Source organism: Rhinolophus ferrumequinum, chromosome 19 (assembly GCF_004115265.2).
Source record: "Rhinolophus ferrumequinum isolate MPI-CBG mRhiFer1 chromosome 19, mRhiFer1_v1.p, whole genome shotgun sequence".
Taxonomy (NCBI): Eukaryota; Metazoa; Chordata; class Mammalia; order Chiroptera; family Rhinolophidae; genus Rhinolophus; species Rhinolophus ferrumequinum.
In genome coordinates, this window is record NC_046302.1 from 49781953 (window position 1) to 49853774 (window position 71822).

At 44.7% G+C, this 71822-nt stretch overlaps 1 protein-coding gene across 2 annotated transcripts; it reads left to right on the top strand.

Annotated features, from left to right (window-relative positions):
• The first annotated feature begins 1855 nt into the window (after nucleotides 1-1855).
• Nucleotides 1856-54423, top strand: TNFRSF11A (TNF receptor superfamily member 11a). 2 transcript variants are annotated; one of them, XM_033135603.1, is made up of 10 exons: nucleotides 1856-1976; nucleotides 24040-24121; nucleotides 25326-25451; nucleotides 29128-29271; nucleotides 32890-32983; nucleotides 34141-34235; nucleotides 35567-35680; nucleotides 38605-38657; nucleotides 39965-40724; nucleotides 51844-54423. In XM_033135603.1, exons 1-10 carry the CDS (start codon nucleotides 1902-1904, stop codon nucleotides 52146-52148), a joined length of 1848 nt encoding a protein of 615 aa, XP_032991494.1. In that variant the 5' UTR covers nucleotides 1856-1901; the 3' UTR covers nucleotides 52149-54423. The 2 variants fall into 2 exon arrangements, with proteins under 2 accessions (XP_032991494.1, XP_032991495.1); XM_033135604.1 differs by having other exon boundaries at nucleotides 39968-40724.
• The last annotated feature ends 17399 nt before the right edge of the window (nucleotides 54424-71822 follow it).

Below are 71822 nucleotides of genomic sequence, written 5' to 3' on the forward strand. Positions count from 1 at the left end.
ATTGCTTTCCAAAAGTACCAAAGCAAGCGGGCAGTGCACCAATCAGGCTGCACAGTAGGGAGTTACCGAGCAAAGTAAGTAGTATGACTATGTTGGCACAAAGGTGGGAGGGGGAAATGGAGGTATGCTGCTCCAAGGTTCTTCCAGGACATATTTTATCTGAACATACAATGTGGTAAGTTATATAGATGCATGATGTAATCCCAGAGCTGAAAACTAAAACAAGGAGATATATAAAATAAGCCAACAGTGGAGAGAAAAATGGAATCTGAAAAAATACTCGAATAATCCAAAAGACAAACAAGGAACAAAGATGAAACAAATAGAAAACAAGTAGCAAGATTGTAGACTTAAACTTCACGGTGTCTTTACTGTAATCACATGATGAACGGTCTAACCACTCCAGTCAAAAGACGATTGTCAAACTGAATAAAATGAAAAAGCAAGGCCCAATTATATGCTGTCACTTTAAAACAAATGTAAAGTAAAATGACAGAATGAGATATCCCATGCAAATGCTATTCATAAGCAAGGTCAAGTGGCTATGAAACTAATATCAAAGAAGACTTCAGAACCCAAAGTTCTACCATCGATCAAGGAGAACATACAATAACGACGAAAGGGTCAATGTACCAAGAAGACATAATAATCCTAAATGTTATGCCTCTAATCAGAGCTTCAAAAACATTGCAGGGGGGGGCTGGGGGACCGAGTACTGAAAAGATAATTTCCAGTTTTCTCAGAACAAGCAGAAAATCGATATGGGTATTGCAACCAATTTGACCTAATTGATATTTATAAACCACTTTACCCAACAACAGTAGAATACACAGTTTTTTCAAGTGCACATGGAATAGTCACTAAGATACCCCATGTGCTGCGCCAAAAACAAGTAAGGCAAGTAGATAGTTCCTGCACTCAAGAAATTCAAAACAATGTATTCTATTGACACGGGACTATAGTATTTTCACTCAAAACGTTATCGACACAAGAGAGTGAGTCTATGTGTGTATCCAGCATCGACCTCTATAGAATGTGAGGGGAAACACGCCCCTAAGCAAGGAATAACAAGTGAGCAGAACAGCCCCAGACACCTGGCTGGCTCTTTATCAGGAAGGAGAGAGCAAGGCTAGTGCCCTGATGCGGGGGGCAAGGGGCGGAGACAGTGGCGGCTGGGAGCCTGGAAAAGAATCGCGGAGGAGAGGCAAGAGGAAGTGGCTGCTTCCAGCAAACTTGGAAGAAGGATTTTATGATGCGTGCTGGACGGTATACTGTGGTGATCCTTTCACTGTAATCCATGAGGATCCTCTCGTTAATTCCCGGTGTTGGGCATCCACCTTCGGGAGGCCCCGCCTGGAAGAGCTGAGCGAGCAGTTCGAGGTGGGCGCGGAGCAAGGGCCAGGTCGCTATCTGCCCTTCCTCCCCGGGAAGCTGGGTGCACGCCGCCCCGTGTCGTGAGACACCCTAGGTCAGGTGGCAGGCAAACATGTCTCCCCGCTGGCGGCGTGCAACCTGAATAGCCAAGGGGAGAAAGCTCCGGGGCTAACGGCCGCGCCCACCGCGGCAGAGGACTCGGGCGGCCGGGGCGGAGAACACCCCAGATCGCCCCCGCTGTCCTCACCTCCCAGCGCCCCAATCCCTCCGGCCGCCCAGGAAGCACACGCCGCGCGAGCCGCCCCGCCGCGCCCCTCGCTCGCGCACCACCTGCGGGGCGCGGCCGGGTCCCGCCGGAGCGTGGCGCGGGGCAGCGGGAACAGGTGCCCCGGCTGGGGCGCGGGGCGGGGCGGGGCGCGGGGCGGGGCGGGGGCGGGGCCGGCCGACTCCGAGGCCCCAGACAGCGCTCCGCGCCGCGGGGGCAGCAGAGGCCGCAGCCTGCGGCGCCCAGCCCGCTCCTCCGCGCCATGGTCCCGCGCGCCCGGCGGCGCCGCCCGCTGCCCGCGTGGCTCGCGCTCTGCGCGCTGCTCTGCCAGCTGCAGGTAAGGAGGCCGCGCGCCCGCCGGCGCCCGTCGCCTTCTCGCCACCCGGGAAAGGACGGGGGTGCGGGGCTCAGAGACGTCCCGAGACCTGGACGGAGAAGCAAGAGCTGAGGATTTGGGGACATAGACGGCGGAAACCCCGGGAGGCAGTGACTAGGGTCGGACAGTGGCAGGAGGGAAAGGGCGAGTGGGATGGGGTATTCGGGGCTGTACGGGGAGTTGCGGGACCCCAGCACCGGACACGGGCGCCTCCAGAAGCCCACTTAGCGGGAGGCGTTGATGTCATTTATTCCTCCAAACATTTCTGGAGCCCCAGTAGGTTCCCACGCAGAGTAACTGCTGCGTAGACACAGCTGCTTCCCCCTGGGAACAGAATATGTCAGGGAGCAAAGTCAGAGGCACAAACAATGCCCACTTTCGGTAACCACTCCTAAAGACGAGTTCTCAGGCCAATTTGAGCCACACACACCCTCCCAGGAGGGAGCTCTAGGTCAGTCCCTCTAACGGGGCTTCACACCCTCTCTCCACCTCAGCTTCCTTGGTCACCTGAAGGCTAGCGCAATACTCGCCTCGCGTGCATGTCTGGAGCATGCGGTGAAACCGAATTAGGCAGTTTCTTTAGAAATGCTGACATTCGATTTCCTTTTTCTGCCCCCCCCCTTTTTATGTCTCCCTTCTCCACTGCAATATGCCTCACAAGCAGTTTAAGACCCACCGGTTCGGATTCTGGCCCTGAATAACCGTAGAATCACTTGTTCTCAGAACCCCTTTGATGATGTAAGGACAAAATACTGTTTGCAGTTGGAGAAACCGAGGTACACGCAGTGCTTCAAGCCAGTCCAGGAGCCTGAAACAGCCCTGGTCATGGAGAGCTCAGCTGGGGGTGGGCTGGGACAGCACGCTTGTCACCTCGAGGCAGTGGTTAGTCTCCCAGGTGGCAGGCCCTTCTGCCGCTCCCCTGAGGGCCACCCAACCCCACCCCCTAGAATTACCACATGTGGGTGAAGGGCTTCCAAAGGAAGGGTGTCCCCCCAAATGAGGTCTTCCCAGATCCCTGTTGCCAGCCAGTCCTGGTAAAAGAAATTTATCAGATCACTCAGTGCACTTGCCAGTAAAGAAAGCCAGTTACTGATTTTCTGTCCCCACGGAGAAGAGCTCTTGTGGGGCAAACTCAGCACCACAAACACTGTAAAAACCGAGTACGCTTGGAGGTTCTGCAGAAGGAGGGTTCGTGGTGGTGGTTTCCTTGGTTTCAGCAGTTCCAGACTTCCCTTCTCTGTTAAAAGTGGCTTCGGTTATTGTCAACACTGGTCAGCAGAATGGCCCAGAACCCCATGCAGATACCGCAGAGGCACCTGCAGACTGTTTGGGGTGAGAAGAGGGGGAAAGCCAGCCTGGGATTAAAGCCTTCACAAAAATCACAGGAATGTGCTGTCGGCTGGAACAGAAAATTCTCATGAAGAGTCATTCTATTTCCTTCCTATTTGTATGTGTCTCTTAGAATGGTTGAGGGAAGGGAAGGCTGAAAAACTTAATGGAATTTTTCATTTTAAGCACTTCCGATGTTGCTTAATTAAGTGTTCAACAGGTTGGACAGGGTGCTACCTTATTTGAACTAAAAGACCAGGGCTCCAGTGAACAGCCAGCCACCAGAGAAAAATGTCAGGTGCGCAGTTTAAAAAAGCATCTCCCAGTAGAAGAGGGTGAAAAAAAAAAAAAGCATCTCACATTGCTATTACAAAAACTACTCACACACACATGCTTAACATGCAGTAGGTTTTAATATTAACAGTGAATTCTATCAAAACAAATTTATTTTTCAGAGACCTTTCAACAAGTACTTTTCCCCTCCCTTTCCCTTTAGACCGCTTGAATTGTGTGCATTTTTAAATCATACCTATACAGGACACAATCAAATGATATTGGCACTCTAATCAAATGATATTGTTTATGCCCAGTCTCCCCAGTGAAAATCGATTAACAGTGAAAGTGGAAATGCAGTATTATCCCCCAAAGAGACTGTGGTTATAAGCAGTCTGTATGTTCACTTACTGCTTCTTTGGCCAACTATTCTATTAGTTCAGAAAAAGGAACTTCTGGCAATCCATTGATGTCAGTTATCACACACTGGGCAAGGCTTGACAAATTGCTTTGCGTGGTTGGGGATGGGGTATCGGTTTTGTAAAATAGTTGGCAAAAACAGCTTCTAGAAAGTGCTTTATCTGTAAGTACTGTATTTAGTTTAAACTTACCTGGAAGGTTTTGCTTTTTAAGACATTTCTGTGATTATATCTCTGTCTTCCTGTCTTTGAGAGGGAATTTGTTTTCAGACATAAGAAGACTATTTTGCCTACAGATAAAACCATTTTACGTTTTTATGTTGACAGTTCTGCTGTTTATTCCAAGTAAGAAAATATAGAAGCACATTGTTTTCGTTAAAGTAATTGGTTCTCCACAGCCATGTTTATCTCGTTATCCAGACCTAAGGGCAGATTCATTCATACCCAGGCCAACAAACATTTATGGGATGTAAAACATTGTGCTAGTGAGAAACGAGTCGGAGACATAGCTGTGTCTTCACAGGTCGCAGTCCAGTGGAGAAGCTGTAATAATAATAAAGCAGCTGTGATAAGAGAAGAGCAGACGGTGGTAGAGAGCAGGTGGGACTACAGGTGGAGAGTCGGGGGGACTTATGGAGAAAGGGGTTTCTGCAGTGGTCTTTGGGGGATGGGTAGGAAATCAAGGGTCAGAGAAGAAATGAGTCCAAGAGGCAGCTGAGGAAGAAAGCTTTCTAGTTGAGAGGATGGCGTGAGTGGTTTAGGAATCTTGCCAAAAAAAAAACCTTCACGTGTTTTTATGACTTTACAGATAACACAAAGCACTTAATTCAGGAAACCCCACCAAACAGACAGGGCACTAAACATTTATAGTTTTTGAGATAACTCTTGTATGGCCCTTACTGAGATAGGAAGGAGACTAATCAGAAACAGATAGGCCACACGGCCCTGGAAGGACTGTGGGGGACCCCGTAGAGGAAATCCCCTGGGGTGGAGCTCTGGACTGTGTGATAGGTGAGGGCCTGGCACGTCCGTGGCAGTCTCCCTGCCTCCCATCCCATCCTAGAGGAAACACTTGGCATATGGTGATACTTTGTCTGGAGAACCACAGACACATAGCTCAGTGGCCTTTTAGTTCATTCTGTTAATAACAAATATTTCAAGTGCCTCCCCCATTATTTCCTTCCCACCGTTTCCCCTCCCTCCCCAGAAAATGGCAAATCGGTAATCTGAACGCATTCTCTGTGTTGATAAGGAAATACGAGCTTGCTTTTTTCAGTTATCTACCAGAAATTCTCACACCAGGAAAACTGAAACAATAAAGGTGTATCTTGGAAGGTCAATAAATCAGTGTTTTATGAGGCCATGGAAAGGGGAGTTCCAACCCAGGGTCTCCTTTGCAGAGAGTGTTGTTTTAAGAAGGTGCTACGGGAACTCTATCTGCCATGTCAGTATTAAAATTCCCCCCATTGTGTTTTTCTATTTTTGAAGTGCATGGAAAAAAATATGAGTGGTTTTCCCACATGGGGTGTTCAGTAGACTAGGAATGCTGTGTAGACCATCCTTTTTGCCAGAGCGGGTCTGCATCCTGCCCTGATGGTTATCAGCTCTGCAGGTGATCTGCTCCCCAGGTCACCTACCCTCTGGCCAGGGGGCCACCCAGCATAGTTGATGGCCTGTCTGCCATCTCCCTGCAGCGTCCTGACCCCAGCCCGCAAGGGAAGCAGTTCGTCAGAATACACCTCTCCCTGACCCCCTCGTGTATCTAGAGCTGGCATGGGCAGGATTCTGCCCACAGGTGATTCTCCTACCAAGCACCTTTACATTCTCCACCTGTTTTGTAGGGAGTCATTTGCCTTCTCTGTGTTTCCTCTGGTTACAACGTGAGGGCTTCCGATGGGATCCACTGCTAGAAAGGCAGTTTAAGCTCAATTCATCCTTCCTGCCCTAAAACACCGAGCCCCAAGAAACCAAGAGTGAGACAGTGGGCTAGAGTGAGACAGTGGGCTTCAGCGAGACAGAAGACTTGGCCTGTCTGAAGTTCTTAGTGAGCTTTTGAGGTTTAATGCTGAGTAGGCGGTGAGTGAGATTACACACCGGCCGTATCTCTGTCCTCATTCTGAGAGCCCTCTCAGTCTGTTTCCTGCCAGCGAGACGGGCCTGCCAGCGCTCCCCTCTGTCTCAGGCATGGAGGGCCGGCTGCTGCTGCTGTTCTCACGGGGGCAGCACCCCCGTCCACCGTGCAAAGCACATTCTTTCTGGATGTGTGCTGATAACTTCATCTCTGTCTTTGTTTTGTGGGCTGCCATCGACTTTCAGCCTTTGCTTTCTGTGGGCTTCCCCTTCATGGCACTCCATAGTGAGAAAACGGAATTGGTGTTAAATATATTCATTTATTTCCACAAAGTGAGCCCCTGCTGCAAGTGGGACATTGCAGCAGGCTGGGGAGGCTGACAGCAGGGCCCAGCCTTGTGTTCAGGAGACGCGTCAGCGGTCAGCAGTCAGCAGTCGAGACGCGTGCAGAAAACTGGCATGCAGTAGGGTGCTCGTGGGACTGGGGGCGTCATCAAAGTGTGGTGGGTCCCGGGCCAAGGACTGCTTCGACCTGCCTGAAACTATCCCATTCCTACCACACTGTCCCATGTGTCTGAAGCACATATAGAGGGACGAGAGAGCAGCATTTGGGCCAGGGGTTCCAGGCGGCTAGCGCTGGGTCTGGTGGTGGCACTGGCAGGGAGGCCTGACGGGGCAGTGTCTCTGGGGAACTCAGACAAGCTCAGCATCCTGGAGTCCAAGGGCACGCGGGCAGAGGGAGGCAGAGCCAGCACTCAAGGGCCTATGTGCAAGCAAAAGAGTTGAGATTTTATCTTGGACGTGTTGTGGGCTGGGGAGGGACATGATGAGATTTGTGCAGTTCCGGGGAGGAGTGTGCGGGGCGGGTCCAGGGGGTAGTAAGGAGGCCACTGCCCTGGTTCTGGAAGGCCTTGGTAAAGACTTGAATCAGGTCAGCGCAGTGGTGAGAGAAAGAAGCCAAGGGCAGAGCCGGCAGGGCTGTGCTGTACCCACAGTGCAGGGGCAAAGGATGTGGGCTGCTGGAGCTATTATTAAAAGAAAAAAGAGGGAAAAATAATGTGGTAGATGTCAGAACAAATAGCTGACTGTTTGGATTGTCATTTTTCACAGTTTATTGAGAAAATTTCTTTCTTAGTCCCAATCAAATGTTGTGCAGGTTCAAGTAAAAAGGGATTTTTTTTTTTTCCCTTAACAAACAATAATGAAGGATGAAGTTTTCGGCTGTTGAATCTCAGCTGCTTTGGATTATTTTACTGGGGGTGGGGGGAGGGCAGAGACAATTCCTTAAATTCTAAAGCAGTAAACAAGCTAAAAGCCCCAAGGTGTTGGGATCTGCAGGAAATTTGTGTGCTCTGGAATTTAGAGCCATTTCCTGGCCTAAAGGTGTCTTGACTGGAGTTCAGGATGTAGGCAAAGCTCTAAACCTCAGGACTAAAGCGAGATAAGCAGCCCGTGCTCCCTGGAGGGTCCAGCGTCAGAGCAGGTGTGACCTGACCCGTGGGCCTCCCACACTGGGTCTCAGATGGGTCACCTGCCCCCAGCAGAAGCAGTGTTTACCTTGGACCCAGAGCTTGGCAAAAGGTTTCACTTGCATAAAACACATTTTCCTGGTGGATGGCTCGTGCCTAAGAGGAGTGCTTCCCTTCTGCTCTGCCCAGACCCCTTACGCCTCCCCCAGTCAGAAAAGTCCTATCCGGGTGGATGACACAGAGGCCCATCTGCCACAAATGCAGTCAGAGCTGCCAGGTTTCAAAGTGGCAGGAAGAACTGACTGCAAAAACTACCCCTTCAGTTCATCAGAGTAATAATAACTTATTACATTTCCTGTGCAGTGTTGAGAGGGCAAGAGCCACTTCCTCCAGCTACCAGAAATTTGAAGACTTTCCATTAAAAATGAGGAAGAATAACTCTAACTTCTTGCAAATGTGATCGTTAAACCTGGAAAATGGGAAGAGAAGACGTGCGGTATTGCATAAATCCTGTTAGCATCACAGCGTTGGCTGCTGTGGGTTCTCATTACTCCCCCGCCGCCCCCATAAGTGGGAAATGAACCACTTCCCCAAGTTACTGATTTTTTTTTTAAAACTGTGTTACTCTTTGTAATGTCGTTAGAAACTAACTTAAAAGTGGATCCTTAAGTAGCACAAACAGCTGCCAAACTCATATCCAGTTACAAGAAGCCTACAAAGGGTCCTTCCCACCTTTCAATTTTATACCCAAGGTAAAACCAGGATCCCATCAGAAACTTTCATCATAACTGAGATAATCTTATTCTAGTTTTTCAAGATTAGCAGAGATCGTTCTCCTCTACCCTTGGTAACCTGGTTGATCATTTAATAATTCTCAATGTTAGGAACTTCCCCAGAGCTGACCTAAGTCTAATATGCCACAGCTTGACCCCATTTCCTCAAATTTGTTCTTTCCTGGGGTAAAGATCAGTTGGTCGATGTCATCTTTATTTTAATGTCTCTATTGTTGAAGATGGTTAGCCCACAACTTCCCCTTGCCCAGGGTTATTCATTCTAGTTCCTTAACCTCTCTGTCAGTTTTTTGCCCTTTCAAGTCAATGGGTACTTATTTTGCGCTTGCTGGCAAAACCCAAAAACAAACCAACCAAAGCCCATAAGACACTGTGGAAAACATCGGAGTTATACCCATTTAGCCTCCGACCGGCAAATCTCCCCGTAGAGCAGGGAAGATTAGAGGACAGCACAGTCTTCATTCCTTGCAGTTTCATTGCAGTTCATTCAATCCACTCCAAAAGAGGAACGAGCGAGATGCCAGAGGGGCACAGAGTGGGACAGGATTGACGAGGAGAACTGGACAGGTCATGCTTGATCCGGTACTGAAAGGACAGCTATGATTCTGAGAGCAGAACATCCAGGACAAAATCACATCCGGGCTGGTTGTGTGGAGCCCAGGGCCTGTGATGGGACCAGGGAAGAAATAGGCCAGCGGGGGAGGCGCTTGGTCTGAGTCCTGAAGGGCTGTGTGAACAAACCTCAGGAGTCTGGGCTCTGCCTGTGGGCATGTGGTCCCTGCAGTCCCGGGGAGCTGGTTAGAAATGCACCTTCTCCAGCCCCACCCCAGGCCCAAGAATCAGAAGCTCTGGGGGCCCGGTCGTCTGGTTTGACAACCTCGGCAGGGGATTCTGCTGCATGTTCAAGTCTGAGAACCGCTGCAGTAAGACCATGGGTTTCCATAAACAGGTTCTGAGCTCTGTTCTCAGTTAATAATATCTGATTAATACATGTTAAAAATACCTGCCGGTTGTTGAATCCCTCCTGTATGCCAGTCGTGTGCTAGGTGCTTTGCAGTGATTATCTCTAATCCTCACTCCACCTTGCCAGGAAAGTAAGAACGCGGAGGCACGTTCTTACACAGAGAGGCTGAGTGTAACTTGCCCGTGTTTGCACAGCTCATAAGCGGCAGAGCTGGAACTCCCCCCAGGTGCTCCAATGGCACGGTCTTCACCCCTCAGGAAAACTGCTTATGCAGTCCACTGTATGATGGCGTGGGGAACAGAGGAAGAGACCCCCAGGAATGGTGGGACAGAAGCAAGCTTCTTAGTGTTTGGGGAACTATCGTAACCAGCCTGCTGGAGGGTGTACACCCATTGAGGACTTTCTGTTATTAACCGTTATTTAACAGAAAGAAAAACGCTGGAACTTTAAGGCGAACTGAGTTGAAACGGGCACCCTGAGAACTCCCAGTCCAGGGTCCATCCGTGTGCCAGTTGATCCCTGACTCAGGAGGAAAAGAAATGTGACATATTGAATCATCTCTGCCACTTCCTGAAAGCAAAGACATCTCGGAGTCTTCTGCACACCTCCCCCCGCCAGCATTAAGCTGTACTTGAGGTACCTCTGGGCCTGCACCAGCCAGACCTGATGGGCCCGCGTTTATCCCACTCCCACCACCTGCCAGACTCGGTGCTGAAATGGGGGAGGGGATGGGCAGGGGAGGAGAGCCAAGGCCTCTGCGCCCCAGGCCGCACACAGTGAGAGGTGAGCTGTAGTTCTGTTGTATTTTAAAGGTTCTCTCTGTCTTAGTGTTATCATTACAATGAATTGGCAGACAGGTTCCTGCCTCCTGTTGCAATATGTCTACCACAGCACAAATCTAAATCATTCCTATGACCCATTGTTTTCAGTACCTTAAAAGACACTCCCTAAGCAGTAGGAGAAACGTTGGAATAAGAAAGGTCAGCACAGATATAGCGCCGGGTCACTGTCAGGCCTGGAGCTTCTTCTTGGAGTGACAGAGGGAGCTGCCACAGGGGTTTGGGTAGAACCGGATCCCGTGTTTCTAACGCACAGCAGCAGGCCGTCTGGAAACAGACCCCCAGCCCCATGGCAACGAAGCATAAGATACAGGGACGGTTAAATTCCGTGGGGACACAAGCAGGATCTTGGACTTAAACTTTAACCTACTCGTTTCTAATGGTCACAAGGTGTGAAAATCTAACAATGAAACTGTAAAACAGTGCCCCCTTCTGATGGGCTCAGGTTTTCTGTGCCCCGATAATGGTCCCTGTGACCGGGCCATGGAGTTCTTGTTCATGTGTAAAATGACGAATGACCAACGTGCACAACTGATTGGTTGTCATAACTCTGCAGCGCAGTGTCACAGGTGAGGGCAGGCAGAAGTGAGGGGCACCCACCTGGAAAGGCCGTCACGCGTGGCCTCGTGAATCGGACCTCATGCGTGTGACAGGCACTGTGCCCCCAGCATGATTGACAGGTCGAAGAGGCCAGAGCAGCTGTGTTGTGTGAGTCAGGCAGACCTGCATCCTATTCAAATGGGGGCCTTGGAAGAGATTTGTCATCTTGATTTTATGTCCCTCTTTCCCCAGGGTATCTCTGATTTTGCACAAAATTGGAACCTTCCCAAGTCCATGCTTGGGAGTGTGAATTTGATCCAGAACTAGTAGGAAACTATTATAGTCTTCTGTGAAGGGAAATTATGACATCATAACCCTCCTTCAGGAAAACTTACTCATTGATTTAACAAGAGTTTGAGCAGCACTGGCCTGTCTACTCATCCCTAACCATTTAAACAAGTTGCTTCACCTCTTTGCGAGGACCCTGGAAGGTGAGAAAAGTCAAGTCTCCAGCAGAGTGCAGGAGGTGTTTCATTAGGGCCAGTTCTTCTTTCTGTCCTGATAAATGGTGTCTGTATCCTGTCATGGGTGCAGCGGTTCTTAACCTTTGTTAAATCAATGGACATGACTGTGCAGTGTTTGGACCAGGAGGAACTTCTGCCTCTTGGTCTTTAATTTAATTTCTGCTCTTGCTCCTCAAAGACCAGCAGTATCACATTACCTGGGAGCATCTTAGAAAAGCACTCTGAGGCCCCACCTCAGTCCTACTGAATCAGAATTTGCATTTCAATAAGATATCCAGGTGACCCTTATGCCTGTCACTGATTGAGAAGCACCGATCTGTGAACATGGGAGTGGAGGAGAAGTGTCACATTCCCATACCTGGCACCGTGCGTTGCTCACAGGTACTGAATGAACACTGGTGGATTGAGTTTGTTTTTAAAAAATGTCTAGGTCAGTTATGGCTAAGATAAGAGAAGATAAATATCAGCTGTATGAATGAAAGAGAAAGAAGAGGGACAAGTTCGAAAGAGTCCAGGGGAAGCACTGGCTGTGGGGTGTACAGTCTTGAAAACCACAATAGATGGAGAGTGCATTGCATGGTAGGGACCCCTCCAGAACTGGGGCCGTGGTGTCGTGCCCCCAGCCCAGCCACCCCGAGGCAGAGGCTCTCCCACTGCATGCTCCACCAGATCCAGCTTTCTGTGTGCTCCTGCTCAGTAGCCAGCAGCCAGCACTGGCCTACTTAGTTCTCCAGGGAACATGGATATAGGCCTCCGTCTCCTGCGGGAGCTTCTGCTGTAGCTGAAGGCCCTGGATGTGGCCACATGAGGAGACTGGAGGATATTAAGCCGTGGAATACACGATATGCATGATAGGAAGTCAGGAAGGGGAGAGTGTTGCGTGGGCCAGAGTCCCCAGGCTCCTCAGGAGAGGCCGGGAGGGAGGGCTGGCATTTGGACTGGCAGTGAAGACGGGGAGGGCATGAGCGAAGCTAAGGGACAGAGGGAGTGTGGCCGGTAGACCGGCGTGTGTGAGCAGCGGGGGATCAGCAGGCACAGTTCCGGGGCTGGAGATGCCAGTGAGCATAGAGTTACCCCAGAACACTGAGCAGGGATGAGCCTGAAAGCTCTCTAGGGACATCTCATGACAAGTGTTGGGGATGGGTGAGCTGGGGGAGATGGGTGGTTTGCTGAGGGCCTGCTCGCAAGCTAACGGTGTACCAGAAGGAGCAAATAAAACACAGCCAGAGAGTGGGGAAGGGACGGGGAAGGAGAAAGTCCAAGCGGGCATGAGGCCATCTAGCATGAGGGTCTAACTGATCTGGGTATAAGGGAGGTGGTAGGTGAAACCAAAATGGCCAATGTCACTGATCTCACATTTCAGCCTAAGAGCTGACATAGCCTCAAGGTTGAGTGAGACCACACGCGTTGGCTGGGAGAAACGGGGGACAAGGGGCTGCAGTGTGTTCTAGGTGAGACTGAACAGGCATGCAGCCTGGGAGCCTTGCTGGAGCCAGACTTCATCTAAATCTTGAACATAATCTCTGAATCTAAATCTAAATCTTTAACATAACCTTTCTACTCAAAGACCAGCACCTGGGAGCTGTCACATCACCTGGGAGTTTCTTAGAAATGCAGAATCTCAGGCCCCGGCCCAGACCTACTGAATCAGAATCTGCATTTTAATAAGAATTTTCAGGTGATTCTGTGCACATTTGAGAAGCCCTACTCTGAGAAGGACTCTGAGAAGGACATTTGAGAAGGACTGTACTCTGAGGGCCAGAGGTTAGTCTAGTCCCTTCCCTGGCCACTTTGGGGGCTCATGTCCTTATTAGCGTGGTGTACCCCAGAAGAGAGGCAGAGCCTAGGAGGTCGTGGCCTCCAACAGACCAGTGTGCTCTTGGAATAACAGGGGTCATGGATGGTTACTGCAGGAAAGAAGAGAAAGCACTCTCATCTCAAATGAATGCAAGTTTAAAAAAAAAAAATCTAAGAATGGTAGGGGAAAAAACCTACACACGGGAGAATAAAGGGGCATTCACTGGTACTTCGGGAAATCACAATACAAGGACAAGACAAAGCCATCCTGATTACTGTGTTTAGGAAACAAACTTCCCTTGCACTTTCATTCCAGGTAGCCCACAGCTGCAAACTTTTTAAACTCTTTATCTCTCTCAGGAAGACAAAGAAACTTGCAATTAAAGTTTTGAAATGCAAGGTGATTTCTTCATTTTCCCTTGGGCCATATGTTTTCTTTTCTAGGAGCAGAGATAATAAATGCATTGTGAGAAAAGTGAGAAAGAGGGTTGAGTAAAAATCAATAGACCTTTGATATGCTCCTGTCTGAATAAGTGCAGCAATCTTTTGATTTTCTATTTTTCTTGAAGGAGCCTATCTGGAATTAAGGTGGTCAGGGGGAAAATGCTGATGGGTCCATGAAAAACAACTTTCGTGGCGACAGTTAATCGACATTTTTAAGGTTCTTTTTTTTTTTTTTAATCAACCCTGACCTCAGTCAGATGTTTTTCTGTGCATACTGTCTTTGCCAAAACTATCTGTGGCAAAGTGGTCAAGATAGTAAATTTTATATTATGTGTATTTTTTATCAAAATTCAAAATTAAAATTAAAAAATAATCTATGGCAAATATAATTACTGCCTGGTAATGAACAGAGCACAAAGTGCTGAGTACTGAAACCTTAACGGGAAACAGCGATGCCCAGTGGGAGCCCCAAGCCTGTGTCACACAATCCTGGTGCTGCAGGAATATGCTTATTCACTCACAGATTGGATAAAGCGTGTAACCAGTTGTGTGGCTTCATATCCCTGCACTAGTGGCACAGGCCTTCTTGCTGTTCTGATCATGTCACACGCGCTCCCTCCCAGGCCCTTCGCAGACGCTTTCCACGTCCAGCTGGACATACCCCTCCCCCGACCTTGCTATTATAATCTGGCTTGCTGCCTCCCTTGATGCCGGTCTCCATTGGTGTCACCTGTTCACGGAGGCTCCCCACCATAATCCCATCACCTCACTTACCCTGTGTTTTATTTTTTTAATAACAATTATTACAACCAGATCTCATTATTTGTTTGTTTATTGTCACTCTTCTCCCGTGCCCTGTGAGCGAGGACTCTCTCTGTCTGGTGTCCATTTCCTGTATCTACAGAACCTAAAACTGTCTCTGACACATAGTATGTGTTCAGTTAATATTTGAGTAATAAATGAATGTAGATTTATCAGGCCCCACTTTAAGGTCGTCAGCTCACTGAGCATGTCTCACCGAAATGCGGCACCTCCTGCGTTATTTTCTAGAGAACCACGCAGTGGTGCCGTTTTGAGTGGCAGCATTTTTCTTAAATAGGTAAATCAAGGATTTCTTTCAAGATGGGGAAAATGAACCTAAGGGGCCTGCAGCCCTCTGATACCATTCCTGTCCTGTTTAATGGATGAATCGATGCTGTGAACGGTAAAATTGAGTCATGATGAACAGATCTGGGCAAACCTAAATGACCTCAGAAAAAAAATCTCAAAGGCCTTCAGCAGACATTTCTCCAAAGAAGATATGCAGATGGTCAAGGGCTCATGACAAGAAGCTCAGCATCAGTAGTCATTAGGGAAATGCGAGTCAAAACCGCAGTGAGAAACTCCTTCTCACCCATGAGGCTGGCATGACCAAGAAACCCGAAAGTAACAAGCATGAACGAGGATGTGGAGAAACTGAAACTCGCGTGCACTGCCAGTGGGGTGTCCTGAAATGGGGTAGCCACGATAGAAAACAGTCTGGTAGTTGCTCAAAAAGCTAAACATAGAATTACCATATGACTCAGGTATAGACTCCAAAGAATTGAGAACAGGGACTCCCAACAGATGCGGGAGTGCCACTGTTCATGGCAGCATTATTCACAAGAGCCAAATGGTGGAAGCAACCCGAATGTCCAGCAGCAGATGAATGGATGAACAAAATGTGGAAAATACATACGATGGAATAGTATTCTTTCATAAAAAGGAATGATGTCCTGATACATGTTACAATATGGATGAACCTTGAAGACATTATGCCAAATGAAATAAGCCAGATACAGAAGGACAAATATTGTGTGATTCCACTTATATGGGGTACCTAGAGCAGTCCAATTCATAGAGACGGAAAGTAGAATAGCAGTTACCAGGGGCTAGAGGGAGGGGGAAATGGGGGAGTTATTGTTCAATGGCTCAAAGTCTCTGTGCTGATGTGAATGTTCTGGAAATAAAGAGTGGTGATAGTTACATAACATTGTGAATGTGCTTAACGCCACTGAATTGTACACTAAAAAAAATGCTTAAAATGCTAAATTTTTAATATGTATTTTACCACACTCAAAAAAAGTTTTTAATCAAAGTACTCCAAAGTTAAATTTTAAAAAGGCATTAAAAAAGGACAGGCATAGAAAGAGCCAAATTTGATGTTTCACAATGGGAGACAGCCTTTTCGCACCTGCTGAAATAAGTTACTTTCTTTCCCTGCTGCAAACATAGTCCAAGATCGAGTCGTTACTTTGTTGTAATGATCTGTTATTAGCTGTCTTTCCTGTCTGTCTGTGCCTGTGTCTTCTGTGCTAAACGCTTTGAAAGGGTTGCCATGGGCTAATCCCTTCAGTCCCACACTCAGCCCTTCCCTTGCACAATCTATAGGAGAGCCCAGGAAAGGCAGCTCTGAGGGTGTGAAGAGAGCAGAGCTTTTTTAAGAGGTCGATGATTGTTAAACCCTAGGCTAGACAAAAATCTGTCTTCCGTTGGTAATTAATGTGAAAAATCATTTTACAAGATAAAGGCGAATGACTCAGGCAGAGAAATGACTGGCCTTACTCTATTATTATTTTATCAACTCAACCTCTTTATGGAGGCAGGAGGGGGCTCTGTGTGTGGGGAAGGGGTTGAATCATATTTGTGATTTTCAGTGAGACCAGCAGGACTTGACCAGGACTGGAGTGTTGAATCCTCTTCATCACTGTGTATCACATACATCAAGTGCCCCAAATCCTTTAGTAGCAGGTCAATTATAATACTGTTTGTGACTTGCATCATTTTCCTCACAACCTTCTCAAACTAGCCACATCTTTTGATAATGTACCAATCAGAGAATACTTGAGCTTCACTTTTGGCAGCAGAATATATTTTTTTCAAGAGCTGTATGTGAAATATATTTCTGTGAAATGAATTATAGTTTAAACACTCAGAGAGTTTTCTGTTTAAACCCTCTGGTTCTCTGTATCCATTTCCGTTATGACTTAAACCAAGAACCTGTCTGGTATAACTTGGAGTCTCCAAGTTGTTGATGTGTTCCGTACGTCAGTGGTCTCCCAGGTGGAGTGAACACACCCCAGGGAGTATATCAGGTGATCCCCCAAAAGCTGCCCCTTTATTCTCTTTATCTCTTTAATTTATAAGATACTATCTTTATAAATGCTTGCGTGATGTTTTGAGGCATGAAATGTGAAGCTTTGGTTTGTACAAAAGAAAACGGAATCTGCTATTTTCTCTGTAAATCAGTAAGCTTGAAATTCTATCAAGTTTGTTTAAAACGAAAACGTCTAGAAGGGCATTTGGTCATACCTCAGTTATGTCCTAGTTGACAGGATTGCTGAGAGATACGATCTAGCAGCAGCTTTATCAGCAGACACCCTGAGTAAACTGTCTCTGCCCTCACCCAAGTGGGGCTTATGTCACTGACTGAACCCCCAGACAGAAAGCCACTGAAATGACTCGGACCATTGTCACAATTTCAATCCCATGAGAAAGCACTTCGTTGTGTGAAATAAACAAAAAAAAGAAACCTGCTTTTTCAAAAAATAAACCTCTTTGATTAACAAACACTTTCTTCCTCTCACCCAGGTGACATGCCTGGCTATCAGCTTTTGTTTGGCACGGCCAGCTTAAGAGTAAAGAGCAACGGTGTGCTCAGGAAAATTGTCAGGACTTCAGAATTTTTCTATGGGTCCCCTTTCTACCTTGCCCCCCCTCTTTCTCCTTTCTGGTGCCCCTCTTTTCCGTTCCCCCCCCCTTGGGAAACGATCTGAGTAACTGATGCTTACTGCATCTGCTCAGGTGTGCACACGGCATCCCCACTGTATTGACAGCAGGCAGGTTCACTCTGTGCTGCGTGACTCATGCGATTGCGTCGCTTTATTCTCCCAGTAGCCTATGTGAAAGGTCTTTGGCTTCAAAGGGAGAAAGCAGAGCCTAACTGTTATCGAGTTTTGCTGGAAAAGAAGCATCGTAGGATCACGCTTCTCCGTTAAAAATTCGTAACTGGAATCGGAAATGATCTAGGAGTCATTTGTGGCTCAGAAATCAGATAAAGCAGGTTTCTATAGGGAAAAAAATTAAATATCTACTACAATAAAGTCTGAAGTGCCAATGCTGCATTATTTCCATGAATTACCATCTCTGATCCTCCATGGGGGGGGGCACAGTTATTAACCCCATTTTACAGGTGAGGAGACTTAGAAGGCTTAGAATTGGCTTTTTCCCCCTTGCCCTCCCCTTGCAGAAAGGTAGATAGTTTTATCAAAGAAATGTCAGGTACTCCTCTGTCCAGGCCAAACAGGAAGCCCATTCTGAGAGCTGCGCCGTGTGGAAAAGCCATTGTGCCTCGAAGCCCACCTGGCGAACCGAGAGGGCCGCCTGGCCAGGCCTCTGCCTCCGTCTTCATCAGCTCTCCAGGTACTACACGCCTCCCCTCCACCCAAGATCTCCTAGCCCCTACCTGTGCTCCACTAAACCCCTGCATTCGGGCATGTCAGACTTTATTGTAGTAGATATTTAAATTTTTTTCCTATAGAAACCTGCTTTATCTGATTTTCTGAGCCACAAATGACTCCTAGATCATTTCCGATTCCAGTTACGAATTTTTAACGGAGAAGCGTGATGGTACGATGCTTTTTTTCCATTAACAGACGTATGACTGTGCCATGCTAGAAAATAGAAAGCTAGATACAAAAGAAGAGGCCCTCTGGAAGCTTCTGGAGAAAAGGCCCTCAGAAATGGGCAAAACAGCCCCCAGAATATCTCAATCGAAAAGGTCAGTGTTTTGACTCATGAAATTTTTGGGAGGAGAGAAACTTAGACGTCTCTCTGGCTTGTCTTCTCAGCGAGCTGAGAATAAAGACATTCAAAGAGATGGACCAGAAGCGACAGCGTTTGTTTGCAGGTTATTCTGACCGAGTAAGGCTACCTTTTATTTGTTCGTTTGTCTCTAAAAACAGAAGTCTTCACAGAGAAACAGTTTTCCAGCATGAGGCGGTCACAGTAGAGAAGACATGTTGGGGTTCTGGGGCCACAGAAATTGATTCATATTCTATTCTGGGGAGGAGCAGTTTCAACTGTGACTTTCATTAAGGACTTTTTTTTTCAAGGGCAGCAGAACTATTAAGTGAGGTGTTATTTTCACATTTAATAGTTTCTCTCTTCACAAAAACCACATCTTTCAGTTCTATGGTAACATTCAGCAATTTGATACCATCTTTACTTAAATCATAGCCAAATTCTCACATATAGTCACGGATGATATTTTACAAAATCCAATCTATGGAAAATCCCTCATTTGTTCCTTTGGTTGGGTTCTTTTCCCCTTGATTTGACCGGAGGAGCCAAGCTTCTTTCTGCTTTGTTACATGTCAGCATGAATCTTCAGTAGAGCAAGAAAGTAGTTTTAGTACCCATAATGGCTTTCACTACAACTGGATTGATGAACAGCACAAAAATAAATATTAATATTTATGTCAACATTCCCTACAGGATTCTAAGTGCAGATCCATTCATCTCTGCAGCTCTGCTAGCAGAAATGTTCTGTTTCTTCAGCTTAGACCCACCCTGGAAAGAAATCCATGTAGCTTTATAAAGAGACTTTAAAAAAAAAAAACATACTTTCATTTATTTTATTTTTTTAATAATTTTTTTTGGGGGGAACCCTGGAGGAACAGTGTTTTTCTCCAGGGCCCATCAGCTCCAAGTCGTTGTCCTTCAGTCTAATTGTAGAGGGTGCAGCTCACTGGCTCATGTGGGAATCGAACCGGCAACCCTGTTCAGAGCTCACGCTCTAACCAACTGAACCATCCAGCCTCCCTTATAAAGAGATTTTTGATTTACGATGTATTATCTTCCTCCTACCTCCCAAAGCCTTGCGCAGACTGTGGACATGCTTATTCCAGAAGAGTTTGTCAGCCATTGAAATGTATGCCCTAAAACAAATATACACACGACATTAAACACACAGCAAAGTGAGGCAGCAGAAGGCCAATAAATTAAATGTATCATCTTGCCATTTTAACTCCTTAAAAATAAAGACTTTCCAAGGAATTCGTATGGGGAGAGGGATGTAAAGGATATTTGCTATAAATAGATTCTCGTGTTCCTATTAATTCAGGGGAGATCTATTACAAAACAAAGGTTAATTAGTATAAACTCTGTTGGCCAAACATTATTTTTGTAGTTTATTGATTAAGGACCCTTGTCAATTCTTGGCTGTTTTTTACAAGACTTTCAAGTACCGTAACTCAAACTGTGTTCCCCAAAACACAAGTGCGACAAACAGACCTAACCCCAACTGGCCTCCCAGGCAACTGTTATATACAGTAGTCCTCCGAATGGATCACAAATCAGTTCTTCTGCAAGATGGTGCCCAAGGGAATGGTGACACTGGTTACCTGTGAGAGGGCTGGTGGGAGAAGCTCACAGGCAGACTCCCAATAGCCTGTTGTACTTTTAGTCAGTAAAGGTGATGGTCACCTTTATTCCACAAATGCAAAAATTTTAAAGTGCTTCTACTTTATTGGCTTCATGGAAAAACTATGACTCTAAAGCTCTGTTGTTTTAGAAGGAAACAAGGCATTCTTCAATCTGAAAGAATGATTTGAAAAAAAAAACAAATCTAGGCAACTAAAAGTTTGTACATCTCAGCTCAGTTACCAAAGACCTTCCATTGCTACATACTAGGCAAAGAAAGGAGACCGTAGGTGGCTGACAAAATCACCCCACTGACTGAAAATCGGTAGCTTTATGCTAAATCTCCCCATTTCCTGGGAGATCACTTTCATAACACTTAGGCAGAGACATATTTTTATCCAATGACTGTCTTACTAGGATTGCTGTCAATCAGAGCCACTGCCTCACAACCGTGCAGATCTTGGTCTGGGAGGATGCAGTCAGGTCCAAATTCTAAGCAGTTGGAAGGGAAGGACCAGAGGACAGGTGGTGGGGACGGGAAGGGGCGTGGCTTGAGCAGCCTGGGGGCTCTCCCCAGGTGCCGATGAGATGGTAGGTGTGGGAACTAGAATTCCTTAGGGAAAAGGAGGGGTCAGACTGGGAAGGGTTGAAGAGCTTTCATTCATTCATACAAAAATAAATAAATGCCATTCAGAGGGTATACTTGGCAGGCCAGCCAGGCAGCGGGAGATTGGCATCAAGGAGAGCCGCACAGGCCAACCAGAAACTCAGGCCATGCAGGTGCCACTCAGAGACTTGGATTCTAGGAGTCAGGAAGACAGAGCCAATCTGGGCTGCAGTATTGAGAGACAAGTCACTGGGGGAATCAGCAAAAGCAAGACAGGCCAGGGTGTCAGGGATCCGGATTTCCTAAGAGTTACAAACACCACAGGGCTGCAGTATAGAGAGCAAAGCCAGGAGCCTGTTCCTGGAAGTGGAGCCTGGGAGCAGGGGGACACCAGCCCACTGCAGGCTTTCCATGCTCTTCCAGGCCTGCGGGAGGGTTCATCCTAGAGCCAGGTCTCTGCAAGTGGAGAAAAAGAAAACGGGGGGGTGGGGGGGGTGGGGGGGTGGGGGGGGGTGGGGAGGGGGAGGGGCAGACAGCCAGGAGGAAGAGGAGACAGGAAACAGACACTCGCTCCTCTTGCCTTCTCCTGATGGTGCAGGCACCTTGAAAGAGTTTTCCAGATTCTTCTTATTTACCCCCCAACCATATTTCCTTAAATATATCTATGTATGCATGTTGCCTTTTAAGTTGTATGTTTATGGCCATTTTGGTTGAAGGTGTGCTGCAAAGTAGAGAACAAAGTAGGGTTCTGTTTAAGCTGTACCTTAAATTAGATCAACCCCACGATTTTCTGTCTCACCATCACAGATTTTCCCAGTAGCAAAATTGCTGCTGCTCCTTAAAAGACCTAGAATCCTATAGCTCTGTCAAGTAGATGTGTCAGTTTGGGGGTAATGAAAATGTTCTGGAATCACAAAGCAGTGGTGGTTGCACAACCTTGTGAATACACTAAAAATCACTGAGTTGTTCCCTTTTAAAGGGTGAATTTTATGGTGTGTGAATTATCTCAATTTTAAGAAAAGAAGATGTATCCAGGTGTTTAGTCACAGTAAGCTTAGGAGACAGAAATGGACTCTAAAGAATAATCTGAAAATCTGTGTGAGAATTAGGACATCGGGTCACCCCTGGAATCAGGGACTTCCCCGTTTTACTTTTTTTTTTTCTTGTTTTTTGTTTTCTTTCTTCTTTTTTTTTTCAATTTTTATTTTTGTTGTTGACTTCCCCGTTTTTGCCAGGAGGTGAAAGCTCTTGGGTTAGATGGTGGGTGGGTTGAGTGAAGCACAGCGTCATTCCTAAGCGTGTAAACACATCAGCCCCATGTTCAGGTCAGACGATGCTCCACAGAAAGCAGGATTTGGAGCCCAGGGCACAGCCAGTAACACCTGACAGTGTTCCTCAGGGGGAGCCCATTACCAAATTCCCCTAAAAAGAACCTTTCTGTGTGTGTAACACAGACGAGTATGTGCTTATCTGACAGAGACTGTTGCCGCTTTCTACAGGCTTCTTCAGAAGCAATTGATAAACTTTCTCATCTGAAATACGGCACGCCACATATTTATCTTATTTGCCTCTGTCGTCAGCACTGCTGCAGTGTTCACCTACCATTAGGCTCAGATAAATCCTGTTTGTTAGACAAATTTGCACTGACTTCATTCACCTTTACATTTTGCCTCTGTTCATCCTTCTTCCACATACATACATTGTGCTACCCACTCAGAAGGGCGCAGCTGCCTACAAAGAAACAGATTCCTATGAAAACAGAGAGAAAGAGCCCGGAAAGGAGAGGTGGGGCAATTTCTGCTTCATCATTCTTCCTAATTTGACGTATTAGGGCTCACTGTGCTACCCTTAAGCTCCTGTCATGTGTTAAGTGCGTGAGGTGCATCCAATTCATGTTATCTTGTGTCCACCGGGAGTGTTGGCCGGGTCTAGGAAGCAAGTCCAAGTCCAGCCTTCCTGGCACACCTGGCTCCAGGAGCGCATTCGACCTCATCAACCTCGAAATAACTGTCCTTGCCCCCATACCTCCTGAAAGCCCTTTGCCTGGCCAGGGTGAGGTCAGAGAGGTCCATGTTGGCTGCACCCCCCACCCCCACTCAGCCAGCCTTGGGTTTTCCGGGCGTGGGGCTGTCTTTATGAAACTTCGGTCCATAACTGAGGTGTTTTGAGGCTGTTCGGCTTCTTCTAAGCCATGTGATTTCTACACCTTCCATCCAAGCTCCTGAATATGCAGACAAACCCTCTGTATCACTGTGCTCATCTCCCCCCACTCTGCTGACGGGCTCCATTGCCGCCCCGCCCCACCCCACCCCACATGCCATTTCAGACCTCAGTGCCTGTGTGAACTGTTCCCACTGTCTTAAAGAAGTCTACCTTATCTCTCCCCCTACCTGCACCCGCCAGTTCCTTTTCCCTCATCTGGCTAATATCTATCTATCCTGTAAGACTGAGCTCAGTTGTCACGTGCCTTAGGAATTCAGCCCTGGCCTTCTTCAGCTGAGGTAGGGGCCCATCTGTCTCCATCATAGCTCACCCCCTGGTGAGTGTGAGCCCCTGGAGGGCAAGGTTTGTAACTTTGGATCCCAGGGACTCAGTGGGGAACATGGCCCTTTATGTACATAATTTGATGTCTGTGAAGCTAAACCCAGCTATTCAGTTTCACTGTCCAATTTCTAACATGACTGCCTATCAACAAGTGTGTTTTGTTTTGTTTTCTTACACTGAGAAAGCTGATGAGGAAAAGAACTTTTCTAGGGCACTCTGATAAGAATCTCTGAGTGACTGTAGGGACTTGGCTTTTTGTTTTGTTTTACTTAGACAGGCAGATTCGGAAATTACGATCTGTATTAATATCATACAGAGAGGAAACAGGCTCAAAAAAACCTTAAGCAGCTTATCCAGGGTCCCTTAGCCAACATGCGGTCTGGACACCTATCTCCAAGCCCACCTAGTTCCTATAACACCTTGCTGTCCCACTTTTTAAACTTCTGTGCATGTTTAAAATTTTAGAAGGTAAGCAGTATTAAACACCTTTTAGAAATCAGACATTGCTTCTAAAACCAAATTTGATATCCCCTGGTATAATATACACATCCTATTCTCCTACAGTTTTAAGACCAAAGCGGATTGAGTATATTGTTCACCACATCACCTACAGAAGTGGGACCAACTTAGTATGTGACTGGTGTAAAGCGGTTTTCAATCTTCTGCATCCAATGTATAAATTTTACTTCAGTTCATTGTATTGCCATGAGCATAACCAAAATATTTTTAAATGTTTAAATGGATTTTCGTGCCAGTATCAGTTGGTTTTATACATTCTCAGTGAGAAATGGGCTAGAATAGGAAAGTGACATTTTAGGGGTGTGGGTAATATCAAATAGAGCAGTTTCAGGAGTGTTTATGGTGTTTTTTTGTTTCGTTTTGTGTTAATGCTTTCCGAAAATGTAATTTGATGATTAGTTTTATTCAGAAATAACTTGTGCGTAATCTCTAGCTGATGTCAATTCTCTTTCAGGTGACTTTTCAGATCACCCCTCCGTGTGCCAGTGAAAGGCAGTATGAGCGTTTCGGACGGTGCTGTGCCAAATGTGAGCCAGGTTTGTACTTCTGAGCTACCTTTCACTGTCCCTCAAATGTGGGTGGAGCTTTGGGTTTTTTGGGGTTTTTTTTTTTGTTTTTTTTTTTCAATCTAAGAAATGATTTCTATCTGCCAGATGAGAAAAAAATCTGGATGAACTTTTTATGGCAGTGGCAGGTGGTCACATGTGTCACTCTGAAGACGAAAACCTTTTTCTCAGTAGATAGAATCACTTAAAAATCAAAAGTAATTTCGGAAGGTGGTGCTTCATTTATGCTGGAACACCGTTTTCCAAAACACTCTTCCCTGAGAAGGGAAGAAGCCTTTTAAAAGCATATTTTAGCACTTTGTGATTCAAGCTCTCAAAATATGAAATGCAGCTCTTATTTAAAAGTGTTTTCACAGAAAAAATTTTGGAGGGGCTAACTATGCTGGAATTGTTGCTGCTGAAAGTTGCCTAAACCTTGTTATACCTTCTCCCCACACATCTGCCGAGGGGCAGAAGATAGACTGGTTACCACCACTTCCCCAAAGTTGTTCTGCCAGAATGTGGTCACGTATCTCTATAGGCCTAGTGAGGTCTCACGCCCATGGGGTCCTCACTCACTCACTGTTCCGGGGGAGGGAGAGTGTAGCTTTCAGGAAAAGGTGGTTACCTTATAACAAGACCCTTTCGATATTTCAAATATTTCTTGGATGCGCAGAGCCAAGGTCCCGTGGGGTGTGTGTGTGTGCGCGTGCGTGTGTGTATGCATGCATGTGTGCGCATGTAGGACTCCCTGGTCAAAGTAACTTTGCTGTTAGCCCACAGGCTACGCAGGATAGAAAAAGTTAACTATGCAGATTGTCAGTGAGGGGGCTTTGAAGATGGGAGGGGCGAGGTGACATGCAGCCCCTGTCGCTTAGCCCCCCAGGGAACCTCTGAAGTTCTGCGGGCACCAGTTTGAAAACCATCATTTTTTTCCCTCAGTCAGCAGAGGTTTGGGATAGAAAGGGTGATCTTTCGCTTAGAAGAACTGAACAACTGGGCACAGCAGATACAGGATAGGCTATTTTAGCCAGCTGCCAGGTCTGAGGAGCCCACCCCTGTGAGATGTGGCCTTGTCTTGTGTATCACACCGTCTTGGGGACACTTCCTAGGATCGTGGTCCAATAGGTTGGTGCATTTTTGTTGTTTTGTTTTTTGGATCCTTTTGATTGGTGCATTTCCCTTCTCATTTAAGGAATGTACATGTCGTCCAAGTGCACTGCTACCTCTGAAAGCATCTGTCTGCCCTGTGGTCCGGATGAATACCTGGACACCTGGAATGAAGAAGATAAATGCTTGCTGCATAAAGTGTGCGATACAGGTGAGTCATTCATGTCGGTGGGAAGTGTGGATCAGCGGTATTTTTAGATACAGCAGTGCTTCTCTTTTGGGGGGCTTGAGAAGAAGTCGTGGCCACTGACCACCAAAGGATGTGGTTCAGATCCCAGAAGCAATGTGTTAAATCCTTCATTGAGAACTTTTGTACTGAAATGTTTGTGTGGCAGTTTAATCATGGAACACATTTTACAGTTGACAAAATATTTCCAAAACGTTTCCACGTAGGTTGTTTATTTAATCCTCACTGCAACCCTGGGAGGTAGCCACAGTGATGTCATTTTAAAGATGAAGAAACTGAGACTAAGAGAGGTTGAATGACTTCTCCAAGAAGCAGGACTCAAAGCCAGATCTTCTGACTCTCAAGTCTGTTTCCCAAACCATAACTGTTTTATTAACTCGACAGTTTAAGCTCCTTATCACAGTACAATAGATTTTTTTTGCCTCCAATTTTTAAATATTATAGCTTATTTGTAGGAATCAGGATCAAAGTATGACTCTTATGTCTAGAGGTGTCTTTTCCGCTCTTTTCTCCTCTTCCATCCAGTTGATCTGTGGAGGAAACTTTATTGTTAGTCCCGTGGAGTTTCCTCATCTGATTTTGGTGTTGCTTAATGTACTCTTTCATCTCCTATATATTTCCTGTAACGTGGTTGTTTAATCTAGAGGTCTGATCAGATTCTGGTTTATTTTTTGTTTTGTTTTGTTTCTGGCAAAACTCCCTCGTAGTCGGCATAATGTAGTTGTGTCAGGAATCCTATTATGGCTGCTTTTCTCTCTTTTTGTGATATTAGCAGCTGTTAATAGTCATGGCCTTCATCCATTTTCATTAGGGGCTGCCGCGAGCTTGATGGTCCACTTCTGTCTTTCCTTCTTCATTCCTTAGCTGGAATGCTTTATAAAGAGAAACTTACCTCATCAACTATTTGTGACCTTGCAGTACAGTATATACAGGAAAGGCTGAATAAATACTTATAATTTTGTTTACCACTCTTCCAAGTAATGACTTGCTCACCAAGCTTTCTGCAAAGGACTTGTGTGAATATTATGAACTCATGAATTTAGATGTATTTGAGGTTTTAGTCAATTGCAGTTACTAGTTTTACTGGTGCTCAGGTTGTCCCACCTCCTCCAGGTGGCCCCCCCGTTTGACACAACCCCAGGTGTCTCTGAGAGCTCCCTTGCTTCCAGGGTCAACTTGGACATTTCCTGTCCTCACCTGGAACCAGGCATTTCTCCAGGATTCCTGATCACCTTCAGTGAAACATCTTATTTAGTGACCCCCATCTGTGAGCTAGGGAGGCTCATTGCTACTGGATTCATCCTTATTTATAGGGTTTTTTTCCCCCCAGTCGGCAGAACTAGGAAGTATTTTTTTTTTTAACATCATAATTTTTCTAATGTGTTAGAGGCAGCTGGCAGATTTTGGCTGGAGAAGGTAACATGGAAACATGGAAACTCCACTGAGCAGAAGCATCTGATCAAGTCTTTTTTTTTTTGCTTTCGCACTGCTTAGCAATGACCATGACTCATGGCTGTCTCTTGGAAATAAAGATTCATTCTGTCTACTGCCAAAATTGGTTAAAGTGCAAAACCCAGTGCATTAAGATATTTTAAAATATGCCAAAATTGTTGATTACCACACGGGCTTACATTCACTTGCATTTAGTGGAATACTGGGGTGAGAATTTTCTAAGAAAGTGACAGTATCCACGTGGGTTCCAGGCATTATGTGCATGCTTATGTGTCCTGGTCTTGGTGTTGCTGACCAGGGCCTTGGAGAGGGAGCACAGAAGGAAATGGAGATTTCTCCAGGGTCACCATGCTCAGCCCGAAAAAACTGGGAATAAGAAATGTCCCTCCCAGCTGGCTGTCACTTAAGATGGTGAAGGATGAAACAGGTTTCTGGTTGGGTGGCTTAAACAACAAACATTTAAGTTCTGGAGGCTGGAAGTCCGAGGTCGGGGGCCAGCCCGCCGGGTTCTGGTGAGGGCCCTACCTGGTTTCAAGACAGACGCTTTCTTGCTGTGTCCTCACGTCACAGAGAACAGAGAAAGGAAGCAAGCTCTCCGCTGTCTCCTCTTCCAAGGACACTCATCCCATTCATGAGCGCTCTAACCTCATGACCTAATCACCACCCAAAGGCCCCACCTCCTAATACCACCACCTTGAGGGTTAGGAGTTCGATGTAGGAATCTGGAGGGGACAAACACCAGTCCATAACAAATTATAAGTATTCAGGAATATGAACTATAAGGGCCATTTGGACAATCCCTGTGAGAAGGGCCCTAGACGGGTAGAAGGTCTGTTTTAAATAATGTTATTGTGTCGTATCGTGTGTGCGTGCGTGTGTGTGCGTGTAGGTGTGCAGTTGATTCTCGTTATTTGCAGTAGTTATGTTCTGTAAAGGCACCGCAAACACTGAACTAGCAAGTACGAACCATCGCTCCTAAGAGAAATGCAGGTTCCTACAAGCCTCTGCTCACAACCTTTTTGTCAGCCGATCAATACATAACCTTATGTCTGTTTAAGGATGCCTTATTTAATAAATATTTTGATTCATTAACACTGAACTCACAACAGTAGCCTTGTAACTCATGCCTGAACGAAGTACATCTAACACAGGTATTTTCTCTATAAGACCCATCACATCCGTCTTGGGTCTAAAAGCTCTAGATAGCACTTACTATGCTTGCAGGCCTTTTTAAGCTGAAATCACCAACAAAAAGTACAAAAATAGGACACTAAATAGACCACACAAAGGACACTTCTTTCCATTGTGAGAGCTGAAACAAGAAGACAGAACGTGTCACCTCGTTATCCGTCAACCAGGAACATGCATGTCAAGTGAGTGGCTCAAAATTTTCAGTTCTGCATGTGTCTAAGAATGACTTTCTCACATGTATCTGATAATGAATGCAGAAAAGCCAGGAGTATTGGTTTGGGGGCTACACTGAAGTTTCAGCAAGTAAATGAAATTGCAAATATGAATCAGTGTCTGAGCATTTACCTGTAATGCACAAAAACTGGAAAGGGCCAGGAAATTTGGGATAAGAGGAGAGCACTTTGCTATATGTTGTGAGAAAAGAGACAAGCGTGTTATCTTAAGTATCTGGGGAGAGATGAACTTCCAAGTATGTCTTCAGACCTGACCTCTGTACTTTGTCCACTCATCTAATGACACAACGACCTGTTTCCTGGACTGAGTAATGCTATGGCCCTGCGGGATTCCAGGAGGAATCCCCAGTCTCCAGAAACCCCATTCTCTTAGGTCCTATCTAGCCTTCCTGTTAAGACGATCACATTTGCATTTACTAAAAATCAAGAATCTGTGACGTCTCTTTTGCATTAGCCACAATAGTCAGTGATCATGACCCCCCGCCCCCCACCCCCGTCTTTAATTTTCCTGCTAACACGAAAATTGACTTTGAAAAAAACACACAAGACTCTTTAATTATTGAGAGAGAAGAAAACCCACTGGGATGTTTTAGTGCCAGCACAGGAAGCGCGAGAGGGAATCTGGGAGCGTCCCGGCGGAGTCATGGTCCGGGAGGAGGCCCGCTCTGGATCTGGGTGCTTTGGGGCTGGCATTGGGGGGGTGGAAGATGTGCATCCCCGTGCTTCCTCGTGCTGCCTCGCCGCCCTGTCTGTCTCGCCTGCAGGCAAGGCCCTGGTGGCGGTGGAGCCCGGCAACCGGACAGCCCAGCGGCGCTGCGCTTGCATAGCCGGCTACCATTGGAGCGAGGACTGCGAATGCTGCCGCCGCAACGCTGAGTGCGCGCCGGGCTTCGGCGCCCAGCACCCCGGTACGCGTCCGCCCTCACCAAGTCGTGCAATCACCCCGAGGCCAAAGCCGGCTTTGAGAGGGCTTCCCTGCGTCCTTCATGCCCCGGGGAGCCACGTGGCACCGGAGGAGCTGGAGGGTCCCCTGGGAATGGAGCTCAGGTTAGGTTCTCCCAGGGGAAGGTGAGCGCTGGGCTCCTCCAGCTGTGAAACTTTAAGCTCCTCCCCACTTAGGAGGGAACCCGATAATGCAGGAGTCCTCAAACTTTTTTTTAACGTATACCCCTCCCCTTTAGCACAATTTTGAAAATCCGTGCACCCCCTTGCATGTTTTCAGTGGGATGTAAACACCATACCAATTTGATACCCATCATTGTATCCATTTAAAAATTGCAGTAATCGGTCCTCACCGTTGGAAACCTTATATAGTTCTTTTCTCTCCTTTGGTATGTATCCATTTCACCTTCCCGCAGAATTTTATCCTCATGTATTTTTGTGCTTGAAGAATTTTGACTAATCACCATTTAATACTCTTTCACATAAAAATAATAGGCACCTCGTTGAAATCTTAATTTTTAAAAATTTCCTGTGATTCAGCGTTCTCAGGGTGAAAAGCACTTCTTCTGGAATAAGTTGTTACTACAGTTAATATACAATAGGTCAAAATTAATATATTTTGCTATACATACATAATTATAAAAGTAAAAGTTTTCTGAACTTCATAGTGATTGGAGTTTTTTCCAATTAGTTCATATATTCATGGTTGAATATTACTGATTGCTAAAATGCAACCGAATTCAGCATTAATTCTTTTTCCGCTAAGTACTGAGAAAGTTGTTCACATAAATAACTAAATGGCTAAGGAAGGACTTTTGTTATCGAGAGCCACTCGGGTCTTTCAGCACCTTCGGAGTTATACGTCGGGATGACTTAGTGGTGGGACATTCAAGTTGGTTTGTTTTTTTTTTTTTTTTTAAGATTTTTTTTTTATTGGGGAAGGGGAACAGGACTTTATTGGGGAACATCCGGGAGGCAGCTCAGCTCAAGGTGCCGTGTTCAGTCTTAGTTGCAGGGGGCGGAGCCCACCATCCCTTGCGGGACTCGAGGAATCGAACTGGCAGCCTTGAGGTTGAGAGCCCACTGGCCCATGTGGGAATCGAACCAGCAGCCTTCAGAATTAGAAGCACGGAGCTCCAACTGCCTGAGCCACCTGGCCGGCCCCTCAAGTTGTTTTTAATCATCTCTCAGTTAAGAACTAAACGAGCCCGTCAACTTTGGCGAAAGGAAAGCAATAGAAATCTTTTTGACTTGGAAAAGTGTTTCTTAGAGTCATTTACTTCTAGGAAGTAGACCAAAGCATTTTCTTCAAAACACAAGTGATTATTTATACCTGTTAATCTTTCCCTTAGAGGTACTTTGTTTTAATCCAGAATATTTTGATGGGATTAGGAGAATGAACATATTATTCATTTCAATTCATATTGAGGAAAATGTCCATCACAGAACCTAACTGAGACAGTCAGTCCTGATTTTCAAATGTATCAACTAAACCAGATGAGCTTTCTCTTAGAAAAAGTCTGACTTGGTTTTTTTCAATTATTAAAATAAATCTCCCTATGACAGCCAGCTCCCTTCTGAATTCAGAATCTCAAACAGACAAGGCCCAGAGCCTTTCCACAAGTTTGTCACCTGCATGAAAAAAGGTGTTGCCACCTCTTCTGCTTCTTTTCTGGTCAGTGTTCTCTCTGTCCTGCTTCTTTGAGAATGGTGCATTTTTTTTTTTTTTTTGGAAGTAGGTGGAAGATAGAGGGAGTGTTATGGATGAAGGAAAACTTCACCCCTGCTATACAGGGGTATAGCAACTATACAGTTGACTTTTCAACAAGACGGGTTTGAAGTGCGTGGGTCCACTTACGCGTGGACTTTTAAAAACTTTGAGTATCAATAAATACAGTACAGTATTTTCTCTCATGATTTTCTTAATAACATTTTTTTCTCTAACTTACTTTATTGTAAGAATACATTTAGTATATAAATATAACATAGTATATACATATAACATACAAAGTATGTGTTAATTGACTACGTTATCAGAAGGCTTCTGACCAACAGTAGACTATTAGTAGTTAAGTTTGAGGGCAGTCAAAAGTTATATGTGGCTTTCCACTGCACCGGGGCTGGAAACCTCTAAGCCCCACATTGTTCAAGTTTAACTGTATTTGAGTTCAGAACAACTCAACCCTGTCCCAGGTACCTCATTTCTGTTGTTGCACTTTGGCCCTTAATACGTAGACAGGGAAAGACCGAAGCTTCAGTGTATGGAGTTAGTGCCCATTGAGCTCCGCTGCCTGGTCGGCCTGTAGGAGGTCTCTGCTTTTAAGGGTTACTCTAGAGTGTGTTTATCTTTTTAAAAGCTATTTGAATTAATGTGAGTGACTAGATGTCAACTAAGCTTTTGTTAATATCATCTCAGGCAAAACAAATTGCTAGATTAAGGGGGGGTGACCCTATTAATTGAGGCAATCGCAGAAATCAAGAATGTACTTCCCACTTGACTCTGGACAAAGAACATGTGATACCTTATTTTGGTGTTTTATTTATGAAAATAAATCACAGAAGTACTACTCATTTCAAGAGTAATTTGTGGCTTTGGGGCAAGCCAATTGCCTGGTCATGATACCATATGGTAGCCAATGTTCTTTATCGGAATTACCAAAGAGCCAGCACGTGTCAGTAGCAATAAAGGTAATAGACATAGGAAATCGGAGACATTTCCTATATTGATAATGTAGTTTATGAGGAATATGAGAGTTGAAGAAAGCTTACTACCCAGGATCAATTCTTGCTTTCAGGGCTGTGGCTTAAGGCAGGGGTCCAAAATCCATTCTACCTCTTGTGTTTGTATAAATAGAGTTTTATTGGAACACAGCCACAGCCATTTTTTTTTTTTTAACATATTGTCTATGACTCCTTTCATGCTACAAGTATTTGTAGCAGAGACCAGAAGGCCTGCAAAGGATGTTTACTGTATGGCAGTTTATAGAAAAAGACCTGTAGGGTCTGTCTGCACTCTTCCTTACTTTTTCTTTTCTTTTCTTTCTTTTTTTCTTTCTTCCTTCAGAAAACTATTGTTGTCACTCCCATACTTGCACTACTGAGATTTAAGCTTGTCAGAAGGGGTCAGGACGAGAGGTTTCCCTTAACAGCAGTAAAAGGGTTTCCCTGCTCTGTACATGAAGGTTGATGTAAGCCCAAAAGGCTGAAAGCGGGGAGCAGACAGGTGCCTGGCTAAAGCAAGTCCAACAGCAGGCTCCCTGGCTGGGAATCAAAGTACCAGTGACCAGGACAGTTGCTCTGAACAGCAAAGAGTCAGTACCTGACTTGGATACGGGCATTTGTGGCCCGACACTGAGCCAGTTACCTTCCTGAACATAACTCTGTACCTACTGCTGGGGACATGGGCCCTCTTCAGCCTGTGGGGTGTGAGCAAGCAGCCACAGGTGGCAAGGGCAGGGAGAGACGGGCAGGGAAGAGAGGAGGAGACAGCTCCTGCTCTCTGGAATGTCAGTCATCCTGGCCGATCTCTAAGTGTCCTTGTTTGGTGTTTGTTTGTTCTTTTTGTCCGTTTGTTTTTTTGACAGTGCAGCTCAACAAAGACACGATGTGCACGCCCTGCCTTGTAGGCTATTTCTCGGATACCTTTTCTTCCACAGAAAAATGCAAACCCTGGACCAAGTAAGTGACCACGAAGCAGCCAAGAGAGTTTGTTGACTGTAAACAACTCAAACTCCACTGTCTCATCTGGGTTGAAGCAGACTGATTCAGTTTGGTGAGGCTTCCTCTCGAAGCCATGTTCAAAATGAAGAAGTCTGTCCATTCAGTGTGGGCAAAATAAACCAGACCAACCCACTCTTCAACCTGATGTGTGACAGGAACTGTGTGTTACTTTTATAGATTCAGTTTGACTCAATCTTTGTCTTATAGTTGCAGCTCCTTTTTTTCATTTTTTGCTAACCTTATTTAGTTGAATATGATTGATGATATTTGTTATCTTTCACTCACCACTTTTTCCAGCTTCCCAACACCACTGGTTTATTTTTGCCCAGAGGTGCGTGTGTGTGTGTTTGTGTGTGTTGTGTATGTGCATAAAGAAGACTCCTATTTTTATAAATGTCGGCATACTGGCAACACTTTGTTTTTTTTTTTCATATAGCATCTTGAAGGAATCATTCTGTACTAGTTCACTTATATCTTCAGGGCTTTTGATAGCCATGTAGTATTTCATTGAAGAGATCTACCATAATCAATTTAATAAGTTTCCTATTAATGGTCAGCTAGGTTGTTTCCATTCTTTTGCAGTAATTAAAATTTTTGAATGAGTCACCTCATGCATTTACTATTTTACACTTATGTTAGTGTATCTATAGTGGAACCCTGTGTTCTTTCATTGCATGCTTGTTGTTGAATACTAATACTCAGTATAATGATTCTTTCAGTTCCCAATATTTTAATTTTCATTAAATATTTGTTTTCTGATCCACTTATCCAAATTTTACATTGAAAAGATTTTCTTTGTTTTCAACTTAAAAAGAGCATTTATCAAAAATGTATCACTTCACCATGGCAATTGAAATCTCCTTTACTGAAGACACCAATCTACTCTATTTCGTACCATTCGTTTTTAGAGAACACTGGCGGTGGTGGCTTTTATTTATTCGTTTCTCCACCTGTATGATGTGTGGAGAGGCCCTGAGGATCTCCATGTCCAGGAAGTCCTGGGTTCCTCTCCTGAAGGAACTAGCAAACTAGTGGAGCAAATAAAGCCTTTTGTAGCATTTTTTTTTAAAAATAAGAATATAAAACCAAGCACTTAACTACCTTTCACCCCACAGCTGTACCATTCTTGGAGAGACGGAAGCTCGTCACGGGACTGATAAATCGGATGTGGTTTGTAGTTCTCCTCTGCCATCTACAAAACTGCCAAATGGTACGTTTTCTTAAACAGAGAAGGTGGGCTGGTAGATATGCCCCTGTCTAGTCAGCTCTTCTTAATATCCCTCAAATTACATGCTGTATCTGGCGGGTTCATTGTTCCTTTTTCATTTCATCCCCTCCGAGTCTACTATTTCATTTTGATTATTAATTCCAGATATGCTGTTTACTTGATGATTTTCTATTCTGGAATGGATAGCTAATAATATATTCATAAGTACAAAAAAAAAGAAGAAAATTGAGCTGCACCTAAATTAAAATGATCAAATATGGTAGGATGGTGGTCACAGTAGGGACGTGGGAGATTTTGGTGACCAGCCAGAGTTAGCCACTTGTTAGAATATGACTGTCATGATTTATGGACATTTTGTAGGTTAAATTAATCTTAAATATATTGTCAAAGATCGACAGAAGGTTGACAGTTAATGATGGATGCTGGTTATCCTGGTAAATAAGATAGTGTGGAGCTGGGTCCAGCTGTCACAGCGCAAGAGATGACGTAAGTGTCAAGAGGACGTTTCTAATGAGGCAAGAGAACCTGGGCCACAGAACAATGGAGCTGATGAACATGACTGAGAAAATCAGAGGCTTAGAGTTGACATTTTGGGAAACAAGAGGACATCACAGCATTCCGGATATGGAATTACAGAGTCAGAGCAGCATTTTACAAAGAGCAATTTGAAGACAATGTCAAAAATAACTGGGGGAATAAAAAAGTTATTTTAAAAAAAGTAAGGAGAAGAAAGGCAGAGGCCCAGAAACCAGGTCACATAAACCAAGAGTTTATAATATAAACGTTCTAGCAATGAAGTGATTGAGGAGGAATGAAAAAAAAAAAGGCTGAATCCTCATTGTGTTGTAGAAGAAATACCTGAAACACTTTGCAGGATGGCTGTGGTTCTGTTCTCATGACCAGCAAAACCCCGATACCATGTCGTTATTTGGAAAGACGTGTGATAAGGGGCTTTCTTTTGCCTCAGAAGCCATCCACCTAGAGAGACTGAGGTGTTCTGTAGGTAAGCAAAGATGGCACTGGAGGGCATGGTAAACATGATTTGAGCTGTTGGAAAGTAGAATCATTTCAAGATGGTCCTGGGCTCGCCTCACTCAGGGTCATGCCAGACAGCAGGACGGGGCCACGATGTGGACTCGCCCCTTCAGAGGGTGAGCCCTCTGTGACAAACCTACAGTCAGGGTCGAGGACCTTGGTACGTCTCTATCCCAGCATGCTTGACTTGAAGGTTTGAGTTCAAGGGTTTTGTCTGCAAATTTAGAGACTAAAATTAAACAACCTTTAATACTGTTTTTCTCATCTTCTTCCAATAGAGCCCCAGATTTATTTGCCCAGTCTGATTATCCTGCTTCTCTTCATATCTGTGGCATTAGTTGCTGTTGTCATCTTTGGTGTTTACTATAGGAAAAAAGGGAAAACACTAACAGGTATGGTGTCTATGGTGGGTTTTGCAAATGAATCTTCAAGAAAATAGACACATTTCTAGTTATAGACTTTGGAAGAAGCGTGTAATACCCACCAACTACCTCTGGAGATCTGCTTAAAATAAATGCCTTGAGGTGGCTGTGCTTCAACTAAAGTGAAACACCCTTTATACCTAATTCATTGTTCTCTGGTAAAACAAACAAAGCCAACTGTGCCGACTTTTGTATAAGCTAACAAAAATATTCTGGGGTCAGGAAACCGGTGACTCTTAAATGATGTGTTTATGTTATATAGATTATGCCGTGTCAGATGTACACCAGTTGCATTTATCCTAGAAGACAAACATTTTTAATGTGTCCAGTAAAAACAGAGACAAAATGTTCAGGTCCATGGTGGAGGGAAAGTTTTGATTGGGGTGTTACCTTGAAATAGGAATCCAAAATTGTGAAAACAAGTTATCTTACGTTCAGTAAAATTTAGGTGCTCATCAGGTGTTACCTTGTTTGTTGCAAATAATTTTTGCACAAAAAATTGTTTCATAGGGTCTTTTTATATCACATCATGTTTTACTTTTATACTATAAAGCTAAAAAGGTGTAATTTTTAAGAAACGACGCAAGGCTTCATTCAGTTTCCTGAAGATAGTTCTTAATGCTTTGATAGTCACTTCATTCTCTTCTGAAGCACCTGTTGTCTCACTGAATCTTTTTCCATTTTCAGTTGCTCACTTGTTTGTCTCGTCCACCTCTGCTTTGCTGTGATGCGGTCAGTTCTCCCATATCACATCTATGGGCTTCATGAAACCCTGCATATCTTGCTATTTCTATTAATGTCACATTACCTCATGTAACCCTGGGCAATGAAACAATTAAAGAGGGAAGATGGTGATTGTAGAGGCCAGTGTGTTCAGCAGAGAGCAATGTTAAAGCAATTTTTTAAAGTCTATTCATTATTGAGTATTTTTATTTAAAGCAACTTCACTTCCCTGAGATCATTTTAACTGGGGATTTGAATAATGCGTTTTCAGATGGTGCAGATTACTCGTATAGTCATGTTTATATGAAATAAACAGACTTGCACTGTTTGTTCTTTAGTTTTTGACTGTAATCATCACTGACTGCCGTCTTGTCAGTGAGGACCGTGGGCCTGGCAGTTAGTGAATCAGATTTATGACTGTTAGCTTTCTCTTCATCCCTTCATACAACATGTGCTTACTGGCCACCAAGGACTGCCGTGGCACTGGGGTCTCAATACTGGGCAACGCAAGGCGGTGAGTGCCCCCATGGAAGAAGTATCCCAGGGGGCAAGGCAAGTGTCAGGCCCACAGAGTGAGGCTGAGTACCGAGAGGAAGGTGCACGGCTGCAGGTGAGCAGAGGACAGGTGTGTCTGACCAGCCTTGGGGTCGGCCAGGGCCTCCCACAGAAGGAGACAGGGGAGCTGGGTTCCGAAAGACACACTGGAATTAACTAGACTCAGGGCAGTTAAGGAGACTCCAGAGCATTCCGTACAGAGAGAATTTCATGATGGAGGGAGCAGGGTGAGTTTAGGGGATTGAAAGAAGGTTAGTGCAGCTGGAGCAGAAAGAGGTAACCATGGGAGATAAAACTGGAGAGGGTGACATGGTCAGATGACGCAGCCCAGCAGGCCGTGCTAAGGAATTTACTCCTTCTCCTTAGCAAAGGCAAATAAAAACAGCCCTCTGGTTTTAGTACAGAAAACAAATTTAGGGATGCAGTAAGAATGGATGCAAACACACCAGTTAGCAGGTCTTTTGCAATCATCCAGGAGGGAGAGTAGCACAGTAGTTATGAGTAATTATCACCTCTCTGTACAAATACTATTTTCAGTACCCTTTGTAATTCTCTAGTACTGATCCCTACCAGGAAAGAGCTGCAGCTTTACTTTTATTGGGAGTATTTTTATTTTTCTATAATTTTAAAATTATAGAAAAGAAGCAAGAATATTAATGACGATGACAGCAATGACTAACATATGTTGGCTATTTGTGCTGTGCCAGCGCTGCTGTACGCACCCTACATGTACTAACTAAATAGCCACAGCAGCACGTGAGGAAGGCTCTCTGACTTCCCTGGTTTTGTGATGAGGAAACTGAGACTCCGAGCAGGTAAAACCTGGGCACAGTCACGTCATAGACATCATTAGCTATTATTATGACCTGATTATCTTCCCGGGGAGAACTGACGACCACCTGACTTTTAATCTGTATAGTGAACTCAACATCAAATAGTCCGTGGAGGTGGGGTAAAATTTATCTTTGTACAATATAAATTTATAGATTTATTTTTTTAATTCATGGATTTCACTTCTTTAAGTTTCATCACTGCTATTTTAAAAAGTTAATGGAGTTATACTTTGTATATACCACAGACAGATTTTTCTTTCTTCTGAGAAGCAGCACAGTGGAAAAGGATCTGGGGCCCCCTGGGTCTCAGTGGGGTCTGACGCGGCCTCTGGCATGCACTTGACTTTTAGTGCACACAGATTTGAGCTAGTTTACTGGAAAGTCAGCCGCCTGGACTCACGTCATCTTTGTTCCCCTACAATGCCCAGGCTAGACCCTCGGAGTCAAAGAAAAATTGTTAAAGGAATGAGAATGCCTGTCGTCCTAACAGCAACTCTGAAAGCCCTCAGACGTGCTCGTAGGTACTCAGGGCACATTTGTGGGAAAAGGGAGCATTTTCCTTTACACGGATCAGAGAGTTCTATTTTTGCTAAGATGCCTTCATAGTCTTTTAATTGCTCCGTTGTCTTCTGAATGTTTTCATTCTCAGGAACTCTTCCGTGAAAGACCTGCAGAGGGTTATGTTTAAAGATAATATTGAACTGACATAGTGGTCGGTGATACTGGATTAGAAATGAGAAATCATAATAATACGAAGCCCTTATCCTTGCTTTGTTTTTCTAGCTAATTTGTGGCACTGGGTCAACGAGGCGTGCGGCCGCCTAGGTGGAAATAAGGTAAATTGAAATGTCTGAAGTGCCTGCTTGAAGTACTTTGAACAGTTAGGCTGATATAGTTATTAGTCAGGTATAATTATGAGTCAGATATTGAGACTCATTGTGTAAGGGGTACTTCTTTGACGGGACGGAACCTCAAATCCTGGGATTGATCCCCATAGAATATTACCCAATGCACAGGTCAGCATTCATCTTAAATGCTGCTTTCTTTGTATTTCATTCCATTTCTGTCACCTCTGTGGACATATATTAATTATATTATTTCTTTTTTAGTGCCAATCTTGATTGCTTAGTACAGATTCCTAGAAGGAAAGAGCTTTCGTTTTCCTTTACATTGTAGTTATTTTGGTAACTTTTAATTTTGGCATAATTTCAAAATTATAGAAAAGCAGTGAGACTAGTACAAAGGTCTTCTGCGTACTATAGTCTCAGGCCCAACAATTGTTTCCCCTTTATCACATTGCTTTATTATTTGCTTTCTCAATGTGTGTGCATATATGCGTATGTATTTTATTTTTCTTGAGCCATTTTAGAATTAATGGCAAACATTGTACTCCTACCTCAGTATGATTTTCTTAAGAACAAGGACATTCTCGTATGTAACCATAGTTCATTTATCAAAATCAAGAAATATAATAGTGGTACGATACTATTATCCAATCCACAGTTGATAATAAAATTTCATTAATTATCCCACCGTGTCCTTTACATCTATCTTCTTAGGTATAAAAATATATAAATTTTAAACTATGAGCTCATACTTATTCCTCCAATTCCAATCCCAACACCACGTTCTAGTCTTTTCCTGTTTCATATTTGAATTGTCTTTTGTCCAGCCCTATGAAACCTGCCTCCTATTCTCTCAATGTATTTACTCATTTGCTCAATTCCAGAATACATAGAAAGTAGTTTCAGAATTACTAAAACATACCACAGCACGAAACAAAAATACTAACTGGAGTTCAATATTTGTTTTGAGGTTGGTTGGTTAGTTTTTTTTTAATTTGGATTGAGAATATACACTCACAGTCCGGTGTTCTAAAGTTATCTGGGTTGGCGCTTCCCCTCGCTTTAGTGTGGAGACGCAATTCATTTGAAATGTAGTTAGGTTCATCCGTTTGTGGTTGTAGTCCATCTTAGGGAATTCCCCTACCCTGTAATTTTAAAGAACGCCAAGTGCCATAGTGAGTGTTGCATTGGTACTTGTTATGGTGGGAAGAATGACTATAAGCGCCATTTGTAGCAGTGTTTAGCAGAATCGTGTTTTAATAGCTGAATATTAATGCGTCTGCCTTCTGAATTTCAAGCAGCAGGAACCCTCGGGCAACAATTTCAGCAGCAGTCATGTGGAAGCCTCTAATCAGCGTGACATTTGTGACGGTGTCTTACTGCTGACTCTGGAAGAGAAGATGTTTTCTGAAGATATGTGCTGCCCAGATGGTGGTGGTGTCTGTGGGGGTGCATGTGCCAGTGGTGGTCCCTGTGCTCAGCAAGAAGATGCCAGGATGCTTACCTGGGTCAGCGAGATCGAGGGGGACCCCTTCAAGCAGATTCCCATGGAAGACGAGTACGTGGACAGGCCCTCCCAGACCCCGAATTCTTTACTCTTCTTTGCTCAGCCTGGAAGCACTTCCACACCCCCATTCCCTGAGCCCCTGGAGGTGGGGGAGAATGACAGTTTAAGCCAGTGCTTCACTGGGACAGAGAGCCTGGCGGATTCCAAATGCTACAACTTGGTCGAGCCCCTGTGCAGGACTGACTGGATCCCCACGTCCTCTGAAAAGTACTTGCAAAAAGAAGTAGAGGGCGGCAGTGGCCCTCACTGGGCAGCCTCCTGCACAGGCTGTGGCAACCCTCCAGGGGAGGACCGAGAGCTCCTTATGGGTTCCTCGGAAAGTGGACCCTTGCCCCAGTGTGCCTACGGCATGGGCCTCCCGCCCGAAGAAGCAGCTGATGGGGCAGAGGACGGAGGCCAGCCTGTGGACGGGGCTCATATAAGGCCTCCCAGCTACAGCAGGGGAGGTCCTGGGTCTGGAAGCCCCTCCAGTGACCAGCCACCTGCATCTGGTAAGTGACTCCCCTGGACTGTCCCTTCTGGAAAAAAGGCCTATTTGTGGTGCAGTGTTTAGGGGCAAGTGTCACAGACCATTTAGGGAAAAGAGAAGCTAACATAGGAAAGACTCAGTGTGCACATTTTCTCCTGCCACACTCTTTGCAGGTTGGGTTTAGTTCAGTCTGCAAGTTGGGTTTGTGGATTGTGCCCACTGCCCTGCGACTTTATCCTCTACCCCTGGGGCTATCTCTTCATTTCTGTGTCCTCTGTCCCTTTTGCCAGTTCAGGCTTCTCTGTGATGGGATTGGACCCCAAATCCCAGCGTTGACCCCTGAGGACAAAGTCAGCACTGAGCTCAGGACGAGGTGGCGTTAAGCCAGACATCCCCTCAAATTTCTGGGGTTTGTTTCTTTTAAAGCAACCTAGGCCTCAAATCACTGTCCCCTCTCTTCCCGAAAAAGCTCTTTTAAATTTCAAAAGAACAAACAAAACTGTTTCATTAATCCGTCATTAATTTATGGACAGTAGCTTGTTGGTTCTATACCAAATGAATGATGCAGTTAAGTGTCCTATAATGCTTTATACGAGAAGCCCCCTCTGTAACTAGTGCGTGTGATACATTTATGGAGCCGGGGGGACAATGTTACAACTGAAAGTCATTACGGGGATTTATCCCCGCACCACTGCTTGAGCATGAATAGCCCATCAATGATAATGTTAAAACTGTTTTAGGGGAGGGTGAGGTGCCCTCTATTTTATGACGAGTTATAAGGAACTGTGCCACTGATGGTGAGGGCTTCCTCTGGCTGTGGAGATTATTGTGTGTGTGTGTGTGTGTGTGTGTGTGTGTGTGTGTGTGTGTGTGTGTGTGCAGGGTGGTTGAGGGACCAGGGATCTCTGAAAATCTGAAAGCTATCGACAGTCTCTCCAGAAAGATGAGTGTATGGATATATACTATTCAAGGGCTGAGCGGAACCCTCTCACCCTCCAAACAAAGGCCCATTCCTGGACCACCTTTCTCCTGGGATGCTTCACTTTTTCTTGCCTGCGCCTTTGTTTAGACCGCAAATGGTGCTAGCAGCTCATTTGGAATTACTTTATAACCCAAGTAGCTAGATCCCTGCCCTCAACACAGAGACGCTGTGCTTTCTGCTGACGACGGCTCCTGGCTGATTTGGTAGAACAAAGTACTTCAGTCTGTTTTCTAAGCTTTGTGGTTTTGCTGCAGCTACACAAATTCACCGATGTGCGAATTCCATAATATCAATTCTCAGTCAAACTGAGGACATACGTTTGAGGATATTGTTCAAAGAACTGATGTGTTTTCCTTCAGAAGACCTCAACGTTTTTTAAGGATTTTAAGGAATTTCCATGATTAAAGGGTTCGCTGTATTGTGCGGTTTCTTTTTAGTGGTTAATTTCCTCCCTGTTGGTTGTAGAGACGTGCAGAACACTAGTTTTTTAGTGCTGAGGGGAGTGGGGAAGTACACACTCAGGGGCCATATCTTGGTACCACTGCCGTAGGCAGACTGGTTTTTCAGTTGGTGACACCAGGAAGGTGACGTTCGTCACTGTGTACAAATCATCAGCGGTTCTTGAAAGAACAGTGTTGCCCACATTTAAGGAGATACCCTTTTTCTTAGTGTCATGAAACCAAAAGCCAGATCTGTGCCCTCCCGTAAAGACTTAAAACAGCGCCCTAGTCTGTTTTTCATGATCGTTTATTTCTCCAGCACTAAACATCTAAGCATGGAGGGAAGGAAATTTAAAAAAAAAAAATGTGTCATCAAGTAAGTGATGTTAATTTGCAAAGAGTTTATATTGCCGTTTGTGTCTTGTCTGATGCTTAGCCAGGCAAAACATCCGTAGCATGTCTGCCTGCCATGCCAGCACGTGGGCCGAAGTTGTCTTCTCCTGAGAATCAGTTGCCAGACTGGTTTTTGAGGCTGTGCTGTTCTCTCCATAATTACTTCTACATGAACAGGCCTTCTGGTTTCTCATCAAAATAGCACTTTCTCGTTATTGCTTTTAAAACAAAAAAAAAAAGTCATAATTTATGATCTATAAAATATGTGAAAGAGGTTGGAGCTTGGGTGAAAGATAAGCGGGGAACCTAATCTTAGTTGATCTCCTAAAAGCTGTTGTGCTCCTGGGACTTGAAGGAAATGGCCTTTTTTATTGGGTGTTGGATTTTGTATGTGGGTGTTTTAAAAACTACCAACCAAACCAAGTGGTTTCTAGAGAAATGACAATAACTGGGCACTTCCTCAGTAGAAAAGAGTACCTTCTTTGCACCCAGCATCGTTTTGAAGAGAGTGATGGCCCTTCAAACAGCTCTGCAAGTCAATACTTTAAAAATAATATCCACTGTAAGGCTATTTTAGCAATGTTATAACTCTTAAACAATAGTGAGAATTATTAGCAAAGACCAGTGAAAGGGGAAAACATACTTTTGGTTATGTTTGACATAACCGTGTCTTAACTTTTACATCGTACATTGTTATCCTGAAATCATAATGGTGGTTACCTAGGTGCAAGCCCTTTCGCTTGGCATTTAGAGAATCCTCACTATGTCTACAAAAGTATTTCATGTCAAAGAAAAAAAACAGCTGCTTATAATTAATGTTTCTGTAGTTGGCCAGTGACCTGCTTTTCGCTCCTGAAATCGCTTGGTTGGTTCAGCCACTTCTGAGCTGGAGAGATTGTTTATTTACCGTTCCCATAGTGATTCTTAATGAAAACCAGCTACATATTTGTTTTCCTATCAAATCTTTGTTGAGGGTCCACTGACCCATGGAGACTTGGAAAAGCTTGGAAAACAAGTAGGGACTGAGGTCAGGGATTGGACAACACGAAAAGAATCAATAATTTTGCGAGGGCAAGGCCTTCCACTGCCCGCCTCTCTCTAACCTGTCGCCTGTTGTTCCTCTTCACCCACTCAGCCATCTCAGTTTTGGGCTTTGTCAGCCCCTTTGAACGGGACCTAACACTTTCCTACTTTTGCACTGTCATGTGCTTCTCTGAGTGTGAGTCATCCTGTGTCCATATTGTCTCCTTTTCCAGAGTGCCCAGTTCTTCCTGTCCTTCGAGTCCCAGCTCACATGCTGCTTCCTAAACCAGGGGTGGCAGGTATGCTGCCTCGTGGCCGCTCTCCCCTTCTGTGCCCTTGGCAGCTTGTCACCATTCATGTTGGAGTCTTTCTCCCTGAGCCTGACTCACTCACACCTTTATAATAACCCGTCTCTAGGCAGTTGTAGCAATCCTAGGAATTCCTGTGACCTTCGCCATGCCCAATCTTTCTAGTCTCTTCCAAGGCGGCTTAGTCACAGTATGTTAAGAGAATAGGTGTTTATAAGCTCATTCATTCATTCATTCTTTCATCCATCCATCCATCCATCAATCCACCCATCCATCCATCCATTCACCCAGTCATCAGTAAGTAGAGGAACAGGAACCGGAGCTCCCCATTTGTTCCCTAGCTCACGTTCAGCCTCCCACTTCCTCAAGGTCCCCCTTGGTTTTGGGGACCAAGGGAAGCGGGGCAAGCTTGGGATGGGAGGACAGCCACTGGCTGTCCTGGGCAGACCTAGATGTCCTGGGTAGAGGAGGCAGAGATGACAGAAGCAAAGGTGAGCTGGCCCACCCAGGTGGCACAGATCGCCAAGGCAGATGCCTAGCAGCCAAGGACGCTGGAGGGTGAAGGGCACCCCCCGACCCCCTTCTCTCCCCCACCCTGAGTCTCCCATCCCTGGGTCCCATCCTCTTTTGAAGTGACTAATCTTGACCCTCCATTTCCACCCTGAAAGGACAGATAAAGATTTTCCTACCCCAATTTTCTTCCCTTTTTCTCCTCTCCTCCAAGCAATAGACAGTCCTCTATTTCTAACTTTCTTCTCTTTCCTGTTGAAATGCCATCCACTAACTTGTGCTTCACTTTTAGCTAAGTATTGTATGGTCGGGAATTAGCTCATTGACTCTGTCAGTTAAAAATATTTTATAATTTGGTCATTTGGAAGTAATATTCAGCATTCATTGATGCTAAGTCAATGCATTATTTCAAAATACATGAAAAATTCATTCACTGTCTAACTTTGTTTCATTTAATCCTGCTCACCTTCTCTCTGTTCTAATGGGGCTCATTTCGGAAGGGTTTCATTCATAAGCCAATCTTAGTAATTTTCAAGCATGATTCAGAATGGAACTATTAAATACTGCTTCCCTTCCCTTATCATCATAGACCCCGTTTCTTCCCAATGCCTAAAACAGAGTTTGCATTTCCATAAAAAGAAAAATCACATGAGACGCATATGGGTTAAATATAAAATCAGTTTTTTAAGAAATTCCAAAAACACCCAATGTAGTCTGGGTAGTGTGAGTATATTTGTGTGTATTTTTAGTTCTCTTCCTTGGAAGAATATCTGCATGACAATTAGGTGGTGTCATTTGCTATATATAGTTCTTGTGATTTAATATTCAGACGTTATGCCTTTTAAACAACATAATAAGCTTTTGAGGAGTGTGCCTTACCTTGCTTGAATGCATAAAATTCTGTTGGGGATTGCGTTCTTTGAACAAAGCTGCTTCTCTCTGCCCGAGAAATAGAAATTCCATGGAGCCGCCGAGTACAGGAGGGACTTAGCAAAGTCTCTGATCATGATGGGCCACTTCATTTGGTCATTGTTTCTGTTGACTTAAATGCAATTTCTAACTCTCTCCAGTTACCTGAAAATGTTTCTAACTAGCAAATGTTTCTAACTAGTCACATTAAATATTCATGTGAAGCCAATGAACCCATTTTAAATGTTAGAAGCTCTTCACATTTTCTAATTTACTAAATATTCTCATGTCGTTCCGGCTCTCATCATACGTTTGGGTAGCCCTCAGACAGTTCTCTCAGTCGCCTTGTGTTCAGAGATGAGTAAGGCTGTTTTGACATCCTGGTTATCTGACTCTGCCACTGTAGCTGGGACCACTGCAGCACGCCCCTTAAATCAATACCAGTGGGGATTGATTTCATTTGTTTACTGTGTGTCGGAGAATCTTCACTGCACCATAGAATATGGGCAGACACAGACTTGGAAGCGTTGGCTACTCTAGCTGAGCAAGGGGTAGTGCCCCGGTCAGGCCCGGAAGGTTCCACGGGAAAGGACACAAGGGTAATGGCTACCTTTAGTCTATGAGTCCCCTCATCTGCCACTCGTCTCAGGAAGTGACTGTTTTCACTAGCACAGATTCTTTTTGTGAGGAAAGCTCGTTCTTTTACATGCTTCCAACCCTATCATTTTTTGCAAGTGAAATAAAGTTAAAATAAATGCCAGGGGCAGCCTTGCAGGAGAAAGCTGTCAGAAAGGCAGCTGAGGAAAGTAAGGAAGATGGGAGTGAGGGGTGCTTGCTTTGCTTGTATTCCTAGAGGCGCATGGACTAAATGCCTCAGGCCTTTTTAAAGCACCTTGGATAAGCCTCGTCCATACCATCCTTCCTTTTTCATATCCCCCCCCTTACCAGCTACTAACAGGGGAGGGGTCCCACCTAACAGCAGAACTTTCTTGGCACTCAATGGCAAGAGTTACCCCTTTGGGGGCATGCATCAACTGCAGAAACCACGGCAACCACACTGAACCAGAGGCCCTGCAGCACCCATCGGTCATGCGGCTCTCTGACGCAGTGACCTACTGATGGGCCCTCTCAGGTCAGCTTGCATGACCCTGTGCAACCTTTCTTTTCTGAAAGGTAGACAGCAAATGTTAAGGAATTATTGCTTTTAAGCAAGGACAATTCAGGACAGCGGGATATTACAGGATAAGGATATTGTTCGTTCTAAACCTTGATCTATTCTTGGGCTACAGTCGGCTGCAATGCACAGTTGACTTGCATGATAAGACATGAGACCATGGGATTTAGTGCAGAATTATACAGATGAGTGTTCAAACCAGAGACAGTCAGAATGATGGAGTACGCTAGCAAGAAAACAAAAATTGGTTAGACGTCTATAGGAAAGTGCCCTTTCGGTCTTCAGGACACGTTAAGATGCTCCAACAAGATGAGACTAGAAAGAGAGCATCGCTGGTCAGTATGTTTCCCAAATCTCCGCTTCCTTGGGGGTTCCGCAAGCACTAACACTACATCCTGGAGCAGTGATGCTATCATCGCACCTGTGATTAGGACTTGGCTCTCTCCCAAGCATTTTCAGGTCCATTGTCTCATTTGACCCTCATGCCGTCCTGCCGGGTGTTCGTGCATTCATTGATTCAGTCATTTAACATTTATCGTATGCCAGCTGCACCCTGCCAGGCTACAAGTCTTGAAAATTGATGCTTATTTCATAAATGAGCAGACAGAGGTCTGGAGAGTTGTTAGGTGGTTTGTCCCGAATTCCATGGCTAGTGGGGGCTGTGCTGGGACAAGACCAGAGAGCTTTCAGACCACTGCACTCTCCTTCCTGTACTCTGTCCCCCCCCCCCCATTTCTCACCTTCCTGTCTCTGCTCTTCAGACACTGAAACGCCAGGATGACATCGATGTCATTAGATTACTTGCAGGTGAGTTGCGTTATGACAAGCCATGCAAAAAGAAGGCTATTCGTTTTCATCCTTGAAGCAGTATCAGTCAGGAGAGTAGGAAAAAGCAGCAAACCTGGAATAATCAATCACATGCAAAGTACCTACGAGCTGGTGTTTACAGTGCAGCCAGCCTCGCATGGAAAAAGCACTTGGTGAATTCTGGTTTGAGGTGTTGTTTCTCTTACTATTATGACTGTACTGGGTGTCCGCTCAGTCCAGTGTCTCCGTCTAACCCATAGATTGGCCCACACTCTCGTTTCCTTCTGCAAAGTAAGCTGACTGAAGCCCATAGCGCACTGATTACTCACAACTTATGGGTCAGTGGGTCACTGTAGAATACCCAGGCCCTTCTGCTCCTACCCGGCCATGCTTCCTAAAGAGTCAATCCTGAGAGTATGAACAGATCCTGTTGTGATTCAAAACGCTAACTGTTACATTAACTGGTAAAAAAAAATGAGGTGGATGAGCATGAGAATGGTTTTCATGAAAACTGTTCCATACGTCAGGACATTTCAAAAAATGAGTTGCTGAAAACGTTTGCCATGGAGGTTGAGGAGCGTGAGACGACAGTGAAGGACAGAAGGGCTAAAGCTCTAGCAGCATCCTGCACATAGACTGCTTGGCAAGTGACTTAGTTCTCATTCCACTTTAAAGAAACCCAAACTAGAGATTGTTGGCAAAGCATTAAAGGTATAATCGATACAGCTGACCTGTCCTCAAAGGAACAGGCCTCAGTTCTGTGTCAGAAAGTTGGTGTTGAAAGTTTTACAGCAAGGATAGGTGGCTGGGACATCAGGGAAACATATCATAGGATCTGTATTTTAAGAGCACTGGTCGATAGCTTCTGCAACTCAGTGTTTTACCAGATATTTAGTTCCTTATCAATAGAGAAAATCAGATGGGCAAACAATTCTGCAATATGGAAACGTGTCCAAATTACAATATGTTGCCTCCAAAAAGAGCGATGCTAAATTGGAGCACCAGTGGGGGGAAGGGGGACCCAGAGAAATACCCCTCGGAGCTGCCTGCATAGTCCCCCTGGGGACTGGCTACATTGTTTCCAGAGCCCGGTGGAAAGTGAAAATATGAGGCCCCTTGTGCAAAAATGAGTAAGAATTTCAAGATGATGAGAGAAGAGTGTTAAACCAAGTGTGGGGGGCCCTTCTCAGCACAGGTTCCCGTGTGACCGCACAGGTCACACACCCGTGAAGATGGCTCTGCTGTCACTTACTGTTACCGGCAAATCAGAACTTTTTAAAGAAATTTAGTTTGTACCAGTTTACTAAAGTAATTGTACCAGTTACTCTCATAAAAGTCAGCGTGGATGAAATGGACTTAGTTAGACTTGATCAAAGGTTGTTTTTGTACCTTCGATAAAGAAACACGTCAAGAATAATTGTTTGAGAATCTTGCTCTTTCTGGGGAACTTTCCTTTCTATCCTAATGGTCAGGAATTTAAAGACCTTGTTTTTGTCCTCCCCCCACAGTGCCCCCACCCCAAAAGTAATATTCTTGATCAAATCTATGACTCAAAGGATTCTAAAATGTTTAACTATTTCTCTTAGGCAAAAGAGTTTGAGTTCCATTTGGGCTAAAAAAGAAAAGAATATAGATCCTATAGGAGTGATCAAAGATACTGTTTGCCATGAGGCAATGGCATGGAATGAAATTCTTAAGGTGAAAAATTTAACACAGTCTCGATGTGCAAGATGATGAAAAAACATGGTGTTTTTTTTTTTTTACCTGAATTCAGACAAACTGAAGATTCGGACACAGAAGAAAGTAAACAACAGTAGATTCATGATGATGATTTGTTAAAAAATAAAATTAAATAATGGAGAAATCACATATACCATGACATAAACAGATAAATCTCCATATGAACTGGATGATGAAGCGGTGAGATTAAATTCAAAACTGTACATCAATCACACAGTGGCTATGGATGTCCTCTGTGTCGTTCCACATTGTATTGAAGAACCAGCAGTCAATGATGTAATAATGAAAAAGTAGAGGAACTGTACTGAGAACATTGTACTTCTAAGAAACTTAAAATGACTGATTTTATTAAACAGGCTATATTTTATTTATTTTTATTTTTTAACATTTTTTATTAGTTTCAGGTGTTCAAAACAACACAGTGATTAGACATTTATACCCCTCACAAAGTGATAACCCCCCTCAAGTCTACAAGTCTACTATTCCTCTGACATCGTACGTAGCTATTACAGTACCATTGACTATCTTCCCTATGCTGTACTTTACATCCCGTGACTATATATATTTTTTTTCTTTTTTTTTAATTATAGTTGACATTCCATATTATTTTATATTAGTTTCAGGTGTACAGTATGGTGGTTAGTGATCCCCCCAATTAAACATGCTATATTTTAAATTAGAATAGAATGTTTGTGGTACATACATACTGTTTTTGGTTTCTCACTTTGACTTTTTCTGTTAATTATTTAGTGATCTCTCAACCAAGAGGACTTGTGTTATGTCGCTTACTCATTTTCCTGTTGCTACAGTAGAAGCCCTGTATCCGCCTTTGATCACTAGTTGCTGAGTTGTCTGAAAACGTCATTTAGAAGTTCATATCTTCAACATCTGTTTTAACTTAAAACACACAGCTTACGTTCACACACTGATGATTTTTTTATTAATAGTATAGAGCCATATATATTGGCTGATTATAGTTTCCTGAGCCTTTTTTTACATAAACTATGCCATCTTAATTCTGTTTCTATTTCTTTAGTGTGGAAAGAGAAGTTACAGACATTAGCAAAAGAAATCTGAGTGCAAAATCCTTCTGGACCTTTAATGTTTTTTTTGGTTTTCTTTTCTCTTTTCAGCAGTTGTCTTGCCCACACCATCACACCAATTCAGCCGTTTGTTGATACATTCTTTTGTGTTTAGCGACTCACTTTTAATTAGATTTCCTAATGAGTTAAACTGGCACAAACAGACTTGAGAACTAACTTGGTAACTGGTGGGAGCAGAAAGGCAGAGATACTAGCGAGCAGACCCCTAGCTTACAGTTCACTGTATGTTCTAGCACCTGTTGCTATATTTTAGAGGGAATGGAGAACGTGGGTCAATCTGGCTAGTTAGTGAATGGAAATACTAGCTGGCCTCCCCTATGTTGCTTGGCGGGGGGGGGGGGAGGGGGCTTAGCAAATAAATGCCCCCCACTACTCATCTTGGAATAAAACCCCATACGACTGCCTAAGGGAGAAATAGCATGAGTCACAAATTTTCCCATGTGACTTTTGATTTGTTGCTCACAATTGAAATCCCTGTTTTCATGGACCGCTGTGCCTCAATCCAGGATTCTCTGCAGGTACCTTGTGGGTGGAGAGAAGGATCCCCAAAGGAATTTCCTGTATGCTGTTGGTATTTTAGTCAGACCATCCACAACATGCCTTCCAATTTTGGAGAAAATCTCTTCATGTGGAATAGTGACAGAAACAATTTTATTTGTCTAAATTATGATTAAGCTTTGTCACAATAGAGAAGGAAAATGTCAAGGGAATTCACAGCGAGGAACCATTTAGATGTTCACCTCCCCTGGTTAGACTAAAAGGTTCTGTTTGTGATGCTTGAGTGCTGAGGACATTTCTGTATCTGCTTGGTTTGTGGCACTTATTTTCAATTTTCACCTGGGATATTTCGACAGCATCAGTCTTTAAAATAGAAGAATGATAAGAGGTAGCTGCTTTCCTAACATTTGTTGAACCTCCTGTTTGTTTTTCAAAAGACCCATTAATTAAAGACTGGCTAAAATCTAGTCACCCACAGAGTAGTGATAATAGAACCCCTAGGGACAAAACACCCCTCAGGGTTCAGAAGGAAAGAGTGATTTATAGGACTGATTTGTTTTTTCATTTTAGTCTTCTGACTCTTTTTTTAAGGAGTTTAAAAAAATGTTAAGGAAATTGATTAACATTCACTAAATACTGATGGGGGAGGGGAGGGCAAGACCCTCCAGGGCTGAGCTCTTAGGGACCCCCAAGGAAGGTGGGAGGCTACAGGCCCCGGGTGATGGAGGCCTCAGTTGTGAGTCTGGTCACACAGGAGGTTGGGCTGAGGGGGGTTCCAGGGTCTTCCTCTCAAGCAACAATCTTCCCTCCAGCCTACGTTTCCGGTCCTGATACGTTTGACCGTAGCTGGGTCATTGGCTGTTTGCTGCATATGGATCACACGCGACCCCCTCACCCCCTGACACGCTTTTGTAGCATCTGAATCTTGTCTACAGTCTGCAATCCAGGTGTGCTCCTGCCAGTATTCCCCGAGTCCAGTGTAGCAAACACAAAATTCGAGCATGGCCCATCGTCTTCCTTGTCTTTTCTTTTGTCTGCTCCCTTCTATCTTGCTCTCGTTTTCTCTTCTTTCCCTCTCCCTCCTGGTAAGAGGACGAATGAAGGAACAACTGGGCGTGCGCGATGCATGTTAGGGGGCTTGTCCAAGCACCATCGCCCCTGGATTCATGGGGAAACTTTCCTCTCACAAGACCCAGTTCTTACCACGAATCGATGACTCACCCTCTGCGTGTTCTCTCTTCCTCTCCCCTGTAGGAAATGTGACTGGAAACAGTAACTCCACGTTTATTTCCAGCGGGCAGGTGATGAATTTCAAGGGCGACATCATCGTGGTCTACGTCAGTCAGAACTCCCAGGAGGGCCCGGCGGGGCCGGGCAGCGGCGCGGGGGAGCCGGTGGGCCGCCCGGTGCAGGAGGAGAGCCCGCCGTGCTGCGAGTCGTTCGCGGGCCTCGGGCCGCGCTTCCCGGACACGTGCGGCATCCCCGAACCGGACAAGGCCTCGCGGCCGGTGCAGGAGCAGGGGGAGGCCGAGGCCCGTGCGCCCGGGGCGCAGCGCTGAGAGCGCAGGGACCCTCTGCGGCTCTCGACGCGCCTCGGGGCCGCGCTGCCACCGGACAGGCCGCGAACTCCGGGCCATCAGCCCGCCCTCTGCTCCCGCAAGGCCCTACCTGGCGGCGCTGGCCGCGCGCACCTGCACCTGGGCGGGGGGCGGGGCCGGGGCCGGGGGCGGGGCCGGGGCCGAGGGCCGGGCGGCGGCCCTGATCTGCACCTTTACACCTTCCTCTCCATTGGGTACATCTGCGTCCAATTACTGACATTCTCTTCCCATCCTGCTCTTCATAGAATCGGGGACTTTTAAAAAACGTACCGCTTACTGATATTCAGTCACATATCAACGAATAACTCAGGTACACGTTGCTGTCTTTGGTTCCACTTTTTACTCCCTTTGATGATTTTTCTCCCTTCCCTCTCACCTTCCATTATCATTTCTTCAGTAGTTTGTCTCTTTATGACATCTGTTTTTATGACGGTCCTGTTCTATTTGGATCTGTTATTGTTTCCCCCTGTATTTGTATGTCACTTTCTCTCATACTATTTTTATTGATACTCCCCTCCCGCCCCCGACCTTTTTGACTATTTAAGGATTTTTTTGAATTCTCCTTAGGGTGATGGTCTTCTTTACAAATTTTCTTTTGTACCCCTTCTCACAAATAGGTGCCTGTGTTTTGGTGATGGGTGGGGGGGGGGTTGTCTGTACTAAGCACTTTTGGGGAAAAAAGCTAGAAATGTGAAGCCTGGAGAGAGGCTCGGGGAACAAATGGGGGGACTTTTCGTTTTTGAGAATTTTCTGTGTTCCCATTTTTCGGAAAGAGGGAAAGCCCCGTTTCCTCTCGGAGTGTTTTTACGTTTTTGTCCATCGTTCGGCTGCACTCAGTGGCTGTGTAGGTCCTTCTTCCCACACCCTCCGCAGATGTTCAGCCCTGCGGTGAATTTATTTACCACTCCAGCGGAGGCAATCAGATCCTTTAGGAACCGAGTCTCTAAAAAAGGAAGGTTGCTACAGCTTGGCCTTCTTTTTCTTGATGTCTCTCTGGAAAAGATGAAAATGAATAGGGCACAGGAATAGCCTGCACACTGAGTGAAAAGAAGGTGACAGGAAAGTCCAAGAAAGAAAGAATAAAGTTGAAGTGTTAGCATGCATTTTCTCTCTCTAGATAAGAATGGCATAAATGTGTTTAGGCAAGAGGCCCTAGTTTGTTCCTAAAATAATTGTGCATCTGTAATTTAGCCTTGTAGAAGAAGAAAACATTCCGACTAGTTTCCAGTGCATTTAAATTAAACACCAAGTCCTCGGATTGTAAATTGAAGGAAATTTATCAAAAAAGTGCTTTTCTCTTAGCATCAGTCTTCTTGTGAGGAAACATATGCTATGAGTCAGATTGAAACGAATTACCTGGATTGTTCCATATTTGTCGTCAGTGAGCATTTGTTCTCCTCAAATACTAGAGAAAAGTTAAAACACCTAAAACTAATTTTGCAGATCTGGTGGCCGTGCTAGTAGGGTCAGTGTCTACACTTTGGTGGCCACAAATGCCCAGCTGAAGGGAATGACCACTGGTCACTGGTTTCTCCTCACGGGTTGCAGTTCTCTTGGAAATGCTGGAACAGTAGCAGTCAATTGTAATTTTTAATGGAGAAGCAGAGGGTGGCTTTATAACTTATGGGACTCCTTAGCTGACATAAAAAAATGGCAAGAAATAACTTGCATTGCCAGGAGGATCAGTTGGTGGGAATTTACTGCCTCTTCTGCCCTTTTAGTTAATATCCTTCCAAAGAGAGATGTTATAAAAATGGAAGAAGCCATGATACTTTTTAGTATGGAATATATTAAAGTATAGTTCATAAAGCATAAAATGCTGAGCTGAAAACCCAAGTTTCTACTGTGACTGTCATCACCTCACTGATACTACTTTACTTTTCTGTGCTTTTGTTTTTCTTCCTATAAAAAGGCACTAATAATAATTTTTGACACTCTCCTTACCTGGAGATAACAGAAGGATACTACAGTGAATGGTAAATAAAGCTCCTTAAATAAAGGGTGCTAAACAAATACATAAAAATCTACTTTCAGAAAAAGGTAGTATTCTTTCCCACACTGATACCTACTAATTCTATATGGACCCAAAGACGAAGGATGGGAACTGTATAACAATTGTAAGTCTGTGTCTGTATTATAGATATGTGTGTGACAAATTTAAACAGAATGAAATGAAGACAATAATGGGAAATTGTTTGGGGGAAGGGAATGTGATAAAGAGATTATTAAATGTATGTTTGACCATAAAAGATTTTTTTCATGGTTTACTTAAATAGGGCTCTTTGTAAAATAGTTACCTGATTTGTTTCTGATTTCTACAGTGTGCTGTGGTGTTAAATGTTGGTTATATTGTGTCTTATTGGTAGACCCCTTGACAGCAGAGTTGGGACAGAACACGTCTTGCTTGTTTTGATGATATATCTGCTGTAGATCTTATAAAAAAAATTCTTTAAAATATAGGTTGCTTATGCAGGGAAATGGAGTCTAATAGTTCCTACCTATCTTTGACTCCACCACCAGGGGAAGGAAGAATCAACCTCTCTACCTGTAAGCTTAAAGAGCAGTTTGAATGTGATGTACTTGAACCTTCATATGACGGGAGAGAGAAGCTCTTGCTGTGTAACAAACTACCCCAAACTTAGCGGCTTAAAACAACTACCATTTATTTGTCCTAAGTCTGTGGATTGGCTCAGCTTGGTTGGTTCTTCAGGCCTGGGTGAGGCCAGCTGGGCTTGCTCACCCATGTGCAGTCTGGACGCTAGCTGGCTGGGGGTTGGCTGGGCTAGACTGAACCCTCTCTGAATGGTCCCTCAGCCTCCCAGCAGTCTAGCCTGGCCTTGTTCTCATAGTGGTGGCAGGGTTTTTGAGGCTGAGGCTCAAACTGACACACTGTCACATTGTGTTGGCCAAAGCAAGTCATAAGGGCAGCCCAGATTCAAGAGGTGGAGAAACAGACCCCCACCTCTAGATGGGAAGAGTTGCAGAGTAACATTGGGTGACAGGTGGATACAAAGAGGGGAAGAATGGTGGTGCCTTTCCTTTCTACCTACCAGGGGGCATTGTTCAGAATAGAATGGTGCAGGCAAGAGCTGTGCGCCTGGGAGCAGGACAGGAGTGGTGCCCAGCCTCCAATGGTGCCTTCTCTGGCATGCAGAGTACGGTGGATTTCTGCAACCGGGGACACATCACATATTTAAGTATCGAAATTCCTTCCAAAGCCAGATATACATGATTTGGGAACTGGTTCTACTGTACTGCTGCATTCCACTGGCACAATCATTGAAAAGTGACTATATTCGTAAAATGGAGACAACTGATGAGATACTTTGGGTAGAGGACCCTGTTATGTAAATAGATAAAAGACCTGTTCACCATTAATGCTGATTGAGCAAACTCTAGGGTTAGGAACTGGGCAAGAGGATGAGCTTGTGCTGAGGTGCGGTCATTGGTGAAAGAGGCATAATTTTGAAATATTTGCTGTTTGACGTTCTCTGATGGCACCTGACTCCCCCGGGCCATCTGCTCTAGGGAGCTGTGGGGTGCTCTGGGCATGAGTGGTACAGCCCTCTTTTGGAGAGGGCATAAAGTGTTCAAAGCACTAACATTTGATTGGCGAGTCATCATTTGTATTGAGTGCTTTTGACACTTGGGCCCTAAGTATCTCTGGGAAAGGAGATGAAGATCGCAGGAGTGTCCTCAGGAGCCTGGGCACGTCCTAGAGGACTGGGGAAACCTGTGGACGTTGCTCTGCTCTAGGGCAGCAGACGAGGCCGCCGCGAAGGGCTTATCCATGGAATTCCTGAGTCCCCTGGGCTGTGCCGTGAACAAACTACATTGAAACCTCACCAAAGGCTTTGCCAAAAATAGGTTGGGACCTGACATTGGGCGGTGGTGGGGCCAACAGCAAGCACAAGCACGTCACGCGATGTCACTGAAGCCAAGCCCAGAGGTGCAGGGAGGCCGCAGATGCTGGAAAGGCTGGACCGCCCCTCTCGCGGCAGCCCCCACTAAGGACGTGCCTCCCGTGGCACACAGCGCTGTGTCCTCCAGGAGTTTCAAGGGGAGCACTGCATCCACTTCCAAGTGGGGAGGGACGCCTCAGTGACTGAGGACTGACCCGGTCCGCCATGCTCTCTCCTGACACTTGGGAGCCTGATTTTCTCTCTTTGTGTACACCTTGCTTCTCCCCAGTTCTCTTGAACCAGATTAAAACCCATGCTCAGCTAACATCTCTTTCTTCCGTTCCCCTTTAGTAAAACTGACATGCAAGGAACACTTCCCAAAAAAATCTTCACTGGAGAATAAAATTACCAATAGCATGAAAGTGAAAGTGATCAATTCCAGGTTCCTTCCAGTAACTTCGTCCTGTTCCCCTGTTCCCCTAAGTCCTGGAACAAGCAAAATGTTTGCAGTCAGACCTGGTGCCAAAACCTCAGCCCGGCCGCTTTCGCCTTACCTTGGGCAGCTTCACTTCTTAGCCTTATTTTCCACATGTGTAAGTTGAAGACAACAGTTTATAGGATGAAATGGGATGGGGTACAACTGAGCACCAGTAGGGTTCCCAGAAGACACCAGTAGAAGAGACTCAACTGTTACCCATCACTCTCTCTCCTTCTGTCTCTTACACCTGTCCATTCCTGGACACAGACGCGGTCTCAGACATCATGTTCCCTTCCTGTGTCAGACCGCTAACTATAAGCTAATTCTGCCACCCACCTCAGATACCTTCCCGCTCTTTGAAACTAGGTCCGAGGGGAACACCTTTTCCACGGTCAATTGACAAAACTGTAGTGGTTGACGCAAAGTTGTCACCTTCCGACATCACACACTGAGGGAAGTGGGCTTGTGCCATGTAAAGCCACAATATGCTGCCGCAACTGGACAGCACCATGGGATGGGCCCAGGTGGGCTTCCTCTCCTAGCCCCTGACATTTGGGGAGATTGAGGAAAACAGGTTATGTAGGTTGAAAGTCCATGGTTTGTTTCGTTTTTTCTCCCAGTGTCACTAATGTCTCTTCCAGACTGGGGAGGATAATAAATTGGTCACCAGCTTGAAAGAGTTGGCATTATAGGACCAAGCCCGCATGCGAGGGGACTGGAGCCCAGGAAAAGCCTTCATTGTGACCCAGGTTCTTGATTTCTTACGGGCAGGTGTAGCCCCAGAAACAAGTCTCCATAGACAGTAAAGTCACGAGACAAACTGCATTCTGATATGAGACTCTTACGAGCTGCCTTAATTTAGGCAGAGGCAGTAAACACATCTTACCCTAAAATGGAAAAGCAATTTCATATTTATTGGCTTTTATGGCCTTTTTATTTCAATGGCAAAGGAATCATGAAAAGAAAATGCCTACTTAAAACTCTAAAAGAGCATCTTCTAAATACTATATCTGTGGAAAAAGAAACATATTTTTTTTTCATAGTTTTATTGAGATTCTGGTTTACATCTAGTAAGATTCACCCTTTTTAGGTACATAGTTTTATTATAAGTTTTGACAAAAATATATTGTTCTGTCACCACCACCACCACAGTCAAGAGATAGACTACTTTCAGCACGCCAAAAGTTCCCCTGTTTTGTTCTATGGTCAGTCCCCTCCCTGCAATCCCCAACCCCTCCCTGCAGTCCTGGCAACCACTATCTACTCTCTGTCCCTGTAAGTTTCACCTTTTCCAGAATGTCCTATAAATGGAATCATTCAGTTGGTAGTCATATGAGTTTGGCTTCTCCCACCTTGATGCCCTTGAGATCCGTCCAAGTTGTTGGATACATCAGTAGTTCGTTCCTTTTTATGACTGTGTAGTATTCCCTTGTAAGGATGGACCACATCTATTCACCAACATTGGATTCTTTCTGGTTTGGGGCAATTACAAATAAAGCTGCTATAAAAACTCGTGTGGACATGTGTTTTCATTTCTCTTGGGAGTGAGACTGTGGGGTCATATGATAAACTTCATATAAACTCTATAAAAAACTGCAAAATTGTTTTCCAAAGTGGCTGTGCCATTTTGCATTGCCATCAGTAACGAACGAGAATTCCAGTTGTTCCACATCCTACTCAGCACTTGGTATTATCAGTTGTTTGTTTGTTTGAATTTTAGCCATTCTAATGGATACATAGTATCTCACTTTAATTTGCAGTGCATGACTGAGCATCTTTTCATATGCTTATTTGGCCATCTTTATCTCTTACTTGGTGAAGTGTGTGTTTAAATCTTTTGCCCATTTTTTTTTAATTGGTGGTTTATTTTCTTATTGCATTTCGAATGTTCTTTATACATTCTGGATACAAAAATGCATAGGTTGTTAGGGCCTTTCTATTTCAAGCATAAAGAAGCCATGGAAAGATACATATTTAAACTTCTAGAGCATTCTGTAAGTGTTTACTACTATTTTAAAAAATAAAGACATTGCTATTTTTCATTTTTAAAAATTAAGTTTCAGGAGCTGTGCACCAGTAACATGTATTCAGAGTCAATGTCTCCACACTAACACCTCTCTTCATGGTGGGACCAGAACCGCCGCTGGCTCTGGGGGCTGCCATGTCCTACAAGTCTTTATCGATGTAGCCGTCAGCTGCTGGGGGACATGCTCACCCATGGGAACCGTTGTTTTGTGAAATAAACCTGCTGATAGAACTGTCTTCTACTAGTTGAGGAAACATGGAATGTTTCTGTATTGATATTTTCTGATTTCATTATTTTCTGCATTAATCATCATATTACAAGAATGAGGTGCTGGGTGAGGGAGGGAATGAACGCAAACTCCAGATGCCATCATCTCTGTGTTTGGAGATGGAGTGAGCAGGTGCCTTGGGACAGACACTGTCATCCTGGAAAAGGTCGTTGGGGACATACCGTAAGACCAGGTGATCCCCGAGCATAACAGGATCTGTGGCGCTCTGACAAGTGCTCCACAGTTGTCCCTTGTCTGCAGAGCTCATGCTGGGGGAGGAGGAAGGCAAGACTGCATTCAGCCCAGCAGCCTTCTGAGAAGTTCAAACCCAGGGAGCTTCTGGAAGGAGTAGGATCAGACTAAGTGAGGCCCCTGGCAGAAAGGACACCAAAGGTCCCAAAAGGGGCACTTGGACTGGTGGCCTGACATGAAGGGCTAGTATAAAGAGTTGGGAATGGACAGGTGGACATTCCTGCAAGCCCAGCCACCTCTGACAATGGCTGCGGGTGAGTGCAATAAGTCTGATTTTAACCCTGGGGTCTCCCCTCCCCTCAGCAGTGGACAAATATCTGTATGTGGGACAGTGCTTGACAGTGACCAGAGGCTGTGACAGGGTATGACTGAGCTCACTAGCCTTAACTCATACTCTCTCGGGTATTTGGAAGGAGAATGTGTCCCCTTTGGACTGGGTAAGACATTGGGTTTCTTGAATGCCTGGAGCAGGGAGGCTTCACTTGTGAGCAATTTGACATCTGGGGGCTGCAGCAACTAATAGGAAAAGTAAAAGAGGTGCGGCTGTATTTATACTTGCAGCTGGTAAAACACACCGTGCCAGAGATAGACAGATGATGGGAAAAGAGGAATCCGGACATCATGAATCTGACCACACTCCCTTCCCCCCAAAACACCAAAGACTTTCACGTGGACTCCCTGGTCCTCAGCCCTCCAGGCTTGTCTCACACCACTTGCCTCTATTCCAGCTGCACTGGTTTTCTCTCTGCACACATCTCCTGCCTCAGGGCCTTTGCACGTGCTGTTTTCTCTGACTGCAGCATTTCCCACCATGGCTTCCCCTGGGCCTGACTTCTTCCCTGTGAGATAGACTGGCAAGGCATTATTAACTCTTTTTTAAAAGCCAATCAGAGAGTGAGGGCAATGTAGATGGGAGAGGCCTTGACAAGGAGTAGGGGCCACTGATGAGGAGAATGTGTCAGAACCTGGGACCCCTTTCTCTCCGCCTGCCCCTCTGCATCCTCTTCCACTATACAGCTTCCCTGACCTCTTTTCTGCATTCCCTAATGCTGTGTCCCTTTCTCTCTCTTTTCCTGTTGCTGATCCCTTTTCCACTCTGTCCCTTCCCCCAGGCTGCAGAAGGTGCTGTGGTGAGATCTTCTTGCTGGAGCTACACCTTCTTCAGTTGCTTTTTTAGAACTTGGCCTTTTCCTAGAAATGTCCCTTCTTGTTCTTCTTGTTCCAGTGGGCATATTGCTTCCATGTCAAAGTCAATTCCCTGGGAAGGACCCCTCAGATAGAAAGGGCAGGGTTTGGACTCGTACCTCACCATTTCAGCCACTGTATGCATGTATGGATCCAGAGTCCTGGTTTTTAAATGGGGTTTTAAACCCTTAGGCCCTGCTCAATGGTAGTTGGAAATGACAACTATTCCTGACTCCCTCAAAGGCTTGTACAAAGTTTTCAGGGTCTAGGAACCCACTCAGGTAAAAGCAGGTCAATTCAGAGAGGGATCTCAAGAGACCAGAGAAAAATGTACCCCAGAATGTTGGAAGAGCAGGAATGAGGTAGGTCCAGATGCTGCCCCTCTATCCTTGCTCCCTCATTTTCCTCCTCAGACTCACAGCTTCTCTCCTTCTCCTCAAGTAACTTTGCTATGCACATTGCATGTATTGGCTGCTCTCTTCCCAAATCTTCAGCTCCCAAAGCCTTTCATGTCCAGTGTCCACAACCCACTGGCCATGTATATGTATGTCTGTATATACATACAGTATATAAATTTTATATATACCAGAGGTGCCGAAAAAATGTATACAAGTGGACACTTCGGTCAGCATAGCTCATGCAGTAGTTCGCTGTAATCAGAAGTGTCTGGACGCTGATGGGAACCACTCTGAGCACCTCTTGTAATTGCAGAAGTCAAACATGATTTGTATTCATCTTTTGTTAACAGGGTATATTGAGTATTACAATTTTAATACAGTTTTTTGTTTCTTAAAATGTATATACATTTTTTTGGCAATGTATATATTGGAGATATATATATATATCTCCAATCAGTGGCCAAGGAGGGCCACCAACACACAAGGCCACTTGGGACAGTCAGGCCCGAGGGCAGGCCTGTGTGCAGAGAACAGAGGAGGTGGAGCCTGAACCACATGAACCCAAACTGCTGAGGTCTGCTAAGAAGTGTACACGGTAAGGAGGAGATCATTGTGGGCACTTTTTTTCATTTCCAATTTCTGTTCTATCAGTAATGACTCAAGAAAAAACATTTTTCTAGTTGGAAACTATGACAAGAAGCAGCCAAAATGTAAGGTTCTGCTCTGAAGAAGTTGCGGGTAGGGGGGAAGTGGGGCTATTTAAATAAGCATTCTTTGCGTGTCTTCCTTCCTTTTTAAAAAACACATTTTTATTAAGCAGAGCTGGCTATGGTCCAGAAGGGAAAGGAAGGAGAGAGAAGCGATTCCTGATGACATAGTGTATTCAGCCATAAAAAGAAGGAAATCCTGTCATTTGCGAAAATATGGATGGACCTTATTGGAGGGCATGATGCTAAGTGATGAATAGGAACCCACTGTGGTGAAATCGGATGGAGAAAGACAAATACTGTGTGATGTCACTCATACGTGGAATCTAAAAAAGCCAAACTCATAAATACAGAGAGTAGATTGGTGGGAGCCAGAGACTGGGGGTTGGGAGAAATGGGGGGATGTTTGTCAAAGGGGGCAAACTCCCAGTTGTAAGAGGAATGAGTTCTGGAATATAATGTACAGTGTGCTGATTATAGTTAACAACACTGTATTAAATACTTGGACACTGTGAAGGGAGTAAATCTTAAATGTTCTCACCACACACACACACACACAAAGTAATTATGTGAGGTGAATGATATGTTAACTAACCTTATTGTGGAAATCATTTCACAATATATACATGTATCAAATCATCATGTTATGCATCTTAACCTCACACAATGTTGTATTTCAATCATATCTCAATAAATCTGGGGGGAGATTATTCTTGATGATAAAAGAAACACACTTTAGGTTCTGCACGATTTCAGTTGTCGAGTCCGGGATGTGGTATGACAGCAGAGCCAGGGGCCCTGAGCTCTGACCAGGATCTTTGCCTGGTGCTAAGCTGTCATTTGTCACTGAGCCCGGGCCTCTCACAAGAAGAGCAGCCTCTGCTCTTGACCTTAAATTCCTGTTGTAAATAAATCCACTGAGGCTGCCTGCAAGGAAGGAGGAACAGCAGCAGTCACCACAATTCTATCCTAGGAAGGAGACAACAGTGGGAGTTTCACTCAAGATAAAGAGAGAGCCTCACTTCCTGTCAGTTAGTTGACACTTAGGCAAATAGCCACCATTTGTTGAAGCAACCTGCAAAGTGATTTACATATGTGTTATCTCATTTAAGCATCTCATTTAAGCATCACAGCAAATCCACCAGTGACTATTGCTGTCTTTCCCCAAGAGGAAATGGGGTGAGAGATATTAATAAACTTGCACCAGCTCATAAAACTTGTATGTGGGGTTTGCGCCCAAGCTCCAAAGTGGGCGTTACTGTTAAGGGGACTTTGTGTATAGCCTGTCACGTTTAGATCCAGTAGGTTGGCTGCCTCTTGTCTCCTATTTTCAGCTTTAACAAAATGATGTTACCCTGGAGTCGAACTGATGTGGGTAGAGGAAGTCAGTGATGGGAATAGTTCTTCAATACTCCAAACCTTTTCAGTTATAATGACTTAGTTTCCCCAGATCAGGGGTGAGCCCTAAAATGTGTGTTAGACACTTTGTATCTTAAGCATACAGTCCGTTTGAGGGTCTCTGCCCTCAAAAGAGCTTCCATTCTGTGACTAAGATGATTTTGGTTATCCTTTTGTAGCACGAGAACCTTGCAGTAGCTGACGGATTGGTCTAGTATTGAGTCCTGCTGGGTGTATGCTTCAGGATCTGTGTCGATGACTATATTCATTACAGCATTTATTATAAAGAATGAAAGAGCCATCGTGACATGGTTGAGGGATCTTTAAAGTCAAGCACACAGATAAAAACCCAGCAGTTTCTTGACAGTTCATGTCTGGGCATCCATGGACCATGAACAGATGTCTGTAGGATTGAGGACATTTTCCAGGAGGGATAGATGCTGGCCACTGTTCTCCAAGAGCCCTACAGTCAGTCATGGGTCCTGTCCATCAAGTGCATCTATCTCCTGCTCAGATGAACGGCACCTACTGCACAGCATCTGGGCTCGTTATCTGAAGAGCAAAGAACTTGCCCACTTTCCCTACATTTGTTTGCACCAACAGAGTTCATGAACGCTTATTCAACATCAGCATGATGCTTAGGAAGTCTCAAAAGGATGAGTTTTGGGATCAGATTTATTGAATCGGTATCATTTACATGCAGTGCAATTCACCTTTGTAGGTCTGCAGTGCTATGAATCCTGACAAATGCATGTAGTCAGGTAACCACCACTACAGTCAAGACATAGAACCTTGCCATCATTGCAACAGTTTCCTTCTGCTCCTTCCCAGTGAATGGCCTACCCCGCCCCAACTCCTCCCCCACCAACTCCCAGCCCCTGCAACCGCTGGTCCTGTTCCCTGTCCCTGTAGTGTTGCCTTTTCCATAATAAATGGAATCATCCAGCCATCTGAGTCTGGCCTCTTTCACTTGGCACCGTGATGGTTGTTGCGTGTATCAGTAGTTTGTTCCTTTGCAGTGCTGGGTAGTAGTCTGTTGTCTGGATGTGCTGTAGTTTGTTTATCCATTCACCAGTGGCCTTTCTATTTTGGGAAGTCACAAAATGGTTATAAGTAAAACCACTGTAAACCTTCACATACAGGTGTTTGTGTGGACATTGGTTTCATTTCTCTTGGGTAAATACCCAGGAGTGGGGCTGCTGGACTGTGTGTGTAAGTGTGTCTTGACACCATGGTCGGGTGTGAGAGAACCAACTGCTCCCCTTCTCGCTGGCTCTTGGGACTGTTCACAAACTGCCTTTAAAACCATTTAAAAATAGTGGCTCAGTTTTGTTTCCTAAAAGCAAGGCTTCTGGAGGCTTTCGATCTATCCAAAGAAGTTACTGACGAGATAATGTATTCTTCTGGGTAATTGCACTCTTCAATTACGGCTTTTCCCTCTTCTTATTTAATTAAAACTTTTACAACCAACATCCTCCATACCCACGCTGTAAGGAGGATAGCAATTGGTCCAGCGCTCAAGGGCTATTTTTAACACTGAAATGAGGTTGTATTTTCATTAAAAGGAAGCTTTCAACTTCCTTAATGCTGTTTTGAAGATTCCTGTGTTCTGGGGAAAACCGAAACCATAATTAGAACAATGGCAACCTTGGACTGTTCTCATTTCTCTTGTAGGAAATGGCTTTTATTTTTTTTTTTAATTTTTAAGTTAGCTGACGATGATACATACACATGGATTCTCTACTTCCAGAATTATGCACAACCAATTTAGAATGCAACTCAGCTCCAAATTTGCCTCTAATTCCCCTCACCGTCTAAGCCAACTGATTTCCCCCCCCAAGTCAATCCCAGCATGCTACAAATTAATTTTAAATAATTAGCATTAGTTCAAGAGGAACATAGAGAACTCCGTAATCAAAATAATTATATAAACCAGTATCAAGACAAATACAGCTTGAAGTATTCACCATCTTTGGAGCATGTCTTCTGCAATTCTTCATCATGAGCCTGGGAAACTGAGAATAAAATGAAGATGTGTCATCATAGGGTGATAGGGAAAGATACGGAGGAGAAACACCTGGGCAGGTCGCTTCCTCCCTAAAGCCTGTTTCCCAGCAGCAGTTCACAAGCAAAGTGACCATTATTTGTAAAAATCAGCCCTTTACAAATAAAACATAGAAGATTTTTGCTAATTTTCCCTGGTAGAATAGTTGAAAGTTTGAATTACTAGGTAGACAAAGGGGTAACTGGTTTAGTTTTGCTAGAATGGCTTCTAGGTGTGTCTCTCGAGGTCTTTGGGCTAATTGCCATTCAGGTTCTGACTCTGAACTACAAACAACAAGTACGTGTTTAATATTTGTATATCCCAAATACCGCATGGGACATGCAGATTCTAAAAATCATTGCTGGTTTATCTGAAATGCACATTTCACTGGGCAGCCTATGTTTTTAGTGGCTAAAGCTAGCAGCTGTAGCCCTCACTGATGCTTTCTGGCCACACGATGGAGACGACGTTATTCTGCCGTTCACTCCTCCGTATTAGATCGTTGCAAAAAGATTTCTTCTCGTGTGTTTCAGGGGGTGGAGTGAGGAGGACGGGCTCTAAGGGAGAGCTCCACGTGAACACAGTCGTGTGGAAAAATAAGAAGCATTTCCTTTTTACATATCACGGAACTGTTATCACGCCTGGAAAAAGCCGGCTGGCCAGGCCAATTTCCATGATGGCCACGTGTGTAGTTCAGAGCTTTCCAAAACTGGTCACTGTGGAGCCGAGCACCTAAGCTATTCTGTGGAGAGATGACCTTGGGAAATCCCGTGAACAGCACCCCTTGGAGAGCGCTGGGGCACGTTTGATCATTGAAGGTCTTGAGGAAGCCCGCGGAAAAGACGGCCATTGACTTTCTGGAACAGAGACGTGGCCAGTCTCTCTCAAGACAACAGTTGGAGCCCCATCCTGTGGGTTGACCACAAACCCACTCTTTCTCAGGTCCTCTTCTGGGCCTCTTTCAGAGAACCCTCAAGCTCTGTTTACATATTCTTTATTTTGGGGGCCTCAGAATGGGGTTGAGACAATGGTATTCAGCTGCTAGCACGGAGCTTACGTGATCTATAATTCCTTAGAGGTGTCAGCTCTCTGGGCTGCACTGCACTCCATCTACACGTCCCTTCTTGCCACTTTGTCACCTGCTTGCTCAGGCCATTGGGCTCTCCCGTAGTGACTGGCCCCATGCAAACACATGCAAGCTCCTTAATTCCCCTTTCCCAGGAGAAAGGAGACAGGTCAGCTCCCATCCCTGTCAGAGTGTGCTGGCAGATGTTTAACAACTGGCTGGAGGGGGCTGATTCCAAGCGTTTGTATTTCCCATGACATAAATACTCCCACCATAGCTGATTTCTAGCTGCCAATCATGATGTCATTAAATGGGAGTTGGGAAGACAGGCTCAGTAGCACACCCTATGTCGTATTTCCACCAACCAACACATTAGTCCTCAGAAACATAGATCATAGTAAATGTAGTAATATAAGTATGAAGTGATGAGCTTGAGTATTTATTAACTTTGTTTTTAATATAATGTATTTAATTGTAAGTTTCTATAATTTGATTTTTAATAATGGCATGTTTATCAACCAGCTTGCAAAATCCCTGAGAAGTTTTACAATCATCTATTGCAAGTCCGTACCGCTAGCTCCAGCCTTAGGGTTCCTTTATCCTCAGTCTCCAGCCTGGCTCCTGCTTGAAACACCTGTAACTCCCACTCCCCACCCACTTCTCCAATCCCCAACCCCAAGCAAAGGAATGCACTTGGAACCATTTTTACCCAGAATCCAGACCTAACTGCTTCCCCAAAACACTCTGCAGATTAATGAAGACAGATTTTATAGTATCATAGAATCCTTCTGTCTTGAGCCACCCTATTTTAGAACAGGATATTGGCTTTGCATCAACAACAGGACAATCAGTGTATTTTCCCCAAAGCAAAAGAATTGTCTGCACCCAAAAGAGATTTCTCGCCTCTAGCTGGAAGGCAGCACAATGAACCACTGAGCTTTGGAATTTGGGGCCGCTTTTTCCCCCAGGATTTTGAGGACTTCAGGACCAAATCTTGGACGGGTGTCCAAGTCTCTCACTCAGGCATTCCTCTCTTCAGTTGCTATTGGAGAAAGGCTTTTCCCAGACATACGGCCTATGGGAGATGGTGTAGGCTGAACTGTTCCCGCCTCCCCTGCAAATATGTTGCAGTCCTAACCCTTGGTACCTGTAAATGTGACCTTATTTTGAGGGTAGGGGGTGGTGTTCCTGCCTCTGTCTTCCTACTGTGGACTGTATTCCTCCAAAGAACCAAGAAGCCTCCTCTATTTTTCTCATCAAAACTTTCGGCAGTCATCTGGTTAGAGGCAGGTGTATGAGTTTCCCATCGCTGCTGTAACAAATGACCACAAACTTAGTAGCTTAAAACAACACAAAGGTATTCTTATAGTTCTGGAGGTCAGAAATCTAAACCTCGTCTCCCTGCACAATAACCAAGGTGTTGGCAGTTCCTTCTGGAGGTTCCAGGAGAGTCTATCTCCGCCTTTTTCAGTTTCTAGAGGCTGCCCACATTCCCTGGCTCGTGGCCCTTCCTCCATCTTCAAAGCCAGCAATCACCTCACTCCCACCCCTGCTTCTGTGGCCACATCTCCTGCTCTGACTGTCCTACTTCCCTCTTTTACTTCTAAAGATCTTTGTGATTACCTTGAGTCCACCTGGATAATCCAGGATGATCGTCCCTTCTCAAGATCCTTAATCACACCTGCAGAGCCCTTTTTGCCATGTGAGATGACATGTTTACAGGTTCCAGGGATTAGAACATGGGTATGGAAACTTTGCCTTCACTGCAGATGTCAACCGGCCCCCACACCTGCTTACTTCTCTCTCCGGCAACCAGTCCATACACCTTTTCACCCTGACTTTGGCCTCTCAATATACTGAGAGATACACTTGACTACTAGAGCCGTCTGTCTTCCCTCTTGGAATGCTGGAAAATAGGAAATTCCAAAAATGTCAAGTTGGAAAGTTATTTCATAACTGATGTCCCAGCCATCTCAGTATATTTTCTCAGCTGGAATTGTTGAGAACTGTACAATTGCTTCTGCCAGGATCTCTTCTTTACCACACCAGTCATATTTCCGAATATCAACTGAAATTCATAAAGCATGCTGGCCCCTTCCTAAATAAGATGATGTGCAATGACTCTCAGTTAGCCTGGCTGGCACGTGCTGTAATGTCCAATGCGTGCCAGGAATATTCTCCTGTGATCTTTCAGGGAAATGCTAGGTGTCTCAGCAAACATTTTAAAGGGTTCCATCTTAAAAGGGAAAAATTCCCATAAGTACCCTCGGTGGGACTCCTCTGGGAGTTGCCCAGGCAGTAATGATGACTCTATTTGACTAACCAAAATACATTTCAAGGAAGATCGAACTGAACAGTCACAAGTTGTGTCTTAGGGGAGAAGGGTTCACCCCTCCCCTGAAAAATCATTGCATTTCTGTAGCCAGGAATGCTTGATTAGAGATCCTCTGGCATAGGTAGAAACGGGGTAAAAAAAGACCTTACTGTGAGCACCTTCTGCTAGGACTATGGACTTCCCACTCTCGACTGAAACCTTAAATGCGCGTGGTTTCATCAACTACCAGTTTATTTGAATATCAAGCTACGAAGACATTGAAATCAGTTATGTTGGCTGTAGCGATTAAGGTGCTATCAAGTCAACTCTGGCAGCTAATTGTTACTTGTAACCCTGGCTGCCACACCCTCCTTATCATAAATGATACCCTCATTAATCACCAGACTCATATCCATGTCTGCCTAATGGCCAGTCAGCAGAAGTCAGCCTGATCAGCACCCACGCCTCTAGCTAATAGCTTCTCTCTTACAGCTCTCTTTAGTTTTCCTACAAACTCTGACATTTTGCATTGATCACTATGACTGAGAAAAGGAAATATGATGCATAGAATATGAAATTGGCAAAAAGTCAGAAAAGCCACCACTTAAGAAATGAAGTTTGATGTTCTACATTGTGTTGACAAAGGTTAACAATAGGTTCAACCTTCGGACAAGACCAGATACAGAGATGGTTTGTATGTTGTCAACAGGATTTCAATTCTAAAGGCTCAAGACAGAGGTCAGCTTAGCTAGAGTGCCTGTGAAAAATTAGAAATGCTATTAAAGGTAGGGTTGCAACCTTCTGAATTAAAGCTGTCCTACAGAACTTTCTGAGATCATGGAAGTGTAAAATTCAATGGGTTTTTTTGAGGTACTTTCAAAGAGTTGAGCAACCATCACCACCATCAATTTTAGAACATTTTCATCACCCCCAAAAGAAACCCACAGTTCCTTAACAGTCACTCCTTATTTTCCTCCAACCCACTCCCGCCCTACACAAGCACTAGTCTTTCTGTCTCTGCAGATTGGCCTGCTCTGGACATTTCAGACAAGGAGATGAAAATGAAATCATTACCATATGTAGTCTTCTGTGACTGTTTTCCTTCACTTAGTATAATATTTTCAAGGTTCATCAATGTCATAGCGTGTATCAGGATGTCATTCATTTTTTTGCCAAATAATATTCCGTTGTGAGGATGTGCCATGTTTTTGTTGTTGTTTACTGTTCGTTATTGACATTTGTATACAATGAAATGTACAAATCTTAAGTGTGGCTGCAGCACATTTTATTATTCATTGATCAGTTGATGAACATTTGGGTTGTTCCCACTTTCGGGTTAAGAGTAATGCTGTTATAAATGTTCCCGTGCAAGAGTGGGGTAGACACGGAGTGGAATTGCTGGGTTTAACCTTTGAGAAATGTGCTCACTCCGGAAAGAAATGCATCTTTTACTTCCAGTGTCGAGTGCAGTAGTAGGAATGTTAAGTTGTTAACTTACATCAACTTACAAATGTAAGCTACAACTTCTTCCTCAAAATCAGCACCCCATCCGTTTTCCTGTGTTTGGGAATTGGGAGGGACCTTTGCTGTCAGCTGGATCTGTGCTTGGTCGGGCGATGGATCATCCATCCTGCGGATGGCAGTCATGTGATATTATCCAACGCCCAGTTCTCCATCTTGTTTACATGGTGCTGTGAGAGCCTTTGCCGAAATCCACATATGAGCTCCCTGGACCCCCCGATCTGCTAACCTAATAGTAAACCTACAAAATGAGAACATGTGGTTAGTTTGACATCACTTGTTCTTACTGCTCATGCCTAGGGTGAAAAACTGACTGTTTAATGATAGATTCTAATCTTTAGCCAGACATTAACACTTACTTGTCTGTATGTCCCAGATTCCACCTTTCCCCTTTGTCTTAAGTCATGACACTCGATTTGTCATTGGGACTTGCCATTTCTCTCTTGTTGCTCTATTTCTTCAGACACTACCCCTGCGGGAGCTCCCAGGCCCTGGAGCATTGTTCCCCTGAGCCTGGCGGCCTGTCTGCTCTCCCGTCTCATGCACTCAGGATGTTAAAGCTGTAGGGCTCCTCCCCCTCTGGGTTTCACGTCTCTAAGCTTAGTTTTATTTTACACTTCCAAGTAGAGAGATCATTTTCCGTGATACAGAAACAAAAGCATCATTGAGTAGTTCTGAGTACTACTGTATTCCTTCCGGCTGGTATTTGTACTATACTCTCCCTCGGGCCTGTGGGGCATCTTCCTTGTTCCTTGGCTCTGATACAGAAACAAAGCCCCCTGGGTTGGCCACAGCGTTTTTCACCAGCCCTGAAGCTGTGGTCTTTAGAACTTCCTGACGCGGTTCTTAAAGGTCCAGGCTCCTCTTGGATGGGGTGGCCATAGGGAAGTCACTCAAGGACCATGCCTGGGCACACTGTCATAGGGTAATTTCGGCGTGGTGGGGATGTCCCTGGTTTCTCTTCTCAGTAAGCTCCCAGGGATCCGCTGGCTGCTCTCCTTCTTAGCTGCCACCACCTGCTTTTATACAGGCTTCATTCTCCCACCTGGGCACTGCAAAAAGAAACTCAGCTGTACATCGTTCTTGCTCCCCTTCACCTCTCAATAAGGTTAGAAATATTTTTGAAGTCATCCAAGGCAATTTAATGCTGGTAAGGGCAGGAAAACAGAGGAGAGTGTTACAAAATAACAGGAAAACTTTCACCTCTATAATAGTCATCCCTGCAGCCTATTGTGACATGACTACATCTAGATCTGTTCTTTCTCAATATCCTCAGGGGATCAGCAAGTCAGCTCTCCCCAGCCTTTCTCTCCCCATGTTCATTGATAGGGATGCTTGCGTTTTCCTGTCTTCCCGCTCCTTCTTATCTATACCTTCCTGCCTTAAATGAAATGCAAAGATTAGGCTATTTGGTCTACAAATCAGAAGTCCTCTCCGATGACAAAAAATCCAATACCTTTGTTTTCATCTAGTATGGTCACCTTAATCCATATGTTCCTCTTCCCATTTTACATGCACGTGACTCATGTGACAGCTCACTGAGCAGCTGTACTGATTTTTGCAGATGCCACCCCTCATCAGGACGCTGTGGAATTCTATTAATACTCCATGCAACTGTGCGTGCATGTGTGTGTGCGCGTGCGTGCGTGTGTGCGTGTGTGTCTGTGTGTGTGTGGTCAGTTCTTGTTATCTGCAGTAGTTACAATCTATAAAGTTGCTGTGAACACACAGTTGGTGAATCCTGAACCATTGCTCGTAGGGAAAATACAGGGTTAGTTTCCTTTGAGCCTCTGCTCCCATTTTCTTTCATCAGCTGGTCAAGACGTAACCTTGCTTTATGTGGGTTTCTGCTTAAAGACTTTATTTAATTCATATTGCGAATTGATCCCATTGAACTCGCAACAGCAGCACTGTAACACATGCCTGAAGGAAGCTCATCTAACACACAGATTTTCCCCGTCTGGCATGTCACAGCCGTCCTGAGCTTAGGAACACGTAGCACTACGCTTGGGGGCCATTTTAAACAATGAAACCAACAAAAGGGCAAATTAAACAATTTGAAATCAACAAATATGC

Excerpts from the sequence above, each read along its gene's own strand:
- TNFRSF11A (XM_033135603.1), top strand. The coding sequence starts at position 1,902 with ATGGTCCCGCGCGCCCGGCGGCGCCGCCCGCTGCCCGCGTGGCTCGCG. Across the intron at positions 29,272-32,889 it reads CTTCGGCGCCCAGCACCCCG|TGCAGCTCAACAAAGACACG; the intron begins GTACGCGTCCGC and ends TTTTTTTGACAG. Across the intron at positions 38,658-39,964 it reads GCCGCCTAGGTGGAAATAAG|CAGCAGGAACCCTCGGGCAA; the intron begins GTAAATTGAAAT and ends CTGAATTTCAAG.